This window comes from Lipophrys pholis (assembly GCF_963383615.2).
Source record: "Lipophrys pholis genome assembly, chromosome: 1".
Classification (NCBI taxonomy): Eukaryota; Metazoa; Chordata; class Actinopteri; order Blenniiformes; family Blenniidae; genus Lipophrys; species Lipophrys pholis.
Window position 1 is genome coordinate 40,177,617 of NC_137635.1, and position 72,089 is coordinate 40,249,705.

At 40.0% G+C, this 72,089-nt stretch overlaps 3 protein-coding genes across 5 annotated transcripts; all 3 read right to left on the reverse strand.

Annotated features, from left to right (window-relative positions):
* Window positions 1-1,578: 1,578 nt before the first annotated feature.
* rgs13a (regulator of G protein signaling 13a) lies at window positions 1,579-4,038 on the reverse strand. The gene is made up of 5 exons (XM_080483203.1): window positions 3,705-4,038; window positions 3,562-3,615; window positions 3,413-3,474; window positions 3,152-3,318; window positions 1,579-3,032 (listed from the first exon to the last, which is right to left on the reverse strand). The coding sequence occupies exons 1-5, from the start codon at window positions 3,785-3,787 to the stop codon at window positions 2,847-2,849; spliced, it is 552 nt and encodes a 183-aa protein (XP_080339329.1). The 5' UTR covers window positions 3,788-4,038; the 3' UTR covers window positions 1,579-2,846.
* A 3,083-nt stretch (window positions 4,039-7,121) lies between these two features.
* Window positions 7,122-9,350, reverse strand: rgs1 (regulator of G protein signaling 1). Of its 3 annotated transcripts, none has more exons than XM_080483220.1 (4): window positions 9,241-9,350; window positions 8,863-8,942; window positions 8,617-8,783; window positions 7,122-8,393 (listed from the first exon to the last, which is right to left on the reverse strand). In XM_080483220.1, the coding sequence occupies exons 1-4, from the start codon at window positions 9,249-9,251 to the stop codon at window positions 8,217-8,219; spliced, it is 435 nt and encodes a 144-aa protein (XP_080339346.1). In that variant the 5' UTR covers window positions 9,252-9,350; the 3' UTR covers window positions 7,122-8,216. The 3 variants fall into 3 exon arrangements, with proteins under 3 accessions (XP_080339346.1, XP_080339345.1, XP_080339344.1); XM_080483219.1 differs by having other exon boundaries at window positions 7,795-8,393; window positions 8,863-8,923; window positions 9,142-9,329; XM_080483218.1 differs by having other exon boundaries at window positions 7,796-8,393; window positions 8,863-8,947; window positions 9,142-9,320.
* A 5,571-nt stretch (window positions 9,351-14,921) lies between these two features.
* On the reverse strand, window positions 14,922-20,724 carry rgs18 (regulator of G protein signaling 18). The gene is made up of 5 exons (XM_080483179.1): window positions 20,490-20,724; window positions 19,931-20,035; window positions 19,645-19,706; window positions 18,893-19,059; window positions 14,922-17,719 (listed from the first exon to the last, which is right to left on the reverse strand). The coding sequence occupies exons 1-5, from the start codon at window positions 20,609-20,611 to the stop codon at window positions 17,465-17,467; spliced, it is 711 nt and encodes a 236-aa protein (XP_080339305.1). The 5' UTR covers window positions 20,612-20,724; the 3' UTR covers window positions 14,922-17,464.
* Between the last annotated feature and the right edge of the window lie 51,365 nt (window positions 20,725-72,089).

Sequence of the window (72,089 nt, forward strand, 5' to 3'; positions counted from 1 at the left end):
GGCACTTTGTAAATATTTGTGTGTAATATCTACTGCATTCAGTGTAAACTAATGAAAATGTGGGAAAAAATGCATTTCTGTTCACGTTAGCGCCATGGCTCCAAGGATGTATCGTGGGTCAGTTTTACCTGGTTGGTCCAAACAGACCTTTCTCAGAGAGGAATCACCAGCGATATCGGCAGGCAGTTGAGATCAGTCGATAATAGCTTTTCAACATTTCTACTTATGTCACAAGCACATAAAAACACTCATGCAAACCTAATGCTCAGTGCTTGATCACATGAAATCAGAAAAAAAAACAACATGATCCTCATCATGAGCTGTGACAGTACACTCATGGTATGTATTCTCTGTTATCCCTTTGTGAACTTTGTATGATTGCGTAACTGAAGACTACACCGGTTAAATCAAATCTTCTGAGCTATTTCTATGTTTCACTGCGATCTGTTCCAGAATATTTTTGACGTCATGCTAGACTGAGGCAGATTCTTTTTATTAATTTTAAATCTGGTAGAAAATTCCACATTTGACAAATTCACCCAATTCTAAAATAGACCTGAAACAAAGCCCTTCTGTGTTGAACTGCTCCAGCAAAATCACAGTGAACTTCTGAACAGAAATCATGTGGTTACCAGGGGATGACTTCTGCCTCATGACACACATTGCAGACAAACTCTGAAGTTACACGGCTGGATTTTACTTTCAGTTGCAGCGTAACATCTATCTGGATGGTGGGTATAGTTAACGTTCTGCATCAGTAATTTAGAGCGGTGCGTCATTCACTGCATGATCACTCGAGTCTCCTTCTGATAATATGGATCCTCATATGACTAACGTAACGCAGGAGCGTTTTGTTGCTAATAAACAGAGAGGTACAAAATGAGGAAATGATGGGTGGTGGTTGGGTCATTTGACAAACTCCGTTTGAAAAAAAAAAGAAAAGAAAAAAAGGTAACAATCAATGTGAGAAAGGAACAGGATGTTCTGATGATCAAAATAACTTTTTTTTCTACCTCAAATTTTTGGTGTGTGTGCACGCGCTCTTAAGTGAGATGAAAAGAGGATGTGGTGGAAACCGTTGGGCTCTTCCCTAAATTATGTAACCTTTAAAAAAGTGGTAGCCGACGTGTTCTCACAGATAAACTTCACCCTTTGGTTCAAACAAAGCTTTCTTTTCTCCTTTCTTTTTCCTGACAAGAAAAATAATGCTGTTTTAGGTTGAAAACCTTTCAAAGAGATTTAGGAACAATTTATGAAGGTCTGTTCGCTATGCTTAGAAATGCTGAATGAATTAAAAAAGGGTGCGTGAATACATTCAAAGGAAAACCCATTCACAAGCATGAAAAGCCAGTGACACAGGAAAAGCTGATGGAAAAACTGATTCTGTGTAGGTGGAAGTATAATGGAACAACCTGTCTCACTTGCTGTCTGATAGGCTTTGTTGTACCATTGCACTCCCACATGCTGAAAACCTCAGCAACACAGAGCAAGTTTTTATCTTCCACATTTAACCTCAACATTCCCAAAGACACCGCATGTGCAAGGCTGCATTCAATTAAAAAAAAGAAAACAAGACATCTAGAATATCTATTTAGTGGTATAATACAATTGTTCTTGTGTCCTGGAGTATCAAAGAGAAGCAGATACAAGGTGAAGCAAAAGATAAAATGCATCTTGCAGTCATGAGAACGTTACCGAACAGGTTTACTGGGGGTAGTTGCCCGTGCCAGAAGGGTGAAGAAAGCACAAAGTGATACCAATCACAAAAAGAATGCAACAGGAACACAAACAGGCATGATGCGTCAAAAAAACGAGATATTATCTGAAATGATGAGTTTGCGACTTGTTGAGATGGATCCACTCATCTGTTGGGGAGGCACATCTTTCTCAACATGATGGGATGAAAGTGAAGTATCTTTTATAATTCATAAAGCTTCATAGCTGTAATGTATTGTTGCCCAGGCTGAGCTCTGCAGCTCTGTTCTACATGTGCTCTTCAGTATTGTTGTACAGGTCGCTCACGTGCCAGAAGAAGTTATCCTGGTTTGCTGCACTGCTGTCGATATTTTTGAAGAGATAAAAGCCACCAAGCATCAAATGCTGCAACTGTGACCAAGTACGTGAGTGAATGAATGAGAATACATGAACGAACTAGTGGCTTTGTTGCTTCCGGGAGCTGAAGTAGAGTCATGAGAGCCCGTCGTTATTTGTGGCTGTGGCCTTTTTTTTTTACGTCAGAAGTTTCATATTTGAATACATGCAATGTTTTTTATTTGAAAAAACAAAACATTTTATTATTTGCAGTCACAATCATTTCACAATCTACAACACAACATGTATAGCTTATTACAGATAGTCATAGTTGCATTGCATTAGTTAAATGTAGCAGAAAAAAATCCACATCTCCAATGCTGTTGCTTTAGTGACTTAGACTTAACCTGATGTGCAAATACAGACACCTTATCCTCTCCAGGAGGTGCTGTTTGCACCACATACACAGACATTCTCCAGCATTTTCATTGCGTTAATTGCTGAAGCAGCATAAAGTCTTTGACTTTCCAGTTGATGTCACAGTGGACGCTATTGGTTAAGATTCATTTCTGACCGGGACGCAATGTTTTCCATCACACACTCTGAGAAAACTCCTTTCAACTCCATGACTTACAGCAGATCACTGGCCAACCGCTCAGCAAACTGCACAGAGAGGTTTTTGTGTTCAGTGTGGTGTTCAACGCCCTCACTTCCAGAATAAATAAACCCCACACCTTCTCTCAGGTAGTCCAGCTTGGGGCACAGCAGCACGATCCGTTCTGCTCCATATGCAATGTCTCTTGTCTTTCTTCTCTTTACATCTTCTCTGACTCTGATGTGGAGTCCAAGAACGTCATGTATATGTCAGACTTCAGGAAACGCCGGTAGGAGTCCCTCTCCATTAAGCCGTAGACAATCTTCTGAGCATCATCGAAACACATCGGGGATGGAGCTTTAATGTTCCACCTGATCAGCTCTCTGGTCTTGTGATCAATGTTGATCTGAAAGCAGAGGAAACATAATGAGGGACAAGATAATCCAAAGCAGTAGCACCTCTCCCCTCTCACTCCTTTGAAAAGAAGTGTAGGTCCCCCTGCATTATTAAAGGCTCCGTGCCTACCTCTCTGGGAGCCTCCGGCTGGATGTAGCGTTTGAAGATCTTTTTGGCCCTGGAGGACATCCTGAAGGAAGACCTGATCTTCTTATAGTCCTCACACACAACCCAAAACTCGAGGTTTTCGTCACTGAACTCTGACTTCAAGAAGGCCTGGAATATCTTCATCCCATCTGTTTACGTTGAAGAGGTGAGCAGTAATCAGCACACCATCTATATACGTAGCTTGACACTCTTGACTTTTTGAATGCATCGTGATCCACTTACATTTAGACGATAAAAGTCTCTCGAGTGAATCGGACCACTGGGATATCTCTTCAAAACAAAGCCTGCAAAAGAAGGGTGCACGTTACTCACACATGAGACACGAGCAGTGTGAACATCTTGTTTTCATTGAGGAGTGAGACTTCATTTACCCTTCAGTGGACTGAGATGATCGACACTGCAGTCGAGATTTCAGGTTTCCTGTCCTAGTGAAACAAACATAAACCAATAGACCTTATTTTCTTGATTAATAAAAAATATACCGAAAACAAAACATACAAGACAAAATGTTTACCTGTATTTTCCGTTTTTTTTGTCGTCACTACTCATGTTTAAGTGCCACAGCTCCCCCGGTGGGCTTGTGACTAGACTCGGCATGGCAGCCGTACCGTATGAGAGACTTGAGCTGGAGATGCTATGAAAAAACGAGCGGGATCTCAAACTGTGCGCTCGACGAATGAGCGTGCTCTGTGCAGGCTTTTATACCCGAAGCAGAAGTTTGAAATGAAGACCGCGTGTAACGTCACAGCCCCATCCTGAGCTAACCGCAGACGAAGAGGAAGTTGGGGTTGACGCAAGTGTGCAAGCAAACATGTCACAGGCGCTTACAGTCGTCGCTTCATACTGTCCTCCAACCTGTACTGTTGTTTGTTTTGCTCAAACATCCAGAGATGCAAATAGGCAGTGGAAACTTGTGCAGCAGATAAACAAATGCTTTACCCTTTATCCGTTTATGAGGACTGATACACACATTTTTAAGTTTTGTATATATTTCATTAACTTGCCACCAAAAGCTGTTCCAACATATTGAAACTTTTTATTTATCTATTAAAAAAAAAAAAAAAAAAATTTTACCTTTTAGTTTTTAGATGGCAAGAAAAGAAATTAGGCTATCTTGTTTTTGCAAATGAACAACTGGATAAATTCCTCCTTTTCGTTATTCAACACAGTCTACAGTTTTGCTGCCTGGCCCCATATAACTTAAGGTTTTTCTTTAAAAGATATCACTCTAATTGATCGAGACTTGTTTTTTGCTTTTTTAAAGTGTAAATCTTTCCCTCCAACTTTGATCTTGACTCTGGTCTTCTTTTTTTCAAGCTCACACTGGAGAATATGTTTTCACATCATGATGCAATAAAATTTAATTCAATATTTTTGGGATATTCGCGTTTGTCAGTCATATTATTTTAGCTGGTGAGTTTCTTTCCTTTCATCTGTGCTCTGAAGTCTTGCGATTGTCATACAAGGACAACTGACATGTCTTTATTTGTTTTTCTGACAGATCTTGTATCGTCTTTGATATCTTGTAGAAACACAACTTCAAACCTTTGACCCCAGAGTGTCAAATGGTTCTGACAATTTATATATATATATATATATATATATATATATATTCTATCACTGGTATCAAACCAGGGGCATTGTGGCGATGTGTTATGATTATCAGTGTGTCGAGTTTCAGACACCACCAGAGTCCATTTCTTCATCAGATACATGAATGACATTACTACATATGTGGAAAAGCTTTGTTGAGGTGATGAATTTTATGACACAGTAGAAGGCTTTAGGAGTGATTGAAAATGCCATTTTCCTATTTGTCTGGACATCAAAAAGCTTTCATTTTCAGAGGAACTTCCTCAATGTTTTGTTTTTCAGAAAGCCGTAGTTCCTCTGGATTTTAAATCACATTGGCTGGTTTCACTGATGTAAGCAATACAGTACAGAGCATGACTTTCCAATGTTTAATGCAGACACTGTTGTACAGTAGGTCAAGTTCTGCTTTTTTTCCCTCGCTAACAATTAACTTTACATGACATTGTTGTTGAGGTTGGTTTTATGGCTATGGGAACCACCCGGACTTATGGAGAGTGGAATACTGTCTTTTTAAAAAAAAAATTATGAATAACAGATTTCGTGATTTTCGGATGAAGATATAAGCATCCTTGAGACAACTTTACACTGGGTGGCTCAAGTGGATCCCAGCTGACTGGGTGCGAGTACATTCATCACCGTCCATCACATGAGTACATCCAAGACAGGCCGCAGAGAGAAACGACCTTTCGTATTCACACATACTTTGTTTTAGTTGAAAAAGGAGTATGTGATGAAAACCCCTGCACACATGAGGAGAAACCACAAACACTGCGCTGAAAGGCCCCTGACCAGAATGAGATGTTCTCGCTGTGATGAGAGATCTTTAACTACCACACCACCACCACGGGGGACATGGTGTGACCTCCTCACACATTTTCACTACTTCACAGTATTGTGAAGTTGTGCTTTCCTTCTGCTTTGCTCCTTATCCTCATACAAAATGCAGAAGAGTCAAACCTCTTAACATTGTCAATTTTTAAACAGCCCAGTAGAAAGACTAAGGAAGATCGAACAGATTACAAATTAGCTTCTTCCAAGAGGAGGGTGTTTTTCACACACAGTGCTTAAATGGATGCTGTGCGATTATACTGTATCTACTCAGAAATACTAAGATTTCATTCTAGTAATTGTCACAAGTTTACCTGCCCACATTGTTTTGATCCTTGTTTTCTTAAAATGCAAATACTGTTTTTCTTCACTGCACTACAGCCTGAGGCCTTTTTAGTTGTGGCAAATGATTGGTCTGTGGCATCCTGAGACAATGATTTCCCTTTCTTTAAAAGCCACACAGCGGAGGTGGTTAAAACCCCAGTAGTTTGGACCAAGGCTGCTTATGTGAGGCTCTAATTAGTCACAAAGTTGAACTGCTTATGTCCACAGTAGTTAGCTCGGATCGGCTCCAGCGCCTTGCAACACTGAATGGGATAAGGGTGGTACAGAAGATTGATGCAGGTATTATTTTTACCTGCCTTCAATCTTAGTTCCCCATGTTGATGAATTTTGTAATAATAAGTCCTACAGATGATTTCATTAAAAACTACAAAAAGTATATCAAGGTGGCACTTGAACATAAAGGGATTTCATTGGTTGAAAAAACCAAAAACTACAGAAAGATGAGGAAATGTAACTGGCATGTTTTTACTGTATGGGCTCAAAGATGAAAACAGAAAATCAATTTATAAATATACTTTTCATTAATGGTCTTCTGAGCCAATGAAGGCTTTTCTTCATGAAGCAGCAAAACAGTAAACATGTAAGCATTTACGCAAACCTGAGCTGCTCCTGAGGTAAGCGGTGCTTTGTTACATTAGCTGTACTTTCCTGTGTCAGCCTGACAGGAAATATTTGGTTTGAGAGAAGTTGATGACATGGCATGATGAGTTTAACTCTTATCTCATTTTCTTTATTGGTTACAACATCAATTTGCGATTTTCCTCCGTCGAGAGATGTCACGCAGAAATACGTATCTTTACTGGCTGCCAGTCATTTCTCTGTCTTCCCTGCTGTGAACTCATGCAGTGTTCTGCAAGCTTTGGTGGACCCAACATAGATAAAGTATATCAACTGGTTGCCTAACAGTTTTATTTTTATCACCTTACCCTCTGAATTTAATTTTCCTCCCACAAAGAGTCATCTCAACTGCAGGAAGTCTGCACAACACAGAGAAGCGTCTGCCAAACATGTGAAATAACTCTTAAAATAAATCCCCCGTGCAGCGCCACCAACGCAGACTCAAGAAAAATGTTTGTCTAACACTGGGTGATCACATGGAGAAACCATGCTGTGTTTACTTCCCCTTTCCAGACACAAAGGACAAAAGACACATCAGACAAGGAATGATTTGAAGACCATTTTATCAAATATTTTCATATCTACTGTTTTAATTCATACTATTACGCTTGTATGGATATCATCAATAGGACTATTTTTGAGAATTGAAACATGCTGTACATGCTTGTAAAACATATAATGTTCCAAGAGACTCTTATAGCAGCACTCATAAATTGAAACACTACCTTGAACTCTACTATTTACCTTTATTCTATCTCCATTTTTGTTGTTGCTTCATTTTCATGAGTGAATGCACTTGGCTGCATGAAACTCCATCTTAAATGATGGATGCATATCCATCATCCTGTTTCCACCAATAGGAGGAAACTTGACTTGGTTCAGAAGTGAATTTGTGTGGTTCGTCCTCATGCTATGCACAAACGTCATCTGAGTATAGCTGAGATGGTGCAGAAATTCAACAGGAGAACGTTTTCCTTCTTGTTGGGTGTAACTCACTGAATGTTATTGCCAAGGGGACTCTGTTGCCATCTGGTGTTTGCATGACCAATGACCGTTTTTCAGATCACGGACCTCTGTGACAGCAACAGACAATTTGCATTACATTCAAAGGAGCCAAACCCAGATGTCATTCGACTGAATACATCTCTTGTTGTTCAGAGATTGTAAATTGCAGATCAAACCATACGAACAGTTTTTTGAAGTTAAAAAAAACCAAACCAGAACTTTAAGAACATTTATTTGCACATGGGTGTTCAATTTCTCAGAAGCATTTATATGTGTATATTCAATTAAACGAAGGAAAGATAATACTTTACAATAGAGAGTTTTTTTTAAGAATTATGCATTGAGAAAGAAAATCTGGATGATCCTGGACAAACTATAGGTGGACGATCTCTTGGAGGTTTTTGCAACTTAACTTAAATAATCATAAACTGTATAATACAAGCAATAGATTTACTTGAGCTGTAAATGTCTACTGAATCACACAGACTAAGAATAACTACTTCTGCTCTTCTCAGGATCAGGATCGTATGGCATAAACCTGTTATCCACACAGAAATTAAAGAGTGCTATAGCGGATCAGAAGCTGAGCAGAAGATTTCATGAGCCTTTGTCTGAGAGGCTGTCGGTTTTAATACAGTCACCTTGAATCGTTTCTCCTCAGGAGTCCCTGATAGATGTCGGATTTTAGGAACCGTGGGTAACTATCCCTGGCCATCAGACTATAGATGAGCTTCTGTGCCGTATCAAACGATGTCAGGTTCGGCTGGGAGATGTTCTTTGTAATGTTTTCTCTGGTAGTGCAATCTATGTTGATCTGGAATCAAACAGAATCACCCAGAGGCTCATTACAGAAGGTCTATTCATTAGCATTCACATAAATATTCTGCGGGGAAACGATTTGTGTGAACAAGTACACCTTTGCAGTTTTACAACCATAAAATATACACCATTATAACCATCACTATATGACCCTTTAGATTCACATTTAAATTTCCTCACTAAAAATGCCTGCAGTTTTACGAGCAGCAGTGATTTACCTGTTTGGGTGCTTCTGTTTGGACGAACTCTGAGTAGATCCTGTTGGCAGAGGAGATCATCTCTGGGACTGTCTTGATTTTTTTGTACTCTTCACAGGCGAGCCAAAACAATATGTTCTCCTCACTGTATTCGGTCTTCAGGAACTCCCGGAAAGCTAGCTGTCCGGCTGGAAATCCCAGACGACCGTAAGTATTCAGTAAACACACATGCCATTGAAGTGACAATAATGAAAAAAAGAGACCCACCTTTACAAGCAAGGACTTTGTCCACAGACTCACTCCAAGTCTCAATATCCCCAAGAGGATCCTTGGGAAAGCAACACAATCTACCCTTGAAAAGAGCATTGAGATCTATCACTAGCTCAGTTATCAGTGACGTCATCAGCCATTGGCACATTGAATGATATCTTTGCATTTTAAAGCATGACCTGTAAACATCCAATTTACTGCACAGAGCACCTGAGAGGAATCTTACATCAGTTCAAGCCTCATTCAGATATAGACACAATGCAAAGTGAGACTTACAGTGAATGAAAACCTCCTTGATATTTTCCCCATGGCTGCTGTAAGTTGTTGCCTGCTGAAAATGGTAAAGGCCCAATAATCAAATATGCAGTAACTCACTTTATTGCCATCTCCTCGTCCTCTACAAAGGGAGACAGAGATAAGATCCCGCCAGACTGAAGATGGGGTTGTGATTGTTTGAAAATGAGGGAGTCAAGTGACTGAACAAATCTAAATGACCCCCACCTAACATCTATGGAATATATGGAAATCTGTATGCAAAGTGCTGTTGCAGGGAGAAACAGGGCGTCCTTTTCCATGTCTGTTGCACCTCAAGGAGGCGAGAGCTCAACTGACCTCATCTGTTGACAAAGCACTGACCATCTTCAATGTGAATCTGACTGACAGCATAAATCACAAAACAGTCAATTGATGATTTAATCCAAATTATTCCAACTAGCTTCTGATTATCATTAATTTCCTTACAACATTTTAAACACCACGTTTGTGGCCGTCACAGAGACCACGGTAGTAATTGGGGTCTGTTGTAGTGAAGCGAAACATGCCCATGTTAAAAAAAAAAAATTTACTTGAGCAATGGTCAGGAAGCATTGGGGAAAGATCCTGGCCATAGGCAAATACTCATAAACAAATTCACTATTAAGGAAAGGACTTGTCAACTTTTCATTTGCATGTCGGCAGGGATGCTCAAATAAAAAAAAAACAAAAAAAAAACCTAGACAAAACAAGACCCGGCTTTGATTTATAAGCTTCACAACAATTCAAAACAATTGCAATGTTACCACACTATGAGTTGTTTGTTTACTTGTTTAGTCTTTTTGACAGATTTCACAGCAAACCATTCAGCAGGTGATTAAACAGTTCAATAAAGAGAACTAGAAATAAACATGCTATGCTCACAGGGTTAGTCAGATAATCGGGACATGTATTTCACCCATTGTTCTGTGAATTCTTACTGTTTAAGTAATTTGATTGTTGTACACTCGAAAAAAAATATTGATTGAGTTAATGTAATTTAATCATGTCACATATTTCCATCTATTCCACCCCAAAGCGCTATACATCATTAACAACATTCACCCATTCAGACACACATTCATGCACCAATGGAGGCTGCAGCCATACAAGGTGCTGTCCATCCATTGGGAGCAATCTGGGGTTCAGTGTCTTGCTCAAGGACACTTCGGCATGTGGAAAGCTGGAGATGGGAACTTAACCTTTCTGAACCGGCATGTCCTGTTGTAGGAAACACCAAAGCTCAAAATCATTCCTCCTCCACACAGGTGAATCTTTGAATGTGAACTTATTTGTATGGATCGTTTATATCCAATACGGCAAAAAAAGAGACAATTGCGCTTGAGTTAGAGTTATATGCTGGGCTGTTTGTGAGGAATTGGACTTATTGGGATACCCAGCGTTTTTTTTAATCACAGTAATCTGGGACTGAATCCAGCCCCCTGCGATACAGAGTTAGATATAGCTGGGATAAGTTGAATCGATTGATTCATTTGTTGTGCTCGGCTATTTCTGTTGGCAATGAAGCTACATCTTAAAGCTATGATATGAACTGTTGTGTTTTTCAAGGGTCTATCTTAGGTCCCACCCTTTTCAACCTTCACATGCTGCAACTTTGAGGTATCATCAGAAGACATGGCATCAACTCCCACAGTTATGCTGACAACACACTGTTGTACATTGAACATTGCCACTTGTGTGTGAGAATGTCAAAAACCCAAGGGTCCTTTTTGAGTAGGAAATCACTTTCGGGCCGCACACTAAAACAATAACCCAAGACTGCCTTTCGTCTAACATTGCAGGAGTGTGATCATTTCCCTTGAAATCCAATACATTCCAACACTTATACATGCCTGTATAATATGTGGGATTGGTTACTGTAAAGCTCTGCTTTCTGATCTTAGAAAGAAGAACAATTCAGCTGCAACTAATCCAACATGCAAATGCTGACCAGGACCAGAAAGAGCATGCAACGGACACACGTTTTAAAGTCTCTGCATTGAGTGCATGTCAGCTTCAGAACTGAATTTAGGATTATTATTGTTCTAGATCAAAATATTAGTTAATATATCTCCTAATTCGTCTTAATCCCATGTATGTATGTATGTATGTATGTATGTATGTATGTATGTATGTATTCAATTTAATTCAATTCAATTCAACTTTATTTATACAGCACCAAATACAACACAGTCATTTCTAGGTGCTTTTAACAAAGAAAAGAGAAAAACCCAACAAATCCACATGAGCAAGCAGATTTATTTGCGACTGTGGAAAGGAAAAACTCCCTCTAACAGGAAGAAACCTTTGCAGAAACCAGACTCAGAGGTGGCGGCTTTCTGCTGACCGGTTGGGGTGAGGGGATAGAGTAGAGGAAAGGATAGAATAGAGAGAGAGATAGATTGAGGGGGAGATACAAACCTTGGCACACATGGCACAACACATGGCTAAATATAATATTTGTAAAATATATTTTGTTTTTAATCTTCATGAGGTATTTCTTTTATTTATTCATTTAAATCTGATTTACGTTAATGTCTCATTTGAGTAATTACCATTGTGTTTAATCATTCCATCTTTTGTTTCAATAATTGTATTGTATTTTGATTTCTTTCAAGGCCTCAGTGTTTAATTATTTCATCTTTGTTTTAAAGGTTTATTGTTTGATCTTTTAAATGCCTTATTCTGGCTCTAGTGTTTCCTCACTGCCGATGTGAGACAGGCTCTCCTCACTCTTTGCTGCCTTGATTTTAAATTCAGGCCTTGTGTTTATACTTGGGGCGCGGGGGTGTTTGTGTGAAGCACTTTGCGCTTCAATATTTTAGGGTGAAAAGTTACAGACCCATGAAAAGAATACACATTTCTTTGATAAAAAAACTTTTGCATAGTGATGCTCTTTTGTTTGATTTGCCAATACATAATTATTTGTTTCAATGCATTTGTCTTCTCCTGAGTTGTTTTCAGCCACTGTCATTGGGCCAATTGAGCCCACTCCCTGGAGCTCTCTAATGTCCAACGCAGTCGTGCATATGATACATTGCTTTTGCAGCCCTTTTGCTGTGAACACTTGCATCCCGAGATGTATCTCACATTTGCTGTTCTATTATTTTGACTTTAGTGAAAACTTGTCATTTTTGGCTAAAGTTCATCGAAGAAGTTCGAGTTATAAAAATCAAAACACTGGTTTAGACAAAAGTAAAGTTCAGGGATCATTAAGTGTTGCTTGTAATCCTAATAAGGACCGAATGAGCTAGAATCATGGTGGAAGAAACTCTGAAGACCACAGAAGACAAATGACAGAGTGGTTTGATGCATTCAGCCAGAAATGTTCCATATGTGTAAATTCATAAACCCAGGTATGTTTTTTACATTCGTCCACCTCATGCACAGAGTGAACATGCAAACTCCACTCTGGAGACTCCCCTGAAGCACAACCCAGACAGAGTGCTGACCACGCCACCACTCTGCAGCCCTGGTTTCAATAAGGACTTTTCTATTATGGACAGTATAAGTTTTAGGGAAAGAAAATGACGAATACAAATCTGGTAATTGTTTTTTTTTTTTTTTTCCAGCTTGTGCTTTCACATTGTGATTAGGTCTTGCTGATGACTCAGCAGCAGAAATCTCACCATGCCGCACACTCCATTTGTCAAATGTTTTTTTCTGTCATTTGGTGTTCGCATCTTATTCAGCCACTGAATGGACTTAAATCTATACGCTCCCGGATAAAATATCTCAGCAGCAGAGAGACCGTTCTGACCGGCAAATGCACAACCTGCGTTGATCACGAGCATGATGAGTCATGTGATTATGAACCGTATTTTGAGACTCATCCTCTTCTCCCTTTGGCTTTGCTGGTTGTGTACAGGTCCCACATTTATCACCATGAGCACGTTCACTCCATTTTCCTTTGGCCTGACCTTCTTGACCAACAGCTGAATGGTGATGAGCCCAAACAAACCAAGAATGTAAATCAAAACAGGTGATGGAAAACACCCAGGCAGCCCCTATTTGCATGTGTGTAGACACGCCAGGTTGAGGAATTTGTTTTTCAAAAAAGGTACAGTCATAAAAGATATGAGAACTACACCGAGGAGTGCGGTCTCTGCTGCAGTCTTTCCTGCATGTATTTCCTTTTTTTTTTTTTTTCCTGGTGAAATTTTGCCTTTCGTGGTTCTATATCACAATTTATTTGTGCACGCTTGAATGGTCACAGTTAACAACATCCAAGGACAAATGAACTCTGTATAGCCACAAAAATCTCGTTTGGTAAAAGAGCTCTAATTTGTTTTCATACACACTGCATGTCTTCTCCGAAATATGTGGCTCCTCTCTCAGTAATACAAAGAGGATTTGCAGTTTCTTCATCCTGCACAGGGTGGCACTCTAGTCCTCTTCAAGCGCTCTCTTTCCACCTTTATGTCCTCAATTCTCTGTAATTACTGACAGAACTGGATTTCTCCATTGTTGGTCTTGCTTGCTTTATTTGTTTGAACTCAAATAAGGTTTGGACTCTTGTGCTGAAGCCTCTTAAGCCTCACACTGCGGGGTGGAGATTGGCCGGGGTGAAGATGTAACAGAAAACCCATTTAAATTAGATTTCAAACCCCCATGAAAGTAATTCGGTGAACATGCATTTCGTTTACTTAGTGTCTCATCTCTTTCTCTTGACTGATATCATGAAAAGAGAGCATAGGGATGCAGAGAGACAACAAGTAACCTTCTATACTCTTTTTTTCCCCTCAGCAATACATTTAAATTTCAATACTCACTGGCAATTAAAGTGGAAATAGAAATAAACAACCAGAAAGCTATCGGCTGAATTTATGCTTGACATTGGTGGAAAGTACAATGCAAAAATGAAACTCCTAAAAAAGTATAGATAAGTTGTTTTTTATCCTCCACCTTGCCTCGACAGGTTCAACAAAGCTGATGATTCCTCTAACAATTGATTTTTATAACATTTAACCTTTACTCAAGAAAAAACGATGCTAGGATTTACTTCCAGAAGCCTGCCACTTACTTACTGATAAACATGCATCTGTTCTAAGACTCAGGGGAAGTTGTCGTTCATTTGGCATTCAGCTGTATCCTTTCTCCCCCTGCATAAACAGATGCCGCTAAATATGCTTCTAACACTTCAGTGGAGGTTCAGTGTTTATAGGGGAAGATACAAACTCTCACCTTGAGACTTTCAAACTGAACCCACTCTTTTGTTTTCAGCTGCAGCGAAATTTATTTAGGTCTGTCAATATCGTTGCAGGCCAACCGCATCAGGTGCAAATGGATTTATAAGAGGGGAAAATTTCACAACTCAATATCTGAGCCTGGGAGTCAGCACATCTCTCGCTAAATTTGGCTCATGCAGGGTCAGAATATAGAGCTTCGGAGATGGGACAAACCAGTTCTTCAGATGAAACCGGTGATGGGAAAGATCACAGCCTCGGGTTTACATAAAAAAAAAAAGGTGCATTTCTCCATCGACAAGGCTGCATGGAACAAAGCCTGAACTTCCAGAGACCCACTTTAGATGTGCAATTGACTTCGCTTTGTGTAACAGTGAGCCTCTTCTGGCTTCATCACTGCGATGCTATCCTTTTGAGACTGAGGTCCCATTAGATTCTAAACGTTATTTATTTGTAAATTCTGTATTATGAAATCACATTCTAACTCAAAGTACTGCATTTACCTTATGTGCAGCAAGCAAAGGCAAAGCAGTGACATGGGAGTCTGACTCTCCTCCTTTCATTGATAGATGATCTGCTGAGATGAAGGTGTTTATTTTCTCAGAGATAATTACCTGGCATTATATATACCTTCTTCACATCAGGGAAAATTGCATTACATATTTGTACTTACACACTGTAACGACATACATCATGTCTTATTAGATTAATTGGTTTCTGCATTTTGTGTTCCAAGTCCCAACTTGAAAAATGAAGTGGGAATCTGTGTAAAAAAAAAACCTCCACTATTAGACATGGTATAATAAATCCTTTCATTTTATACTCCGCTTAGACTGGTACTCATCGTGCTTTACAAGCTTCATATCTCCAGGCAAAATGCTCTCTTGTTCTTTTGTTCCCTGTCAGAGGTTGCACAATACATCTTTAACTTCTGGATGATTTCAGAGGCTTTTAGCTCAGCCTGAGATACAAATTTAAATACCAATGGGAAAGAAACATGCAAACTGCCAACAAAGTCTTAGCGGGCAACTAATCTTGCGCTGTGATGTATTTGGTAGGCTAGCTGAGTCTCTACTTTTGTTAACAGTCCATTAGAACAAAGGCTCCTCTTCACTGACTTCTTGTGGGAGAAGCCTGCTGGTACTACAGCGTAGGCATGCTGCTGCCGTCTACATGGATGCATAATTAATTTGACATGTGGGGTGTTCCACACTGGTTTTTTGGGGGGGATGACAGTGACTGGTTCTAAGATGGACTTTATTCCTTCGAAAGCAACTAGAAAGCCTAACATCTGTGTTAATGAGGTAAACCGGAGCTGTGTGTGTATACAGCGTCTTGTGCAGGGATGTGTTTCTTCATCATACATATTCAAGAGGTTGGGGGCGACAGTTTGGAATTAATCCATATTTGTCTTTGTAAGAAGTATAGCTTGTGCATACATATACCGTACAGTAATATGAATAATTCTGTGCTGGAGTGGTGGGATTTGATAAGGTCTATTAATTTTTCAGTGATTTGGAAAAGAGAGCTACATGCGATCACAATTTCCCCCACTGGTATAATATGCACAGATTATGGCTCCATTTGTCACATTTGAAAATGGTCATTCAAACTAATTAATGCCAGTAAAGGCCTCATTAAAACTGCTTTCATAGGAAAGTGTTTATTTGGGTTACTCCATATAATATAGTATGTACATTTTACAACAGAAAGTCAATACACTTCTTCCGAGTCATACATAAATTATTAGATGGTTGCAAAATACAAGACATTTGTTATTAACATGACATAATATTAGTATTCAAATAAGATATATGCACTTTCTTGGTGTAAAATGAGACACTTTGATTAATAGCAGAAGAATGAGGTGTATACCGCTTGTAAAACAACATTCAGTGCTGTGCAGTCATTAAATCTGTAAGCTGTCACTGTAAATTATTCTGGAGGGGGTTGTACAGTACAATGAATACATTCAAGGATTTATCTTAATGAAATAATGTCATATTACCTTGTGTACAACATCAACTGTATTATTATGATTGTATAAGGTGGAACTGCCAGACAAGAAAGACAGAGCGACTGAAGTGTATCGGGTCTAAAGTCAGGAGAGCAGCCTCAGTGTGGCTGTGTACACGGCTGGCTGGGTTCTGTCAGTAGCATCGAGGCACTTCAGCTGAAATTCTGTCTCTAACCATCACAATGTCATTCAAGTTTAGAAAAGGTTTGATGACGTCTTAGTAAATCATCTATGAGAAGATGAAGCCACAAGCTGTACAGCGGCTCAGAGAAAAAGCACGGTTAGGTCATTCCACCATGCTGCAGAGTAACATGGTTTCATTCTGAGAATATTCAATTGTGATTGGCCAGAGGGCGTCCAATACTTTTCAAATATCCTCATGACTGTGACATGGTGGCCTCATAACCTTTCAGAATGTATTCTCAACCCAGAAAGCTAATTGGGTCAGCTCTTATCCAGCTGTCTTCCCTGAACACTGAAATTGTTAAAATTTTGCTTTCTTACTTTTTTCGCAAAGAGCTCGACGACAACGTTGATATCACTCCCATGTCTGCATGACATAAAGCTATTGCCTGGAGACAGTTAACTTAACTTACCTTATCTGCACTTAGCCAGGGAATGTCCCACCTAAAACCCTCCTGCGACTCTATAATGCATCACTTTTTTTTTCCTGACGAATTAAACTGTCAGAATATAACATTTTAATTAGTTAGCATTTGAGGTGGAATTATAGTTGTTTTAAAGTACTTATAGATTCGGGGCGTCTGTTTCGTCCTATTTCTCATCTTAATGCCAAGCGAAACATGCCAACTGCTGTAGCTCCTCCTTACCATACATACGAGACTTGTAGCCATGTTTTCATTTACCTCTTAGCACAAAAACAGGCAAGCGCATTTCCCAAAATGTTCCTTTAAATTATTATAGCTCTCAAGTTATCATGGTGCAGTGTGCGGTTATAAAATAAAAGCACTCTGCAGAAGCAAACCTGCGGATAATAAACTTCCGCACCACACATTATGTTTCAACAATTGTGCTGCAAATCACGGTTTATCTGCTGCATAAAAATGTTTGGAAGAGCGAGCTGCTCCTCCTGTAATTGTGCCCACTACCAGGCTGACGGCTCAGTTGTGGCCTCTCCCCTCTCATTGAACACACAGGAGCGTGACCTTCTGCGAAACATGGTGGCTCCAGGGCCTTTCCTCCTGGTGAGACGCAGATAAATGTCAGAGAGCAGGAACCTGGGGTAGGAGTCCTTTTTCATCAGGCTATAGACTTTCATCTGGGCCGCTTCAAAACAGCCCTTTGTGGGCTGTGCGATGGTCTTCTGGATTTCCATCTTGGTGGTGTAGTCAATGTTGACCTGCGTAGAAAGAGACCACACCGAATCAGTCGCTAAAATTTGCATATGCATATATACAGTAAGACTAAACAGAAAAGATCACAAAATGTGGTAATGGCTGCATTTGTCTTCAGCTGAAAGAGTCTTGGATTTACATGTCCTCTGTGGTAGATTTTACAAAAAAAAAAAAAGTGTTGAAAACACAGTAGAAAGGGGATTTGTTGAAGGCCCTAGTAGATTTGTCTTTGACTGAGAAAACCTCAGACAATGACAAGAGAATAAGGGAAACCCCCAAATCCACATTGAGAGAAATGTAAAGTAGAACAATTTGAAATGTTTCAACAAAAAAAAATCTTTCTGGTTTAAAGGATATGCACACAGCTCTAAATTTAAGGTCATTTTTGACTGTTTTTCTCTATATGGACACAGATTGTCATTCTTGGTCATTATGGGATGTGAACGTCATTGGCGGTTGAAAACACCAGTGACCAGAGAATATGGTGTTAGTTTACTCACTTCTTTCCATTAATGTGTTTTAACTATGACAATATTATCCATGGAGAATAAAAAAAAATCTATAATACTTCTATTTGAAATAAAAAAAGTTCCTTTCAAAAGACAAACAAATATCCATGTGTATGAAACAATGCTTTATTCCTCCATCAGTAAGGAAGGTTGCATTCATTTACTGTTGCGTCTCGGAGCATTTCAGTCTGCTACATATTTACATATACATTCATCTTAAAAATGGAAGTGTGTGGGAGACTCTGACTCAAGTTTTCCAAACCCGCCACTAAACAGAAACTCTATTATGGTCACAACTGCAGCAAGCACCAAAAGCATCACATCAGATGGTGGTTGCAACACACCCGGGCAAGTGGAAACCTTTTTCACAACCACAAGTGTCTCACATAGAAATGCCCCAGCGTGCTTTACAGTGGTGCATGCACAGAGATGCATGACCTCAGTGAGCTGCTGCTCCCAATGATTGTTTACAAAGGTCAACATGCTGCAGGCTCATGACTATGTAGCGCTTTATAACCCGCCTACGGTTCTTTTTTTCTTTTCTTTTTTGCGATGAAAGAAATATTTCAAACCTCCAAAAGCTATCAGTGAAAAATATAGAGAGAAAACACTTAACCACAGGCTTTTTCAGTTGCACAGTTTATGATCTATAAAGATACTGTGTCATACCTCTTTAGGGGCTTCCGATTCAATAAAAACTGCATGAATATATTTGGCTTTGGACAGCAGTTTTGTTTCTGAATCAATGCTCTTGTATTCTTCACAGGCCAACCAGAACTCAATGTTTTCCTCACTGAACTCTGTCCTGAGGAACTGAGCGAAGGTTTGTACCCCATCTGATGTAGAGAAGCAGAAGCACAGACTCAGTGTTACTAATAGTCACGGTAGTAAAGCGGTGTAGAAAAGAAGAAGAAGAAAAAAAGAGTTAACTCTGAACAAGTTATGCACAGTAAATGTGTGAAGTGCAGCTTGAGGTTGAGATACCTTGAAAGTTGTTTAGGCTAAACAATTTAATTATTTAGAAGTGCTATGTAATCTTAACCATAATATGCCCAGTAATACTTATATTTATTATTATACAGACATCTTCAATACAAGGCACTGACTATTATAACCATTCCCAGATGAGCATATTTGGTGGTTTAGTGTTTCAGTGTGGCTCTAAAGTGCAACTTCTCGGACTAGGAGGAAGTTGCACAGTTTCTGTATTACAATTTGAACTAACAAACATTAAAAGATGTAGTGAAACTTGCACTGCTCTCCCCATTAACTATTTATTGCTCGCAGTGCTCTGTCACAGTCTACAATTCAAATAGAGCAAATTGTTTGACGGCATAAGAGACTGCATTTTTTGGCAGAAAGTTGACACTAGATTTTTTTTTCTTTTCTTTTTGAAAAGTTTCTTTGGGCATTAATCTGACCTGAGTGCTTTAGCAGTTCTTCAAAGGAGTCACTCCATTGCAAAGCTGCCTCTGGTGAGATGCTGCAAAGAAAAAAAACAACAACATATCAGCGATCCGGTCAGCTCTTCTCTAATGATGCAGCAAATGTAAAAAAAAAAAAAAAAGTCTGGGTTGCTCTCGGAGATGGCATGTTTGTGTGAGTGTGTAATGAGTCATTGAAGCCACAGGAAGCGGAGGTTAAAAATGAACAAGAGTTGTCCAAGATATTGCTTGTATGTGAAATTAATGATTTTTTTCCCCTCACTTGCTTGATGTCGTATCTGTCTTTTTATGGGGACTGACGTTTTCATGGGAGCCTGACTTGGTGAGAAAAAGGCTTAGTCGACTCTTCCTCTCTTTGTCTTTCTGCCTGCAAACAGGGAAGAAAAATACATCAAGTTCCACAAACTGTCTGTATTTGCAATTCTGGCGCCATTCACGAAATCAGCAACTTATCACAGACTTCTCTCCTAAGAGACACATTTCGAGAGTGGTTTACATGTCACACTATAGGTTACACAACCTCTTCGTGACACATCACAAGTCATGTGGGCTCACGTTTTATATACATACATTAAATAAAGACAAACTAATCGACAAATATAATGCTGATTTTATTTGGCTTTGAGTCACTATGCATGGACACGTCACACATTTACTGAGGAAATTAGGACATGCAACAAAAACTGATGCTGAATCTTTTTCTGATGATTTAAGTATCACCACTTCAATTTATGAGAGAATCTGATGCATTCCTTTTAAAGAAACATGAAAGTACTCATTCATAAATCAAGTCAGCAATTAACTGGGATTCAGATACGAACCTGCTGTTGTCGTCCTTCATCTTTGGTGCCTGCAAGTCCTCTGGACCAAGCGTTTTGAAATACGCTTCCTCCTTTGGGGCCATGTAGTTGAATTGAGGAAATAGAAAAAGCAGCGTCTCCATGCTGTTGTGTCTGTGTCTGACGTGCAAAGCAGCAGGCCACAAATTATTTAACCCGTCGCACGACGAGCCACCACGTCTTTTACAAACCCCGCTCGCATTTGGTTTCCCATACCTGCTCTGCTTCCTGTAATGATGTGCTTACTGTTAACAGCCACATCAGTGATAGAGAAAAACCCCCCTGGCTTCAACACCCGGACAATTGTTTACTTACAAATATAAAGAAAGCATCTGGCTTTGCTTATTCATAAAAGGTTTTTTTTTTTTTTTGTTACCCTGTTTGTTTTGCTTGAGGTGATATCGTGGTTTGTTTCCGAGAACACATTTTTAGCATTATCTGACACATTGTACCTCAGCAATTTTCAAGTAATAATTCAGGAAATATGAAAAACAAAAAAAAAAATGACAGAGATATTTGTATTTTTATAGACTCTGTAGCATTTTGATTCCTCTGTGTTTATCTTTTCCCATTACCAGTGTGATCATCGGGTGTGATGTTATATGAATAATGCGAAGCTTGTTGGTAAATGTCTTCCTTAAGTGTGAGATCCTGAGCATTATAAGAGGGGTCACTGATTCCGTGCTTCCACTTGTACCACCAGCAAGGCCACACGCTGCAGAGATGGAAAGAATAAAATGTAATGAATAATAAAATGTGTCTGCACTGAGTCTGGGCTTCGCTCCTTCCAGAACATCAGAGCCTTAATGGAGAAAGACAAACTGGTTGTGACACAGTGGAAAGCAACAGGGAATAGGTGCATTCTGGGCCAGATGGAGACAAATGTGATGTCTGTGTTGGAGCGAGGGAATGTGTGCCGTTGGTAAAGAAACCAGCGGAGACCTTGGCACCGTCAGATACACAAATGAAGCTCACATTAAATTTAATTTGCTCTTTATTTGTTTTAAAGTCAAGATTGGTCTTAAGACATTGTCATTTGGTGGAAGGTTCAGCTCTAATATACTCTCCGACGCCTCAGAACTTGACCCGGATATCATTCGTTCCTCTCAACAGCGGTCCCAGCCGAGTTAATTGATGCCTATAAAGGTATTGAAGGTTATTAAAGAAATTAGAGTGCTTTGACAGGGCTTGCCATTTTTCCTGTCTGAAATGTCATTAAGGAGTAGCAGCGCAGGTGAACTCGGGAGATCAAGGTGAGATCTGGAAAATTCACGGATAAATCCGTACGTGTGCTGTGCCGAGAGGCAAAGATGAGCTCGGCTCATTTATTAGCAGCATGTGATTCCACCCAAAAAAATCCATCTTAGCTCAGAGTTCAAAGCGCTTGTGATGCTGCTCGCAGTGGCAACAACCAACAAGCTGAAAATAGTGACAGATCTTGTGTTTTACCTGAGAACATATGCTTTCTCTATTTTGATGTATTTTGCATAGCAAGTTCGTCATAGAAACGAAAAAAACACATTTACCCATTTCAAAAGGTTAAAGTTTATTTTTGGGGTATTTGTGAACTACAAACAAACATGATCGGAGATCACTAAACGTCAATCAGAAGAATATGGAAAGAAAAAAGTGTGTATATATATAGAAGTATATGTATAAGTGTATGTATGTTCCTCACACATGTGGCATTATAGGTATGCACCTCAGCTCACGTTATTGTAACACCTGTATTTTCTGATGCTTGATGTTCTGCTGTCTCTATCAACTTCTGATCACTTGTAAGAATCTGTTGGTTTATTATAGGTATTCAACTTAATCCTACTCTCTATACTGCCACTGTGACCCCATATGGACTAAGCTGTAAAGAATGGATGGATCGATGTTAATCTGGTTTATACATCTTTTCTATATATATATGATCTATCTACAATCTCATGGAGAAATAATCAGGTTCCCCCAGTATCTTATTTCCTTGTTGCAACACAGAAATAGTCTACCAAACAGGCAGTTCCTTACTTTTTCTGTTATGTTTGTTTTGGGGAAATTTGGTACTTTTTCCAAGTATGATGAAGCAAATATGAGACATTGACATTATCACATCTTCCTAATAATGGTTGAATTGATTTTCTTTCTTCGTATAAGGTGTGTTCACAAACCGCCTATGAATTAAATAGCAAATAAATGATCTTACTGTTAGACCCTCAATCCACGGAGCTCTTGTGTGCCTTTAAGAATTAAATAGAAATGTTTTAATAGGTCAGTAAATTTTGTGCATAACTCCAGAGTGCGATTTGCAGGGAGGGATGAGGATCTATATCCCCACCTCTGATCTACTTAATCATTTTTGCCTCGAGGAAAAATGAAATTCATCTCCCCTGGATGATGAATAAAGCTATTTCACCAACAGACCGGACTGAAAAACATCAAATACAATTCTTTTAATAACAAAGTAAAGCAGAGCTGTCGCCTCTCACACATCGATAATAAAACTTGTTGAGTTGATTAACTCTAAACTCAAACGACAGACATTTTGTCAAGGAAGCGACTGGAAACGCAAGCGCACGACTGCAACACGGGTATGTGCTTCGCAGTATAATTCAGATACAGGCAGAGTTTAGTCGCAGGTGATAAGTCCAAAACTGGCAAAAAGTACATGCAAGGGATACCCAAAAGACAAGAGCAGCCAAGGTCAGGGAGCTAAACCGAATTGACAGACGAGACAAGGAAAACTACCAGGCAGAGCTGGAACAAACCCTGAGGAGCAGACATGAGAGACGAACTGGCACAGACAAATATTTACACTCCAGGGAGAGGGCAGAGGAACGACTCACACCTGACAACAATTAAGGGAGCAGCGTGCGGCACAGAGGAGGACATGAGGGTGGGCTCAGATAATCACCTGCAACAAGAGCAACCACAGAAAGGAAACAGGCAGTTCCTTACTTTTACTTAAACATCCACACACAGACACACACCCCGAGATCACCGATTCCTCGCACACTCACCTCACACCAAGCAGATGATGTTGACTGAATTACTGAGTTTCAGTATTTTCCAAACAAAGAATGTTGCTGTCATCTGATGTGAAAAATGTTTGAGATTTCTTGTTATAGCCTAATCAGAGGCTCTAGTATATCTCAGCATTACATTATTATGTGTGGCACTTTTTTGTTTTTTGTTTCACAAAAACATACATTTGTACAGCTTTTTGCATCAATATTGATATGAGTTCCACTCTCCTTTCCTTTTTGTCCACCCACCCGCCAACATTGTTGTCAAAAACTACATCCCTCTCTGCCGAAAGCATAACTCCAACTGCTCAACACGGAGATTACGATGAACTATGTTGATGAAATATGTGGCCCATGTAAAAGGATAGAGAAGTCAGGTGGACAATTAATGATTATAAAAAGAGTTCCTGGTAGTCTGACCTATATTCTCTGTCACGGATCGGTTTGGCACAAGCTACCTAAGTACTATGTATGTTACCGACATCAATAACACAACACATGCATTCCACACTTGTTTCTTTACTTTTCACTTTACTTTTTTGTATTAATTATTCATTTGTCGGTTTTCTCTCATATTCGATCGAAATGAGGTGCTCATAATTTCATAGTGAAACAGTCTCAGTGGCAGGAAGACAGAGAAAGATAGGGAACATTTCCCTTGGCCATTTAACAAAATTAAAGATTATATTATATAAGTGGGTTTTCTTGAAATCGGGGTCTGGTTTCGGTACAGGGACAGACTGTGTGATAAAAAGCTTCCTTTCCCCGTGGTTAGGAAAAAGACCCAGTTCTCCGGTGCTTAAATATGGAATTCATGCATAACATTGATGGTGAGTTGAGTTTCATTTCTAAGCCCATTGAAACAAAGACACTTGCTGCCAGACATACAAATATGAATTGAAAACTCCTCACGTATCATGATAACTTACCTTGTGTTTGGTAACTATCGAAATAAAAGCCCTAAACTTTGTGCAGTCACATCCCGTTGATTTTATAAACTGGACCTATCTTTTCCCTTCGGGTAAGAAGCAGATCCCTGAATCACTGAGATCAAGTTAAATAGCAGTACTTTACCTTCACTTTATGTATTTGTCAACTTGTCAAATGCCCAGTTGAGAAAACCACCAAAATCAATACATGCACACAGGAGAGAAGGTGCTCCAAATAAGAATGGGAATGGAAACAAATCATTAGTTCTATTTCACTTGATCATTTTTAAATAATATTTATGTTTTCAGTTTCAATTATACAACTCTTTGACCAGAACCAGCCTGGCTGGTTAGCTTTCCACACAATGTCATCATATTGTTAGCAGAACCTGAAGGAGAAAATAGAGAGAGGATTTCACCTCCGCATTTTTCCCCGAAGAGGCTGGTGTAAAAGCAAATTAACTCCACAATAATCGGTTTGTCAGAAGTGCCACTGAACTAAACAGTTATTTTTATCAGCACACAGCAGTTACACTAATTTGAAATCCCATGATGTCTAGCTGAGGTATAAAACTTAATTTTGGGGACCCGGCATTGCATGAATTGCCCCATTTTGCTCCTGTATTGCAGCATCAATAAACACAACTGTACATCTGTAGATGGTGATAATATGCAAATAGTCATTTATGAGTGTGCTTTGGATGTTGCCCAGTGAAAGGGGAAGTGATGGGGTTGAAACTGCAAAGTGCTGACATCGGTGACGGGGGTAGGAGGGGTGTTGTTACTTCCCGTCTTAAAACATCTGTTCATGTAAGTTTAGTAAGCCTGCTGTGTGTGTGCATGTGTGTGTGTGTGTGTGTGTGTGTGCGTGTGTGTGTGTGTGTGTGTGTGTGTGTGTGTGTGTGTGTGTGTGTGTGTGTGTGTGTGTGTGTGTGTGTGTGTGTGTGTGTGTGTGTGTGTGTGTGTGTGTGTGTGTGCGTGTGTGTGTGTGTGGGCACAAAGGCATTGGAGCCTGACAAGGAAATAAATCAATTGACATGACAGAGTATTACGGACTCCACCGCACCAGCAGGAAGTCGCACAGACGAACACAAAGAAACACAAACAGAAATGGAGATAAGGTTGGAAATTTCCTGAAAATGCACATAATTTGCAATATTCCCTTTGTACACTTGTATTCATAACAATATGCCTTGGTGGAATGGCTTTCATCTAAAAATAAGATACGGCCTGTGTGATGGAGAAAAAGACGCGGGGGTCCTCAGATGAGCGGCTGGGCATTGATAGGGCATTGATCTTCCCCACAAGGGCACAGTATGTCAAAATAGGACTGAAGACTGAGGAAATTCTTCATCATCTACCATATTAGACATTCCATTTAATGACAACAGCTTTGAATTATGTTGTGCTTCTACCTCCATTTTTAATATCAGAACTGTACTACCTGCTCGTTCATTTATTAAAAGATAAAAGGAGAGGAAAAAAGTGTTCACTGAGGAAAATGTATGTCAAAATTCATCGCTCACTCATGCATGTTATTAGTCAGGAGTGGCTGCAGATGACAGAGTGCACTTAGGAATGAGGCTTGAAATGATCGTGTTGAGCTATGTTGATGAAGATGGTCACAAGGAGACTGATGCAGATGCAGAGAGGAGTAAGCCATTTCTAGTAGATGGGCATGCATCAAATCTGACTTTGAAGTCAGAAATCAGAGTTGTCACCCATTATCACAGAAAAGAGATCAATGCTCCCCCTTCTCATTACCATATAGTCCGAAACAGTTGTTTTGCCAAAGCAGTGTGTACCGCAGAGCTCTGCGGATGCTGTCTTTGAGTCAGCTCTCAATGGGACCTATTGAAGCATCCTTAAGCATCTGAGTCTAATAATGTCCATTTGGACTTTAGTTTTTAATCACAGGATAAAAACAATACTTGCCTATCTTTGATCCATCTAACTAACTCTCTCACTTTATCATCACTGCCCAGTCCTGTCAAGAGAAAAACATGTTGGCAATATATATTCTATGTTATTTGGCACACCATCCATCGATTGAATATTGATCATCAGAGCTGTTTTGATTCATATGTCATTGATTCCATGAGGAGGGCAAAAACATATCTTTAGTGGCTGGAATGATTATTTGTTGTTATTATTTACTTGGTATATATGCCCCATACACACTCCTGTCATTCTACTATCAGCGGCTGTACAGTTCACACGTTCCAGATCCAGAGAAATACCATAGAGCTGCACAGAGAGGGGGATGCAGCAGGGGAGCAAATACTGTCACGCTGTATCAAGACACATCACAAATAATCCACACGCTCAATTGCAAACTTAACATATCGAAGCAAGTCTTGTTATTCTTGGAAGATACGCCCATTTCAGAACCTCATTCCGATGCATTACGTCACATAAAGAATGTCAGAAATGTGCTATATGTGCTCATACTGCTATATAAAACACACATAACCTGATTTACATAAGTAAGAAAATAAATTTCTCTTTAAAGTTACACTCTAAAACAAAAACACCTTCTCTACTTAAACTGAGTAGTTTTGATTTCTAAACATAACTAAACTGTAGCTGTGTCACATGACATGTTTCTATGACAATAACAATAAAGGGATGATACTTCCCTTTTTTTTGTCATTAATTATGAAGGTTTTATGTATCTAAAGTTTGTAAACTTTACCAAGACTTTTATTAATTTATTATTATTAATCTGCTGCAGCCACATACATTCCATTCCATATCATAGGTAAAATACGGAGAAAACATCGAAATCGGGAGTTCAACATTTTTTTCAATGTTCCCATTTTGGCTGGATTCCAATGTGGAAGTTTTGGTCCGACAATAAAGTTGGGAGCTGAGAAGGATTTTAGCTCTTACATACTAATGAAGCAAATCCTTTGTGCCACTGTTACACACTTTGGCAGCTTCCACCTGTAGGCACTATGTCTACATTTCCCCTGATAGGAAAGCTGTTATCATCACTTCCACACATCTCTATGTGCTGCGCTCAGTTTGTCAGTTCCTTACAGAGAGCGATAAAGTCAGAGCTTAGACTCCAAAATCAACACTCTTCTCTGCATTCAAATAATAATCTACTTCATGTGACATAAAGGGAGAGATATATTGGATTACATGAAGGTCTTTTAAGTTGACGTCTTTTTCTTTCACATACTGTATACTCCTCTGAGTGAAGGTGTATGAGTATGAGTGGAAAATTAGAAACACATCAGTTCTAAATGTATATATCAACATTGAGACCTCAAACCTGCAACCTATGATGAAAATAAGTCCATTTAGTCTCTTATCTGAACATTACAGGAATGATAAAAATAGACCGTTTGAGAGAATTATTGTATTAGAGTGCATAAGGCTGGACAGAAAACGGTATTTTTTGCTCATGGGTTCTACTAATGAGGATAATAAAGTGGGACTCCTATGACATAAGTGAGATTTCTCTTGGCTGCCATGTGTGTGGGACATCAAGTATAAATCCAATTTATTTGTAATTCTCTAGCACTTCCATCCAAGACGTTATTTAATATTAATTACTTGCGCGGGTGTTCAGCTCACTTATAGCTTGTGCCTGTTGGATGCGGCAGAACAGTCTCCCTACCTCTGCATTGAGTGGAGTTCAATCCCCAGCTGTGGAGCGCTCCACCGTTGAGCTTGCAGTTGTGCAGATGGCTTCACTGCACTAATGACTCCTACTGGGTGGTTGGGTTGCTTGTGCAGAGAATGCAAAACAAAAAGCCACATATCATATATAACCTGGTGGGTGAAATGAGGCCCATCTTGTCTCATGAGCCTAATTAAATCTACACAGAAACAGACCACGGGGCCTGGAATCCGTTCATATGAGCTCCACTCGAAAATCTCTTTGCTACCAGGTTGTTGGAGACATTATGGAGCTGCTGTGAAATGGGACCATGTAGAGAAATTTGCTTTAGATGCCAGATAAAACAAGGCACCATCCGAGGCTTGAACTTATGTAACAGTCCTCAAGGACAATGTTAACACTGCAGTAAATGTGATATTTATTTAAAAACAAAAATCTAAATATGACTAGAACACAAAGACAGAGACAGTGTGTTCATGTGTAAACACACACACACACACACACACACACACACAAACACACACACACACACACACACGGAGGTAGGCAGGTAGATGATGCATGTATAGATTGCCATAGTAAACTAAAATAAAATGCTGCTTTTCATGAGATCCAAGTATCTTGTCACAAAACTAAGGATGAAAAATGAGATCATAAATTGTGACCACATAGTGTGCGAGTGTTTTTGAAATGTGGTAAAATACAATGAACATGAAGAGCACCGACTCAAACGGTTAAATCTCCTCATTCAAGATGGTTCACAGCTCTGCAATCAAGCGTGGGATCTCCCTCGTTTGACTTTACAAGAAGTTCGAGAGCTTCCAGGAAACGAGCTCCACTTTGGGCTGATGTGTCTGAGAAGCAGACAGCAGAGAGAGACACAAAGCGACGGCACGGCAATGTGGCCTCAGACAGGCTGACATCATTTCCTTGTCTGAGTCACACAGGTGCTCCCTCCACAGATGAAAAGCTGTAGCACTTCTGCGTAATTCTCCCGCTAGCGGCCTGAAGTGAAAGGAAAAGCAATGTAGAAAGGGGATTTACAAAAGAAAAACAAAAAAAAAAAAACCCTGTTTCATCTGAAGTGCCTGTAATACAACATGGTTTCCAGGTAACACATAATGAGAATCTGTTCACTTCTTTGAACTTAAGTAACAACATCTCATTAATAGCCTAACACTGAAACATTTGATCCAAAATATGAATGCAGAAAGTATCCCTCCATCATATTAAAAATGTCTCAAATAATATTAGGTAGGTTAGATAGATAGATAGATAGATAGATAGATAGATAGATAGATAGATAGATAGATAGATAGATAGATAGATAGATAGATAGATAGATAGATAGATAGATAGATAGATAGATAGATAGATAGATAGATAGATAGATAGATAGATAGATAGATAGATAGATAGACAGATAGACAGACAGACAGACAGACAGACAGACAGACAGTATACTGATCCCATGTTGGAAATTGTCAGGTTGCAGCAGCTTAGACAACTGAAATTAACATACAAAAAAGTATATATAGTAAATATCTAGTACTAATAAAAATATAATATAGTAAAATATAACATTATAAATGAATACTCATGGTAATACAAGGAGTTAATTTTCACAATACTCTGCATGTTTACTGTCCATCCTCTGATACTTATCTGTTCCAAATAAATAATCCTGCCAGCTGACAAACACACCAACAACTTTGGCTTATTTTACATCTGCACAGGAGCACAGGATGCTTTTGCACGCAGAATCGCTGCCACCACCTAACGATGACCCGGGGAACTGTAACACAACCAGATCATCGTCGCAGAGCCCGGACTAACTTTCTTTGAGTAATCTGGTTACGTTTTTCAATGGCAGCTGCGGGACATGAAGAATTGATGTTCCTGTTTTGAGAGGTTGGAAACTCGGAGCAGGATGATGCATTTTCATGTACGTTAACAGTTATCATAAGACACATGAAAGATGTACTGTCTTCACTTGCTTTGTGAGCAGGGAGCTTAGTCAGACGGGGCTTTTTTGCCTGCTGTTGCAAAATGCTAACTCGATCCTGATTATCATACCCACTGCCAGAAAGATCGTTTTTCACATTTTATGATTTCTTTTTTTTCTTTCCCTTTTGCTGGTGCGGTGTTTCAAATCAAAATGGACCACCCTGCCTCGCCCTGCGAACAAATTGGCCCTGCGACTGAATCTTACTACCAATTCAAATGAGACTCAAATGCAACACTGACTTCCCATGAATATTGCATCTGTTTTTGCTTACAGTCCCACATTTTTAAGACATTAATGTTTAAAAGAGAGAGTTTTAAATTTAGGCTTTATCCAACGCAGGTTTGTTTCCCATCTTAAAATATTCTGTAGCCATGTTCTTGGAGGATGTTAAATGTCTTCCTGCGGTCCAGACACAAGAACCTCCGCTGGGATGGCGCTAAGGAGATTGTGCCAAGACCAGGCACGCAATGTGAGGAATTTTTTTTATTTTTTTGCAATGAACTATTCCTTTGTGCAGACACTCTGAGTGATGTGGTTGTAAAGAGCCCTGGACAGAGTTCTTTATCATAGGTCTATGAGACTTTCAGAGTCTCTCCAGTAATCAGGTCCACATGCCAATAGTGATGGATTCTACTCTGCAGCCACACTGCAAACACCGCACACATACAAATCAGAATTTACATGCCTAAGTCTTTCTTGATCAATAAACATTTACTCCTGAGGAGAGACTGCATCTGCCAGCCTGTCTGTGTAATCAGATCAAACGTTTGTATTGATGAATGAAAAAATGCACAAATGGGACAACCTCTCAGACGCAGATTGGCTTTTGTCAAGTATTTTCTGTCAATGCATATAAAAAAAAAAAATAAAAAAAAAATCCTGCTTTAACACACCAGCATTTCACTCAGTTTCAGTATTAGTCCAAACTCAATCGGGAACGGTCTGCTGATTCAATCAGACACCGAGCAAATGCAGGTGGACATGCAGCTGATACAGCGTCCAAAAATGAGAAGGATGCTAATGCCATTGCTGTAAAAGACAGATCATTTTAATCAATTAGCTGAAAGCATTTTGTGTAGCTGATTAAGCCAAAGAAGAAAACTATGAATTGCTGCGCGACTCAGGTTGGACGACAAGGAGGAGGTCGCCGTGCCTCAGCCGTGACGAATGTTGGGAGCACGCTCGGACGCTGCTGGACTACTAAAACTTTGCAGAGAGATGCTGGATATTGTGATTCAATGTGTCTCCTCAGTGAGAAATGTAATACATGTTTGACTGGTGACTATGAGAGAACAGACTCACGCTGTGACACAGATTGGAGTTTGAATGTGAAGAGATTTCCTGGCGGACTGTCACTTTGTGAAATTGTCGTCCATTCTATATGTGCTCCCTTGATTTTTATGTAAAAAAAAAAAACAACAACAAAACTAATCATTCCCTGAGCTTCCTCACTTGAAAATGGTGTAATACCACAAAGGTAAATGGGTTACATCCAGAAATGTATATCATTATTCTTGCCTTTATTATATCTTATATGAATACAAATGTGTGCCTACTTTGCTGCCCCAGATAAAAAAAACAACTTTATCCTTTTCTAAATGAATACTTATCTCTCACGTACCCTAATTCTGATTGAATGCTTCTGCCTCTTATTTAATCAGTTTTTACCAGAGCTGGTACCTCACCCATGCAGGGACAAAATGAGCCCGTGTATCATGCCTTAAAGCAAAGAGCCCTCTTTCTTGGATGCACTTACTCCTCTCCGCAGGAAGGTCAAAGGTCAAAGTCAGTTAAAGGTCAGCAGTCCTGGAGCTGGTGGGGATTCAGTCCGAAGCTCAAGGGCGTTGCGGTAAGAAGGTTTCTCGCCGAGTCTTCTGGCATAAAGGTCAGTGACCCTGCTCAGTTTGCTCGCCTGCTGCCCAAAAGTCACCTCTGCAAGATTTTCGTCTAAACAAAAAAAAGCACTGATGAAAGAAACGGAGCAATCATTTGCATGAATTATTGTTGTTTCATTGAGTTTAACATTTCTCCAACTGCCTTTTAAAAGAGTATTGTACTAATATAAAAAACAGATGACTGAAAATCAATGTCATAATCAATATAGAATCACAAGATTAGGTTGTGCTCGTCCTCACAGTTGTGTCACGTCAGCAGTAAATCAATACAAGTTGTAATTAACAAAATTGTTATGCCAAATCTCTCCTGTGACTCCAGATCGCATCCTGCAGGATAAAGTGAGTCACAGTCACCCCCGCTGTGTCTTATTGCATCTGCGATTACGGCGTCTTCATCATATTTTCATTTCGTCTATCTATAGTGGAGGCTACAATCGTGCCACCTGCTTTCTCCTCATTTCTCTTCTGTCAAGGTTTGAAGGTCTCTTGACTCATCATTCAGCATCCTCTCGCCTCCTCCTCTCCGACTCTAATCCGCTCTCCGTCAGACCTCGGTCTGTCCACGTTCACCCATCCTGCTCTCGCTTTGTATGAGGCAAGTCCAATTACAGAGAATTATTTGGCTGATGGTGTGTGAAACACATTGCACCAATTATCAGTGTACTATAAACAGACTGTTATCCGTGAAATCCCTCTGCCTGGGAGCATTCAAGGGTAGTGGCATAATTAATATGCAAGGAAACCAGGTCACAGATAAAGCTGGCCATTGGTCCAACTGGAAGCTCCTGCAGAGGAGTGTCTGTTTACTCTGCATTTCATTTTGATAGGAAGCTTTGTCCAAACGAGAGGAATGCCTCATTTCGAAACGACGAGCATTTATTCTCCGTGTAGCAGTTAATTCACATTTCAGTTTTTTGGCAAGACGAGTATCACTATTACTAAATACATGCAGCGGTGTAATTAAATCAAGAAAGTCTAAACATTTTATAAAGGCTCTTTAAATGAAATGAATGGAAAAAAAAGACAAGGTAACTAGTCTATAAACGAAAGAATTATGTTGGATGTGGTCTTTTAAAAGCTTCTATTTATTTATTAAAATGACCGTATAATTGATTTTTTAGTAATGTTCAGTTGTAAAATCAATCATCAGACACTTAAAGGACGAAATCACTAAGAATGATTCAGGAGGAGGGCGAATGAGGGGGGGTGCCCTGACCACTGGCCTCCGGCTGGGCTCGCACTGGGCCCTGCGGGTCTCAGACTCTGCTGTCTGGCCGTTGGGTGGGGTGGGGGCTCCCTGCCCGGGTCCACTTACGGCGCCTTGTTGGGGGGGGTGTGGCTCCCCGGGTCCTAGGCCGGCCGCTCGGGGGTGGGGTGGGGCAGCGCGGGGGGTCCAGCTGGGCCAAGGTCCTAGCGACGGGGGGACCCCCTCCCTCAGAACCCTCCCTGCCTTACCTCACCTTATATTACTCCACAATAGGGAACAGTGGGGCGGTGCCTAGGTGGGGGGTCCGGGCTACTTAACTGCGGTCTGGGTCCTCCCCCGACTTTGCACCACCCACAATTTTAACCACACTTAGTCACGCAGGGTCTTGAGGGGGTAAGCCGCTTTCGGGGTTCTGCCGCTTGTCAGCGGTAGAACGCCCGGGCCCCGCTACCCCCCAATTTTAAACCGCACCATAGACACACACATTGCATCCACCTCTTCAAAACACAAAGACACACCCTTACATACATCCAACACACATATAGGGCAGGGGAAGGGCGGGAGACGTGGCTCCCCCCAGCACCTCCCGCTGGGGTCCCACCCCGGCCCGGGGTGAGTGCGGCTGGGATGCGGGGGGCGCGCTCCCTCGGGCATGGCGCTCGTGGGGGGGCTGGGGCGCGGTGCTCCTTCTCCATTTGCTGTTGGATTAGTGGAGGTTGGGACACCGCGGTGGCCGGGTGGGGGCCCGGCCGGCGGCCTGGGGGGGCGAGAGTCATCACTCCCCCACCGTCCCGTGTGTGTGTGTGTGTGTGTGTGTGTGTGTGTGTGTGTGTGTGTGTGTGTGTGTGTGTGTGTGTGTGTGTGTGCCCGTCTGCGTCTGCGTCTGCGTCTGCGTCTGCGTCTGCGTCAGGGGTGGGTGTCTGTGGGGGGTGGGTCAGGGGTTGGGTATTTCAATTAAAACCGGGGGGGAGGATCATGGGGCGGGTGGGATATGAGGCTCCTGGGGGTGTAGAGTTGACTGTCCTCCGACCGGGGCCTGCGCCGGCCTTCGCTTTCCTGGGTCTGGGGGCGGGGCTGGTCCGGGGCGCGGCGGCTGGGGCCGTCTCTGCCTTGCCGGGTTGAGGGGGGGCGGTGGGTGGGCCTGTTCCCGGGGGTGCGGCGGGACTCGCCGCCGGGGTTGTGGGGGCTCTCGACCCGCTCGGCCCGGGGGCACTGCTCCGGCCTTTTCTCGGCTTGGCGGCTTGGGTCGGGGCCTGGGGCCCTGTGCCCTGTGCCCTTTATCCTTCTCTTGTGGGCCCCTCTTGCCTGGGGGGGATTCCTCTCTGCATTCTCCGTCGGGTGCTTTTTGGGCGGGGACGTGGCTCTCTGGGGTGGTTCGCTGGGGTCTCCCCGGGCCTGGGGGGCTTCCGTCTGCCGGGGTGGCGGTGTCCGGGCCCGATGGCCTCGGACCCCGGGGTCTCGCCACGGGTCCCCCCACAGCAGTTCTGGTCCCACCCAGTGGACAAACCACACACACACACACACACACACACACACACACACACACACACACACACACACACACACACACACACACACACACACACACACACACACACACACACACACACACACACTTCCACTCCTCACGAAAGGTGCTTCTGAAGTTGCTTGTTCTCTATCATCATTTGCTCAAACTTTAAAAATCATGTTCCTCTTTTGTTGTCACCTCTTTGTTAATTCATGTTCCTGCTTCACGTTACTGTCTAGATAGAGCTGCTCAGGCTGGTTAATCTAAGAAATCAAATTACTGTCTAGATAGAGCAGCTCAGGCTGGTTTAATCCAAAAACAGTTGGAAAATATTTGGATCAGTGTGATAACTGCAAATAATATATGTAGCACAACAAGGATATTGTATGTTATCCCCCTACCCCCTCCCCCCTCCTCCCTCCTCCCTCAACCTTTTTCTCTCTTTTCTCTTCTCTCTCTCTTTGAGCGTTCCCCCCCGCTCGTGTACGGCAGCCATGCCATCTTCTGACGGAGAAGGCAACAGGAGGAGACTCCAGGTCTCTTCCTGTTGCAAGACCAAAATCTGTTCTGACTCCGAAGGCTCTCAATCACATCATATTGTTGGCCCAAGCTGCCGAACAGGACAAGGGCAAAAAAAGAAAAAAAAAAAAAAAAAAAAAAAGAATGATTCAGGAGCCAATGCTGAAATTAGCTCTCCACTGCCTGTGCAATATTGGTGAATATACTATAACAGTACATTTCATACAAGAGTTCTAGTATACATGCCATCAGTTGAAGTTTACTGATTAATCAACTCTTGCCTGTATCCCATTAAAAACATCAAAAAGAAGTCAGTGTCTTGTCGGAGTTTTCCAGCTGACCTTTTTTTCTAAACTCCCACTCGAGAGAGCCAAAATGATCTCATCATAACTTAGTAACCATAACAAGGCATGGCAGGTCAGTCAACCTTCAAGTTTCTCCTCGTGTTAAAGCAATGTGCAAAGTGATCCTTGGCATTTAGGGAGCTTTTAAGTTGGGGCTTTTTCTACAACAAAAACAACAAAGCAGAAGAGTGAGTAATTGACTAACCCGTTCTACCCCGGAGGTCTCAGTACGGAGACCTCAGAGGCCGGATCTATTATAAAAACACAAGCACAAGCATCATTGTTTTTCAAAGGTTGCAGAGTGTGGCATATTTACTGAAGAGGCTGCCCAGTGTCACTACGACTGAAACAGATGTAGCATCTGTTGCCCTTCATTTCTTTTTCACAATCGGTCGCGCTGCAGTATATTTTCCATTTTTTTTCTCTAAAAGCAGACTCTATAAGATCGGTGTCAGTGACTCACTGTTGTAAGACTGCCTGTTATTTACTCTCTAATAGGTCAAAGTAAAAGTGCCTTTTTCTTTTTCCTGGAGTTTTTCAGATCTCACTCCGAGCTGGAGATGAGGACAAGGACACTTTTTGTATTTCTGCCTTCTCCCAAGTATCTTTTATCCATAAAGCCCAAGGTTCTTCATTCTGGCCCTGATATTTTGCAGCTATTACTCAATAAGTTTTGGTGCTTTCCTTTTGTCTTGGACATTTCAAAGTTAGTCCAAATTTAAGTGTTTAAACAGGAGCTTATTAGTGGCTTGACTTGCAACCAATAGTACGAGCCAATCAATGACTAACTACATTATCTATTAAGGCTATAGATTATGTTAAGACAGATTCTTGCACCGTGTAGTATTTCGGTTTGAATGACAGTGGAGAAACAATAGCTAACATTGAATGTATTGGATAGTAAGATAATAAGTTGTTTTTAAAATGGACATATTTTGCATTAAGATTTAAAAGTCTGAATATGTAATTTTCATTAAGATTGGCTTTTTTTTAATGTCTTAACGACTCTTTTGGATCTTCAGGTGTGGAAGAAGCTAACCATGAATATATGCATAAATCTGCAAATACAAAACCTCAGCCATGAACAGTTCGATTCATAATCAGTGTTGAGAATAACTTGTTATTGAGTAATAAATTACTATGAAGACTCAGATGCAGAGCTCCTATATCACTGGTAGCATTATTTTAAGCTGCCGTCTTCAGGGAAGAGCAGTAATGTCCTTATTTCACTAAACTTGTGTTCACTAAAGAAGAAGCACCTCATTAAGCCTGAAATAACTCAGTCCTACTGACGGCAACATGGAAAACGACCCACATGAAGTATCAGTAACGTTAGATCTTCTTAGCAGCTCCTTTTTTGTTGCCTGCATGTTTGTCTCTTTGGTTTGGTTGCAAGTTATTTCTTTCAAGGGGTGTCAACTTCCTGATATCACAATAATTTCCTTCAATATCTGATGCAACAATAAAACTGTGACCAACCCAGAATGTATAACAAAAATACAATAACAATGCTACATGCTTGACACAGCCGTCAGAAGCTTCTTTTAGCTACGCCTTTTCCTCAAAGTCAATCTTTATCTTAGTCGTACCAACCTTGATAAAGCTATTCATGCTTTTATCAGTTAAAGATTGGACGACTGCAATGCACTTTATATTGGCACCCGCCAGTCTTCCATCAGCTGCCTGCACATCGTGCTAAATGCTGCAGCACGTCTTTTAACAAACACCCCCAGATGTGAGCTCATCACCCCGCTGGCTCCCAGTCCAGTCCAGAATTCATTTTAAACTTTTAATGTTTGTTTTTAAAGCCATTAACGGACTTGCCTCACCTTATCTATCTGCACTTTCAACATTACGAGACCATAAAGAGCTCTGAGGTCATCTGATCAGTGGCTGCTTGAAATAAAGAGGTCAAAACACAACCATTGGAGTGACCAGGCGTTCCCTATATGCGATATATGCTATATACGATATATGCATCATCACTGACGTTGGTCCCTTTAAATCAAAGCTCAAACCTTTCTGCTCAAAACTGCTTTTAATGTCTAGCGGTATTGTGACATTTTATAGTATTGGATCTCCTTTTTAATACTTTTAGATGTTTTAATCTTGCTTTGTACTGCAGACTCCTTTTTAAGTTGCTGGGTTGGTTTTAAGCTGTGAAGCCATTTGGTCGCCCTCCAGGCTGTTGAAAGAGATAAATAAATAAATACATTTTGATTGATTCATTGACAGATCGATTATTAAGACAGCCCGTTGGGCGTGACACGAGAGCAAATTTCCACGGTAACAACTTTCTCTTTTCTTGTTGCGTTAGGTTTCTGATGAAGTAACAAGTACAGTACTTGTATTTGGGTACTAGTCTTTAATAACTTCCTCAACGTTGCCTATTAGGCTTTCTAAGAGTCAATGTGAAGTTGGTGGCTGCAACCAAAAGAGAACTGCCTTAACACGTACAGCTGTATTAAAATAAAAACAACTATAGAAGCTGCAATGAGCTGGAGGCGGACTGACTTTGTATGTGAGGACTGAAAACTCCTCGTCGGGCAACAAAACACTTTGTTTTTGTTACACTTGATTAGCCATTAATAATATTTCATGCTGTCACATTATATTTCAAAAAATGCAACTCAGCAGGTAAAAATGAGAGGCTGCATTTGTCTATTTCTGCCCGAAAAGAAAAGAACTCATCAATTCAGGAACAATGTATGAGAATGTCAAGAAAATTCCTGTCAAGTGTGTAAAGCAAGCAGAGACACCAGTATGGTGTACTTTACCTGCTGTGATTCAGGCAAAACACAACAGACAAAACAACCACTCACCTGCTCTTTAAAGTCAATTTCAAAGATGGCTTTTTTTCTTTTAATGTTTCCTAAAGAGGACTAAATACTTGTATCTCCTCTGCGGTTTAAAATATTGAGTTTATAACCCTTGAGCTGTTTTTTGTATAGACACCTTAGAAGCTTGTCTCATAATGCTTTTACTGTAGTTTTTATGCTTTGCCAGCCCACGATACAGTCCTCAATCTTATTAGTTATTCTGAATAGCTTGTGTTCTAGTTAGTGCAATTCATTTGGGCCTCATTAAAGTGATTTTAATGAATAAAGAAGTGACTTAATGTGCTCCGGTAGTGACCTGAGACAATTCAGAACATCATTAGAATCACCAGCCATCAAAGTGTAGGACGCCTGAATAACATGAAAGCGGACAAAGCAGTCATGAAAATGTAAAAGAAATAAAAAAAATATATAGAATAAAAACAAAGCTAAATGCAACCTTGTTTACATTTTCTGTTAATTATAGCCCACATAAAGCAAATGTTTTCATGCAGCGAGCTGTTTACTGCACAGGAACAAAGTTAAATCAAAGGAAGAAAATACTTTCAATGGAAGTGAAATTGTACACAAATTCAGTGAGTTTTTTCAATGAGCCGTGTGTGTGCATGCATGTGCATGCATGCGTGTTAGAAAATGGCACTGCATTTAATGACTTGTGATACTTCATTAAAAAGCTGTTAGATTACCATTCCTAACATGTGCACATGTCCCCAGCCCTGTCAAATATTAATACATTATAAGCCTATTTTTCACTACAGGAATTAAATAGTCACTGACCTGACACTAATGCCCTTACTTATGATTCCACTTAATTTATTTAAATTAGTTACTTTCAACGATTGGACAAGAATCAGGATATTTGTCTTTGTCATTTACTGTAAGTCATGTAGGATAAGAAATAGACTTACTTGGTTTTGAGCTATTAAATCCATTCATCTACACCATTCTATCCATTTCAGGGGTGAAATATGATTGAACTGAAGATACACTCTGTCAGTCCTTCACCGGGAACACATGCAATTACACTTAAGAGCAATTTAGAGTCAACACTTAACATGAAATTAATGTTTATGGACAGTCGGAGAAAACTCTTGCAAAAGGAAAACATGCAAACTCCACAAAGAAACACCGGTCTCGAACCAGGATATTCTCCCTTTGAGGCAAGCCGCTGCCGGTAATTACTTAGATTAATGAGTATTCTTAAAATCTAACAATACATTAGTTATTAAATAGTATTTAATAGTGATTTCCAATTATTTGGACCATATTCAACCATTATTTTATCCTTATGTGAAGAAGCTTTTAGTATCGTAAATGTTCATACTGTGTGTTTTATGTTGTTTTGTATAGGACAGTGAATAAGGCTTTGAAATGGAGGCACAGCGATTTGGATCGTCTCAGTTCTTTGAGTGTACGACAGGCGCTGACACTGATGTGGAAAGCATATTGTCCTTCAGCATGTCCTTCAGTTCCAGGCCATGCAATTGGTAAAGTGTTGAACACTGGAAAAGCAGAGATCTAAATCATGGCTATAGTCACATAAAAGACAAACAATATGGTTGAATAGGATGAAAGTTGCTGAATGATTATCAAATCAAAATGACTTCGCTGGACTATTCATTTCTGCATCAGTGACGCATGCCGTCATCTAACTGTGAAAAGCTTTAAACGGTTCTGAGGTGGAGAGTCTCTGCTTGAAGTTAAAATATTTGCCATGTGGGTCTTTCGTGAGGACCATTTTCTTTCGGGTGAACTTGAGAAATGGTCAGTGGGAGTGAACTTCAGCGCGTCTTGTCTTCATAAAAGACTGCCAGCATGCAGCAGGCTTGTGAATGCACGCTGCGACAGGCTCCAGCAATCTCCTGCAAACTTACATAGGATAAGAGAGTACGGGGTATGAATAGATGCTAATTTCCAGCGCGCAACATGCTCAACTCAAGCTCCCCTGGCTCAGTAAAAGAGTTACCACATTAGAGTGAAACTGTGTAACTTTTGAAAGAACAGAAGAGACTCTTTTTTTTTTTTTTCAAGCAAGAAAAGTTGACTCTGTGAGCAATGAAACATGACCTTGCTCAGTTCACTCAATATTCAAAGGTGCTGCTGCAGCAGTCTGTTTCCAGATCTACACAAAACAACATTTCCAGCATTTTCATTGTTTCAAATGCACCTTCAGTGTCACAGCAAAAATATTTATCAACTGCAGTCATCTTGATCATTGAAGCCATCATTCAAAGAGTCTCTTAATGCTTTATTAACATTCAGAGGAATTCAGTAAACACTAACACCAGTTGCTCTTGGCTCAAGCAGTGATGGGAAAATGTGGATCAATACGTGACCTTGATACACCATCAAACGAGAAGCTGCAAAGCAGAAACCAAATATACAAAATCTGAGATGTTAAAACCTGCCCCACTGTGCCTCAATGAAGATACTTTTCAGCTCCTCCGACAGTTGTGTTTGTGAGATTTTGGCAAGACAAGAGTCGATCTGTTAGGATCTGTGTAAGAAAATCAGAGAAGCCAGTGAAGGGTCGATTGGATGTATTTTCCAAGAACAGGAAGCAATGTATTTTCTATTTGACATAGTTTTTTGGAACAAACTACAGTACCACGAGCCAAAAGCTACTTTGTTCCCTTATAGATCACCCATCTCTCGTTTCTACCAGCAACTGGATGGAAAGAAATGTCAAAACGAATCCAGTTGCAGCCTTTCAAAAAGTGACTCTGCAAAAGCCTCAATCTTGGCAAACAAATAGCGAAACCTCTGATGACACAACATCTTTAGATGTGATTGAGTGAGAGAGTCTTTTAACGGCCTCTCAAAGTCTTCTTTTGGCTGGGCAGCAAAAAAACTAATTAACTATTGACGAAGCAAGTGACCAAATTCAGTAACTTTCTCATTTCTTTGCATTCTTTCCAAACCAAGAGCAGTAAGTAAAAGACAATCACACAAAGTAAATGTAAATTAAAATGTATAATTTGTTGTGCTCAGGGGGGCGGCACACAGTAGTGCAGCAGTGAGAACAATTGCCTTTGGTTGAGCTGAGTCGGCTTCTCTGTGAAATGTTATACAAATTCATGAGAGGCTAAATTGCTCATGATCACATAAATCACATGTTTTGTCCTTTTGACGAAGCATTTTGCATTTACTTTAGACTATATGACAAAAACATGTTTGATCACATACAGTGAACAAACCAAACAAAATTTCCCCCTGTTTTAGGCTTTAAATTGTAGAATAAATGTCGGCTTTCACATTTTCCCTCACACATTACACCATCACCTTAAAATTGTCTATATTTGACTTACTTTGAAATGTCAATATATGTCAATGAGAAAGTAGAGCCAAAACCTTGCAATGATACATCGCATCAAATTGTAGTTACTCGGTTGTAAGTCATGATCAATTACAGCATAATCACTAACAAATCCTTAACATGCATATAACTGTCAATAATTACAACTCTTGATATTCGTTAGTCCTCTGTGATGTAAATTTGCAATTGTAAACAGTCCGAATAGATTTCAAAGTTATTAAAACGTATTCAAAATATATTTACGCCAAGCTGGAGCTGATAGTAGCCATGGATATGGGATATTGTAAAATGCAGTCATCAGTTTGTCTCAATTAAACTTTATGGCCACATGGCGATCGGTGGACTGAAAACTCAGTGCCAGAATTTAGAGAGTTCCTCTATAATCCATGGTAATCTACCTTTTCACCAGTTTCTTTGCAGGGTGATGATAACAGACACATATGAATGAAACAAACTCTGGCGAAAACAACGTCTCTTGGTGCGGCTTGTGATGAGCGTCAAGGGGTCGTAATCAGATTTTGCTAAATTAGAAACATCCATGCAGTGGATTAAAGAACATGCTATCTTTTTCTGAGCTAAATAGTATAAACATAGACAGCATTATTTATTATGTTATAGAATAAATTCCATGATTTGTGAGCCCCCAAGTGAAATAATACATTAGAGCTGCATGGTACAGACTGTTCCTTAGCTCACCATTTCTTCAAGTTTTTATTCCTGATGAAGCGAAGTGGTCCATCATACTTAACCATTATTCATTCTCTACTGCGAGATTATGACAAGTGCTCCTGAATAACAAACTACACACAGTTAATTGCCATATTGAAGACACTTATATACTGGGGGCCATTAATAATCACATCGCAGTCATATCCTGTGGCTTTAATGATGCTGACTGGGGCGGCGTTGGTCTTGATGTAATGAGGCACAGCTAAAACTTGTCAGTGTTAAGTATTACTTTAGTTACGAGGGAAAAAAGAGCCATTAACAATTGAGTACAAGAGGTAATGAATCGCTAGTCTGTTGCTGGTACTGAGTTATTGAGAAACTTTTCGTGATCTTTACTCATTACCTAGAACGCTTCACATACACTAACTAAGGACTCATTAATGTATTATCTTACTGCCGGGCCCAATTTAAATTAGGAGTACTTGACTCTGAATTATTCAAGAGATTTCCGGTCTCTCTGGTTCATGTCTTACCTCTTTGTGAAAGACTCCATTATCCTAATTGTCCAAATCTCAACATCAGTCAATGGAGTTCTCTTAATATACATCACCTTAGTGCAAAAAAAGCAGTTTCAGTGTTTCTCTTACTTTTGCTTTGCAGAAAACTCCCTGATCTTCCCATGATTTCCAGCAGGAGAGCTGTTCATTTCTTCGGTTTTGGTCTCCACACAGATGAAAGCTCCAGGTCACCTCAGTCAGCCCCTTCATACAAACACACATGAAATACCCAGTTTAGACAAACCGAGACACTCCCAAACTCTGTCCAGATCTTTAATGTCACAACTGATGACCTGCTAAAATTTGAGAATCATGATCATGTCACTTTGCCCTGCACATCGCCAGGAGGAAGAAACCGTGTCCGTCTAAGTACGTAACTCCTAGTTCAGGCATTCATGATAGTGTGAACCAGCGACTGCAGCTGTTCATGGAAGATCTTCTTGCATACACAGTCGAAAACAGATGATTAAGAACACAGTAGCACGTCTGGTTTTCAACTAGCCTGAAAGAGCATGCATCTCCCCACAGCTCACATTCTGTCGCTGGCACCAAACGGATCCACGCTCCATCAGTTTCAGAGTCTTGACACTCGCATAGGAGAAACTACAACAGCTCTTGCCCTTCTGATCTCACTGAATCACATCCTCACTTTACTGTGTCGATAAACTATGTCTGGCACTTCCACCAGTACAAGTGCCCCAAGTCACAATCTGAACCTCCCTCCTGTGGAGGTCCTCAGTTCTACACACCAACCTCTATTCAGTCTGCTGAGTATCTGTTGGTCTCATTCTTCAATACATTCAGACTTTAGGACAATGTCAAAAAAAATGATAAATCATGTTTTGCCCGTCAGACAAAAACTCTGCCTCGTGGCATTTATTCAGATTATAAACTTCTGACTTGACCCCATCGTGTAAACTCTTAGATGTCAGTTTCTTTGGATAAAACCATATACAGTAGCAGAACAATCATGAAAAAAAAACAAAAAAACATCTTTATTTATTTTCAGTAATGGCTGCAACACATTGGCTTCTTTCTTCTGATCTCTGATTAAATTAACAATTGTCATGCAGTGTTTTTCCTTGATCGGTCCAGAATGAGGTGGCTCTTTATTTAAAGACATCTCATAACCCTTTAACACCCAAGAAAATGCTGCTCTTGAATAGACCAGCGGCAACCATTGAATGTAAACTTAAATGTCTTTATGTCAATCTAAAAGAAATATTAAAAAACATGACGCTCTTTTATCACTTTTGACATTTTTTTGTAGCATTGTTAAAGACAAATAGTTGTTAAAATAAAAAGTACAGAGAGACGTTTACAGCTTAATTGCAACATGAATAAATTAAGTTGTCGTGTCTGATAACAGAAGGTAGTGATTCAAAGGTTAAATGTTCTGCTTAGTTCCAGAAAAGTAGCTATAGATTAATATTTATACACATGAGGGGCTAAAGGACATAAGCTAATTTCACCATCTACACCCACAGTGTTCATGTAATACTCTTATGATAATTTACAATACGTGGAACAAGAGTGAACAGAATTACAAACACCACTGCAACATGAACATTAAAATAAATCACCTTTTTTTTAAAAATAAATGTATTTATGTGAGTTTCATCTCTGGAAATGCTGTAATTTCCCACACAAACCAAAGTCATGCAAATCATTAACTGATGGCTGAAGATTGAGAGTGAAATAAATGTAAAGACTGGTCTCTCCATTTAAGTCTTTAATGATGACAGAATGAACACGTTTTGCTTCGCTTGATTTAAAGTACATGATCTGTAGGAAAACTGTTGGAAGATTGCCAAAATGTGGTAAAAACAAGAGGAACAGAAGAGAGTCAGAAAATACAGAAAAACCTGAGAAGGTTCGACACAGAAAATACTTTACAATAAAGTATGCAGATAAAACATGTGGAGAGCCACCTGTGGAAACAACTCTCTTCAAAATAAAAGAGAATCTCTGCTGAAGGTTGAGACAGTTCCCTTTTCAAATCTATCAAAAATGTAAATGTATTTAGACTTTATGAATCAAACGGTGCATTTTACACTATTACATTAACATACACGCCACAAGCTAAAACACACACAGCTGATATTCCATATTCATGAAAGTAAATATGTTGAATGGGTAGAGTGCGTTATTTTCAATGTCTGTTGGACACAATCCTGGAAATCTTTATTCAGGCTCGCACCGTCCATGTGGCAACCATCACTTTCTGCGTGATAGGGAGCGTGAATGAATAAGTGCGACTGATCACAGCTGAGAAAGATAAAACAAAAACAAAAGAAACTATTGCTCTTTTCACAAACAAAGCTTGGTCATTTAGATGATTTTTGAAGAATTGATGAAGTTGTTAATTGTTGTTAAAATATGACCTTTTCCTTTAAAATTGTTGGGACATGTTTGTCTCATACAGTAAATTATGGGAATATGTGGATGCCCAAAATCTCAAAGTTGAGCCAGATTATAAAATTTTTCTACAGTAAATCCAGAAAAATCTAGACAGGTTACATGCTGTACTTACCAGGCCACATGTTTGCAGATGTGCTGCATGCATATACATGCACAGGGACGTTTGGCCCTGCTGCTTACTATTCAGAATAAAAGTTCGGTCCTGAAAGGAATCCATGCAAATTATTCCAATAACCATGCACCTCAGATCATGCCCTTGTTGCGTTGTATCAACACAATATCTTCCCCGTGGTGGAGGGAGTGGTGTTTTGCCCTAATTAACCCACTTAGATTGTATCCGAGGCCAAGATTAAACGATACCTTTCATTCTGTGCCAGCAGTCAGCCTCATTTGTCTTCAGGACACAGTCTTCTCTGTTTTAAGTCAAGGGTAAAAGAACAACACACTGGGTGGTTTACCAATTGTATAGCTCAGAGTCCGACCAGCCGAGTCGATGCAGGACAGAAAGATGGAGAACTTGCTTATGAATTGATGACTCGTGGCATCACTTGGCTGGTTCCCTTCATTGCTTTGTATCTTTTTGTTAGGCAGTGCCGGGGTAGCTCTGAATCCCCCATGAATTACCTTCAATGGGGAAAACTGCTATCACAATGAACAGGAAATTAGATAGGTGAGGCATTCTTCTTCACTTCAAAAAACGTCCATCTTTGGTATTCATGTGAGCCCATGAGGGACGTGTCGAGGAACCTCCTAATATTCAGAAGGATTAACTCCGGGTGTGATAGAGGACACACTTCCTTTCCCACATTTCGGTTATAAGAACTAATTAACAGGCAGGAAAAACATTCAGCCTCAAACATTCATTTTGTTCAATTCAAAAGACTTGCACAGACCACTCATCTCGAAAATGTCAGTTTGTGCCCAATAGATTTTTTGGCAAAGTGAATTAGTCAGTACTTCAAACTGTGCGTCAGTCAAACACTTGAGTAATGAATAAGTAATTCAGGTGTTTGTTATCTGAAGGAGGAACAGATCAATTGCAGAGATCTTCATAACGCAGACATATCACTCACTGACAGAAGAGGGGAGAAGGATCGATAGATCAGCTTTAAACCTAAATCAGTTGACGATTTTTTTTTTCCCTGTTAGTACTTTCTGACAACTGATAAACAAGACACGTTTCGCATGCAGTCAATAATGTTTGCAGGGCTGTTTGACCTGGAGGGGTGGGCTGATTTTGAAATTAACTTGTCATCCCAAACCCAAGGCTATACTTAGAGCTTGTCAGCCTTTGACCACAAACAAACACAAATTAAAGCAATCTAAACATCTAGTTACAGGGAACTGTAATAAATCTTTCCTGCTGTTTCCCATCTTCCATCACCGACCATCCTTTTGGATTCCGCTCACAGAAAACTCAGGGTCGATAACAAGTCCAGACTGATCCTCTGGAGGTTTACTCATTCAGAATCAGCATCTCAGGATGAGCAGCAGCTCATTGGGTGGTTGCCACAGGTTTTAGTTCCAAAGTTGTTTAAAGCATATTTTAAAGGAAGTGCATTAAAAAGTGCACTGATTACCAGACCAGAGCTTCCTCTGGCCTGGTAATCCGGAGCTTGTGCTTGTGCATGAGTGTCAGATCTGGTAACTTGTCTGACACTGGTTAATTCACGTGAAGGCAAGAGAGACGACCTTGTATCTGCAGTGCAGTGAATGAAGCTTCACAATAATTCACTCATTTTCTTTCCAAATTTTGCACATCACCAGTCCATTAAAGGCACAGCCTCAAATCCAGCTAATGTTAGATTACTGTCAGATTCTTCATTTGAAAAGATTTTCCATGTTGTTGAAGTTCAATTAATGTCACATCTGCAGTTATGTATTTTTCTTTCATTTAATGATGCATTGAACTGAATATACTCTTCCATCAATCAGAAGGTTATTGAGTTTTTCTAGTACAAGGTAACAACTAAAGGTAATTTATTAAATTATTGTAAGGAACTATTATCCACCATGTCACAGTATGTGTCACAAGTGTTATACATGGCAATTCAAACTTACAAAAAAAAAACAACCAAGTTTTTATTATTAGGTTAAGTTAGTTTAACTTCCCATGGCAGGAGACAAAAGCTTTCATTAAAATTGATTTTAATGTGAATTAGCTTCTCTCAAAGAAACTGTGGGGGAACAATATTGTAAACAAATGTGTGTCATTATCACCTTTTAATTTAAATCATTGACCTCGTTATGAAATGGTTGGTTTTAACAGGAGATGAAATTAATTTGAAGTTCTTATCTGTCTAACAAAAAGGTATATACCGTAATATCTCCTTCGTTTTTACAGATGTTTTCAGTCACCACTTTCTCCTCAAGGCAGATAACTTAGTTTATGTGCTGTTTGGTGTTGCAGTTCCGTGCAAATCGAGTATAAACGTTTTTACAGACGTTCGCGGGATTGGAACAGCCGCGTTATACTGTAGATTTATAGAATACACCTGAGGGCTGAAAACAGAAAAGCCTTTGAACAAAAACATTGAGCTAAAAGAAGCTTATAATAAACACATAGTTGAAGGAAACTGCAGAGATAACCCTCCATCTATTTATGTCGTATACTTGGGTTTGGGAGAACGTGGCGACGTCTCAGAGCCACCAATTAAAAGTAAACCATGCAAACTCATACAATCAACTAGGGTATTTTGGGGGTATTTGTCAACTACTACACTGTCCCACTGAATATATGTATATATATGCTTAGATACTTTCTAAAAACATGACACAATTAGAAAGAGAGATTAAAATTGGCTCAATGAACAGGATTTTGTTTCACACTTTACCAGCCGACCAGTCACAGATTTAGCTCTTTATTATTCCATTACATGCATTTACAGGATGAAGCACTTCCAAAAAGTAGGAAACTGCAACTTTGGACTGGGGCATTGTTGGAAAATCTTGAACCCCCAAAAATTCTGATTCATTAAATTACACATACAAAAATATATTCGATTTGTCATGTTCCAGGATCTAATTTGGGGATTTTGCTTCATAGTTCTTTTTTTTTTTTTTTTTCCCAGAGTCCTTTGTTCATCATAAGGGAAAAGCTGCAGCAGAAGTATTTTTCCATGCTTGCTGTGGGCCCAAATGCTTGCTGTAATCTTTTTGATCTAAGGACTGCGCGTCCTAGAAAGGGTGCCTACTGGGAGCATCCTGATCGCACTGCGTTTGAATGGGATACTGTGGATGGAAAACATGCAGCAGATGACTGACGGCTGCTTCAAGTGAGAGAAGCTGCGCAGACATGCAAACGATGGCTCATCAAACCCTCAGATTTAATGGGGAAATGTGGGAGGGGGAAACTAAAGGAGTAAGTCATTCTCTCACCCTCGACATGAGATCATCAAGGCGAACCGTCACTGCTAAAAATCCCAATTCACGTTTACAGGCTTGTGTCGCCAGGTACTCTGCGGCGGCGTCAGCTTGCCACTCAAACGAAGCCTTTGAGCTGTTTTAAAGAAGTTAAGTGATGCAACCGTCTATCACACACGCTGAAATGTGGCAAGCCATGTAGATGAAGTACACATATTCTCTCAGATGTTCGGGCACAGCGATGAGTGTTTCTGCTGACATTATTGTTTCAACAGGACGGGATCAAAGGCCGGGGAAGTGCCTCAAATATTCACTGACCAGCTCCCACGCCGGCACTCCTCATTCCAGGCTGGTGTGTCGAAAACAGATGAGAGAGGGACACATTTGCACATCTGTCACTCCGTCAGTCACAAAAAAAGAAAAAAGAAAAGATGCAGCTTGCTGTTGTGCATCAGAGAAGAGCTCGGCATCCAAAGGCTCTGGGATCAAGTTCATGCGAAAAAGGCGGTGATATTTGAGAGTGGGTGTGATTTGAAGGAACTGAAACGCACAAAAATATATGATTTCAGTCACGTTCTGCCTGACACGCACGCATGCATACTAATTTCAATTTCAAATATAAAAAATGATCTTTTTTTAAATCAAACTAACATTGTTTTTTTTGTTGTTTTTTTTTAAAGCGAATGAATAAGTGTCAAATAAGTCAAAAGCATGAAGTTGCGACACAAATTAATTTGTCACATCTGCCATTGTTTGTGTCTCCTGCGTCACTGATTGAGTAAACATTCAAATTGAATTATCAAACCACAAAGGTAGGAATTTATTCATAAATAAACACAGCAGCTCATTGAGTACTTTCCATCAGCAAAGAATGGATAACTATTCAAGCGTGCTCTCGGATGGCCATTCAAGTCCCAGACTTTCACTAACAATTAGAAATCTAATTAAGCCCTAATTTGAATTTCTGTGTTGGGTGAATGCTTTTAGTGATCTCTGAAAAATACGTGTTTATAAGTTCACTATGGTTTCATGATGGTTTATCTATCAAAATGAATTCGGAAGTACACAAAAGAGCTCTTATTCCTGTTTTTCACATTTATATCAGGGAAACTTCAGTTTCCAGCTTGGTAATTTCACTGGAATCAAGGATTTCCCAGTGGGGAGGGTAAATGAATCTGTCTTGCCTTTGTGTGGAGAATAAATGTAGTGAGATTCAGGCTGTGGATTTTACAGGGACCAACATCGCAAACTTGTAAGCAGCAGCAGTCAGGTTTGAATAGAATTTTGTATTTTCTGTTGGGTTCAGACCACATTGGTGTGAATATAAGCCCCTTCTTTTATAAGGCTAATAATTGGAAACATTTGGTTTTAAGAAGACATGAATTTAAAAAAAAAAAGATAATAAAAACATATCAACTAAACTTGAATAAGGACTCGCAGGCACACATGTAGTGACTTTGTTTAACTTCTAAGATGTTTCCTCATTATGTTCAGTTTTATATATGGTCTATATCAGGGGTGTCAGACACATTTCAGTTCAGGGGCCACATACAGCCCAATATCACTGTGAGTGCGCCAGACTGGTAAAATAGTGCCATAATAACCTCTAAATTTAAACTTCAAAGTTTCTTTTTGTTGCAGGGTATACGTGATGAAAATGTCTGTTTTCACAAAATTAAACAATTAGTCCAGAAAATGACTACAATCTCTACATAAGGCCAACTTTGACGTTTTCTGGTGCAATGTACAGTGAAACATCCAAAACAACCTTCTCTTGTAGCTCTTGCATTATGCATGTTTTTACAAACTCGCCCTGACAGCATGGCTATATTCATGCTGATATCTCAGCTTGGGTCTCAGTGTTGTGTTGTGTCTGCTACACTTAATACATTTGATAAAAGAGCCGTTTTCTTTGAAATCACAATTTGCTCGGTACTTTGTCTGACTTAGTTAGAGCCTCTTGCGGGCCTGTTTTGGCCCACCTGACACCCCTGGTCTTTACGTTCGATCCTCAGCCTGGTCTTTGCCTTGCAGGTTTTGCTCCAGCTCTTGCTTCGCTCAGCTCAATGTCCAGCACTCCACTCAGCTTGAACAATTGACAGTCAGGTTCAGTCAGGTAACTGTGGATGGTATCCAACATGGAGGCCATGGTGCTGTTATGTTGAATTCAACAGCAGAAAATAAATATGAGACACTTATAATAAGATGGACTAGTATGGTAATTGCTTCACATTGGAAAAAACAATGACACTATCTATTCACTTCCCATTAAAGTGGAATGTGTCTGTTAACACTGCTGCCTACATCGCCTGTTGTGTGTGAGATTGTGCAAGCTGCATCACTTTGCTAAGAGGAGGTGGCTAATTCCTGGTGGCATCAACACCAGCAATTGCTAAAAATAAAAAATAAAAAAGCATTCAAGACATTTTTGTCATCATTATTAAATTAGCAGAATTTGGCTATTTTCCTAAATTGTGCCAGATGACAGTGTGCACACTTTAAAGTGGATCAGAATTCAGCCTCAGCTTGACATTTTCATTTCTCTTTTGTGAAGCCCTGGCGGAGGTACGTGCTCTCTCGTTAACCTTGATTTAAATATGCTCAACAGTGGTTGGGAGAGAGTGTTAGTCATATCAAAGAAAAAGCCGGCCTCTCAAATTCTTCTTTGTACAGTGTGCTGTACCGCAGGACACCAGATGGTCACCAAAAAAACACTCTCTTTGCCTGTGCCTTTTATCCCCACTCATTAAAAAGACTCATTTGAGAGCAGGATCCCAGAATACAACCTTAAACTTCAATGCTAAAGCTCTCTTATCACACTCTGTTTGTAACCAGCCTCACTATGGAGCCTTATTGAATAAAATTGTTCGCGGAGCCCTACAGCCCAATTATGTGGCTGTGTTGCCCAGGTATGAATCACTGACCTCAAAAACTGGAGCATTAATGACTGTCAGTCCTTAAAGTGATAAGTATTGAGCAGCCTGAGGAGCCATTGGCCTTTAATGCCCTGACTGAGAGGGGTAAGAGATGGAGGGGAAATAGAAGAGGGACAAAAAGCTCTCTGGGCTTCAACTGCCAGGCCAGCACTTCTCGTGGAATAAAAATGCACCTCTTATCTCTGATTGTGTGGCCTCGGCTTGATCCACACTGATCTAAAATGACTTTGTAGTTCCAGAACATTATCCTGCCTCTCCGCAGCCATCAGTTGCATCAGCCAACACACAAGCATTAATTATAAATCCATTAAAAGGGCTAGTTCGTCAGCAATGCAGCCATTATCAGATGACATGTCATTATTTTCCCTCCTCACTGCAGCAGTGAACTGTGATGGCTGCTGGCCAGTTCACTGGAACAAACATCTCATCTGCTTGAGGGCGCTGGTCTGGGAGCATACAAAGCATGCTGAGTGGATGTTGGGTCTCTGGGGTAATGTGGCATCCAGCCTAACGGTGCGCTGACAGTTGTTAGGATATCAATTAAATACATTTATTTATCAGCACCAAACTACAACAAGAGTACTTTACACTGCAACTCCAGAAAAGACAAGGCGAAGGAACACAATTTTGAAAACTCATCCGTCACTTTAAAATGAATGTTCACACAGGGCGGTTCTGAAAAGGGTCAGAGGAAGGACTTTGAATTGAAATTTTCTTTCTGTCAACACTTTCCAAGGGCGAAGACAACGCGCAGACACAGCAAGTCCTGAAATGTCCTGCATGAAATCACTGGCTACTTAGCTAGTCAGTCTAGAATAACCGACTGAAATGTTATCATGCCGCTTGAATTGTCATTGTTGGTTTGATCAGTCCTACAATATATTTGGAGTATCTGGATTGATCACTGCTGCTGCTGGAGACAAGCAAGAGGGAGCAAGAAGAAGCTCAAGCAATGAGGACATCTAGTGGCCAGAATAAAAACACCGACAGCAATGTAGACAAACTCATCGAAAACCACAAAGGAAAACAACAACATGTACCAACAGAAAGATGCGTGCAGTATTTTATAATTTAACTAAAATCTACAGTTTTTTCAAACATAAATTCTCCCTAAAATGCATCTCAAGAGCCAAGTTTTCCTTTTAATGTGAAGGGACTTTTTGTCGTCTTCTCTCTTTCTTTGATTGAATGATTCGGCTTGTCGTTTCAGCACACTGCCACATTCAACAAGAGCAATCAGAGATTTTTGACGCCGTATCAGTGGTGAAAATTCTGTGAAAATCTTTTCATGTAGTTTTGACGTAATCCTTAAAACCCCATAAAAAGAAATCCGGATTCTCGATCAAGAACACCTCCAAAATGTAATGGACTCTTCCATGGCTTAATATCTATCTGTGAGGTAGTTTTGATGTAATCTTGCTCACAGACATACAGACAGACAAGCATAAAATAATAAACAACAGTAACTAGGAAGTTAAGGTATTCATTGACAATGGTCAGTAGTTTTCACTCTTCCAGAAGTGAACTGCACTATCGTAGACTCATTTAAAAAGTGCATTTAAATGTTGGAGTTCATCTATTCATTTGATAGTCAAATTTGCTGAAAGAGCCAATAAATGTACTTTGAATTAAATTTCTCAAATGACTGTTTCTGAAGACGTGGATGAATTTTCAATCTGAGAGACAAATGCATACAAGAGACCTTAAATGTCTGGTGCATAAAATGATTTCAGTTGCTGAGTCAAGAATGGATAAGAGTAAAACTGTGATACATTGGAAATCTCCGAAAAGCCTTCATAGATTGACTTATTGGCAGGATTCATTCCAAAAATTAAAAAAAAATACATTTTATATATGTATTTGTTTTGTAGAGTTTCAACTATACAGCATTAAAGTGCTGAATATGTTTCTTTAATTGTTGTATTCAGTCTCCCAGCCTTTGCAAATGTTACTATAATACAAAGCCCAATACTGAAATACTGCTTGGAAATAAGCTTGACTGTTTTATTTCTTTCTTTTCACTGTTATAGGGAAGAATACATAAGCGATAAAGCCGCTCTTCCCAGAACACCCAGCCTTGTCATGTTTAAAGTCTCTTCTTTTTGGAACAGCTCAAACACAAGAGCTCAGATGTTCACTCAATCAAATGGGAATGGGATCATATGCCTGCGCCAAATTATACTGTAGTATATTTGTGTAGCAGGTGGACTGTGTGTAAACAATGAAATCCAACCCTATCCAATTTGATTTTTGCTATGTTGTGCACCAAAGATAAGCTATAATCAAATACCGGGTGCAGCTCAGGAACAGGGGAATCATGCTTTGGGAAATCACACACACACACACACACACACACACACACACACACACACACACACACACACACACACACACACACACACACACACACACACACACACACACACACACACACACACACACACACACACACACACACACACACACACCCACCCATAAGGCTTTTCTGTATATAGACTGCGGCGTAAGAAAGCTTTCTGGTGTTTTCTCCTCAAAGGCCCCATATGACGTATTCACAGACTTAAAAATGCATAGAAATGGTTTTAAGTCGGTTGGTGTCTTCTAAGTGCCATGAAAAATAAAAAATAAATCATACTTTAAAGACATAATGGCAGAAAAATCTGAATGTACAAAGTTTGCCTCAGGCTCATCGTAATTTGCCCTGATTCAGACAAACAGCAGAGCCTGGAGGCTGAACACAGGTCTAAAGACGCACGGGGAGAAAGATGATGCTTAGTGCTCCTTCGCCTTCACCTTTTTATTTATAGACTTTTGTTCTGCCAATTGCTTTCGCTGATGACTCGATGCCACTCTCTTCTTTTATATGTTGTCATTTCCCTGGTGGTGCATTCTAATGGGGGGGGGGGGGGGGGGGGGGGGGGGGCTCGGGGTGATGTAACCTACAACATTTGTTCATTTTCTACTCTGTTATCCACACTGACTCCATACACGACATTCTCATTATCTCCAACCATGCTTTCGTAAGCAGAACACCTGAGCTGTAATTCTTATCCTTGTTAACTCCTGCAGACTGCTGCAGGTATTCATTATGCGTTGATCATGTTTACTTCAGCAGCATGCTGCTTCCAAATGATGCTTACACAGCTGGAATGAAATGATGCCAACAACGTACTTTAGAGGCGGCCACCTCTTTTCTTCACTATACTGTAGTTTTTGTAATTATTATGTTGTTGGTGTTCAAAATATAATTTTCAGAAGGAACAAGAACAGTTCTTCATATTTTAAAAGTGAAAGTTGTCGTTTAATACAGAAGCTAATATTTTGTGATGGCAATAATGGGCTTCAAGCATACTTAAAACAGGGTGAATCTTTCAAAACTGTTTGGGAGTAGGGCCGCGCTATTAATCAAAGGGACTTTAGCATCATTCTGTCATTACTTGTTGTACAAGTTGTTGTAGTGGTTCGTACTCTTGCCTTGGAGTAAGAAAGTAACAGCCTGGTTATCGATTTGTGAGTATGACCGTCTGCTTCTGTGTGTTCCTGTGAAGGACTGGTGACCTGTCACAAGCGCACTCTGCAAAGATATTAACCTCAAGGTCAGTAAAGTAGGTGGCAGTTGCAACGCTGGACAATTTCATGGCGACAGCAAGGCTTGGAACTGTGACCTCGTGGCTCGCACCATTTTTAATGAGGAATATTGTATTTATGCGGCATTCATAGTGGATATGTAGTGTATGTGTGTCACTGCTGCCTACAGTCTGATTTCAAACATTATCAGCACAAGATAAAAAACCTTTTGTTGTTGAAAGAAATTACGCTCCAAGAAATTTCTGGCTTTCCTATAAAACAGCAAATGAGATGCAACATAAGGGTAGATGGCCTTTGTTACCTTTAGAAACTGACTTCTGCTGCATATTAACTGTACAAACATGAAGGTGGTATTGACCTTTCCATCTTGCCATCGACTCCAAAGCTGATATTTATTGCGCCTAATGCTGATAATAATAGAAGAAAATGGCCTGAAGCTCTATCATTCCGAGCAGATACCTCCATTAAAAAGCCGGCCCCAATGTATAGTTACAATTTGCACGTAAGAACACCCACTTATTCTTTTTATTTATTTTTTACCCCCGGAGGGGACTCATAGGAGGATGCTATCCAGATGTCATTTCACACCCTTTTATTTTTACCCATGCTGTTCAGTTTGCCAGATCTGGAATCCAATCACTCGGTCTTGGTTTCCCTCTCTTAAATGGTGGAGATAATGAATCTGAAGCAGTGCCAAAAAAGCCAGAAGGAAAACAAAAACAACAAAAAAAAAAAACATGTGAACTTTAGCAGTTTACCTACGGACAATGGTACATAAGCTAACGCCTGGCTCCGGTGATAGTGGATTTCTGTTCAAATTCAGCTGCCATTCACATGGAAGGTAGGCCCCGCTAGTGGCTATTTCCAGATAGTGCTCATTGCTGTAGGTGCATTTTGGAAGGAGCAGCCTCTGTGTGTGAAAGGATGAATGCTTTTACACCTTTCAGCATCTGGTCAGAGTGACAGAAACCACTTTGCAAGACAGTTTCAACCATTAGATCTCAATCCATACCTCTTGGATAAGTATAACATTAAAGTTTTTTTTGGGTTTTTTTTTTGCTCAAAATACATGAAATGACTGAGAATAAATGCACCAAGACTTTCCAGACTGCTTCCTGCTGCTGCACCTTCCATCCACACGAAATAGCACATCCTCTTCCCTCCCTCCCTGCTCTGTATTTCCCTCACATATTTTATTACGTTTCTTCTCTCCGGTGACTCCTGTAAGTAAGTGATGATTGCGGTCTATGTCAGTATATTTTGGCGTAAAAATAATAATAATTTTTTTCTTTAAAGAACCAAAAACTAAAAAAACAGTAGACCAACTAACACATTTAATGTACTCTTAAATACTTGTGCCCTGGTGTGTACTTGCGTGGCACGACGGGGGGAAAAGGGTTGTTATATTAAGACTGTTCCTCTGAATGAACATCCGGACAAACATTATGGCTAACCCATGTATTAAGAACACGGCTGTTTGGCTGTAGATCTAACTCTAATCACTAATATTCAGTCTGTATTTGACAGTGTCTCCAGATGGCAGCAGGCATGGGGACATGGCCACATGGCTGCAACATTCTGTGCTTTCCTCGCTGCGAGGATGATGGCAGTATGCTTTGTGTCTGCAGTGACAGATTGCTGGAAGAGAAGCCTGTCTAAATAAAGTACAAATATCTGTAATGAGCCCAGTCACATATTTGGGATACAGAGAGTGCTCTGCTTATGTTCATCACTTTAGAATGACATCTTATATGGTGAAGGATTTCTGTAGTCAATGCCTCCGTTTGCTGTTGCAAGTGTATAAATCAAATGCTCAAGGGGATATTTCACTTTCTATATGGTATATAATCACAGTACATCAATGAGACTTCAAGCTGTGTAAAATATGCTTGTGGGTGCTGGGAGGAAATTGCTGTCTGCATTTCCTGATATATAATTTCTCTTATTTTCAGCTCTTGAAATGATGAACTTGATGCTTTGCTGAGCATCTGTTAACCATTTTAATGATGTGCTCCAAAGCTGACATTATAACAGTGAACTAGGCCATAAAGATAAAAAAACAAAAAAACAAACAAAAAAACACACAAGGTTCATGAAAAAAATGAGCTTTTTGGAGAAATTACAGACTAAAATGTGAACTCAAAAGCACAGAAATCACTCATCCAGACAAGTAACTTTAAGGTCTCTTTACCTTCACGGAACAAGTCACAGATATTTTCTCTAATAAAATAATTTCACACTACAGCAATGTATTTCTCGCTGTCTTTCTCAATTACAAATTCAGTATGGAAATCACATTTGGAAATATAAGGAGCAGAATGCGGTTAATAAATCTGTGTAAATATATGAGTTTCATCTATTGCATGTGACATGTGTGGACTGTTAAAATTAAAGCAAGTGTTCCGGCTGCCTCTTAAGGCTGCATGTGGAATTTCTTTGAAATACCTGACACAGAGTTTTATATGTAGGATCAGCAAACCTGAAGCATTGGCAACAGATTAGTGACAGAATAGAATAAGACCAAAATCTGCTGTCTGATTTTTTTTCCCCCACTAATATTTGTTTTTGGTTGAGATGTTGCATCGGTTTTGACATTTATTGAACCGAAACCATGTGAAAAGTTCACGAGATTGAAGTGGCGGTGGCACTGTTAACAACTCACTGACATTTGAATTGTGACCCCAACTCTAACCCACACTTTACTAGATGTCAGGGGCCAGAAAGTCAGCGGGGAAAAAAATACCTTGTTAAATCAAATTTTTTTTTTTTCATTTTGCTCTGTTTCTTATCAATTGTGTCCAATGAACAATGTTATATTCCAAAACATTTAAAAAAAAAACCCTGAAGTACACAGTTACTGATACTTTCAGTACAATTTTAAAATGATAATTAATGTATTTATATTTATGTTAACACCTGAACTATCCTTTTTAATGGACTTTAGGCCATGTCTTTTCACCTATTGTCAGAAAGCTGCCTCCTCAGCAATCCTCATTTGAGTAAAGCTTGTGTATTAGAGTGAGGATGGATCGATAGGAAATATATATTTTCCATTATTTTCCATCATTTTCCGTGAAAAAAAAATCATAGTGCCTTTACGATTCAAAACACAGGCTACAAACTGATATTTACCAGCATCAGTACATCCGACTGTTAACTGCATAACATGAAATGCCTCCTTTATATCGAGGTAACAGTTTGATTGATCTGATTTTGTTTAATGCTGTGCAATTTTTCTTAAAAGCACCTTGAATTGTGCACAGTCAGATGTCTGGACAATACGTCCACAGCACATTCTTGACTTTCAGTTTATGTGTCGCATATTGTCTTTAGATTAAAAGTAAAAAATAAATAAATAAATAAATAATCTAAAGCAGCCTTTTACTGACACCATTCGGAAGACCTTTTGTGTCATGGTCATGTGTTCTTTAAAGAGGTTCTCTGCTCCAAATTTATCTTCATTATTCGGTCTGATACCGGTTTCCCATTTTATGTTTTTAATGTTTTATTGTTTGCTTCTTCATGTTTCTGTGTTCACCCGTCGACCTGCCTCATGTGCAAGTACGATGTTCACCCCTAGGGGGCGCTTGGGTAAGGTGAGGAGCCGATAAATCTTCCAGGTAATTCAGGCCAGGTTTGCAGGACACCATTTCTGTCCCGTGTCCGGTTGGCTGATATGCAACGTTTATTTGGTGTTTGTGGGACAATAGGAATATAAAAACTCAAACAAAGACGATAGGCATCAACTGCTCGACCGCTTGAAACTGAACGCCAATAAAGGGACTGACATATCCAAGGACAAATGACACATTGGTCATTGTTGCTCTGTAAACGCATTTTAAACCAAGTTACCCGTCCGCACCAGAGCAGCACTTTAGATAGGTTAAAGTGAGCTACAGGCACGATTATTTGGAAATGATAACTATATAAAGCCAACACATAGGTACGTTTATTTCTCACCACTATTTCTAATGGATGCTCCTCATAAAGGTGGTTTTATTTATAATATATTACACGGCTCACATCATTGCATTTCTGGGGAGTAATGGTACATTGTATTGCGAGCGCATTGTCATCTTAGAGTATAAAGAGTAGAATTCTGGCCAGATGTACAAGAGGAGTAAAACATAAAAGGTTGCTGAAAATAGTGCAGCATCTGATCCAAGTGGCTACAACAAACATAAAACCCTTTTTTTTCCCCAATTTTTTTTATGAGCACAATGACAAGGCTCCTGTTACAATAAAGGGGGAGCCATCTGGTGAGACACGGTCTGGAAAAAGCACAAGCAATCAAGAGCTGGTTCTCAGCTGTTTTGGCAGACTGGACACCGAGTGTTTGCATGGACACAGATCAGTCTGCCAGCCCGAAGGTGAGCATTACACAAGACATGAAGCAACGAGACGGAAGCTGACACAGAAAACAGATGCCGACAGGAACGCCAAGACACACAGCAGGGGAAGATCAATTGTGTCTTCTTGGCTTTCATCAAAGTTTGTCAGGGAAAAAAAAAAAATGTGTCTCTGCTTTCTCACAGCCCCCAGAGATTTATTTGTAAATGTCACACTTGTCAAATCATCAGCAACTGTGTCTCCTGTGGTGCCACACACACACTCACATGCAAACACACTCACATGCAAACACACACACATACACGCACGCACTCACACGCACACACACACACCAGCAGATGCAAATTTCACAGTAACCTGCTGCTGTGTTTTAGTTTGGGTGATTTTCTTGGTCATCTGCCGGAAAATATTCTTAACAATGAAATTTCCAATTTTGTATAATGGAATATCAGCACACACACACACACACACACACACACACACACACACACACACACACACACACACACACACACACACACACACACACACACACACACACACACACACACACACACACACACACACACACACACACACACACACACACACACACACACACACACACACACACACGGATGTTACCTTGATGCTACACATCAGCAGACAGGCAGCAGTCACTCACTTCTCAACCACATCTTGGTGTGTCTCATTAAAAATGTTTGCCTGGATGACACCGTTCTGTTTTCAACCAACTGTGACCATGTCATCTGTCCAAAGAGGTTTTTTTTTTTTTTTTTTCTTACACCCGCTGCTTCACATATCAAGCAAAAATATTTTCAAATAACGTGCCAGAACATCCGCAAAATTACTTTTCATTTTCATCTCTTTCATCAGCCAAATTTGCAAATTGAAGCCACGACTAAAATGAGGGACATGCTTTGAGGCATAAACATCCCAATGATTCAAGATATGCCAACACGGATGGTGTCAGGTTTCGTATCAGAGAGTTGAATCTGTTCATCTGGATGCAGACTTTGAAGGGAGAAATGTTTCATCAGTCATCCAAGTGACTTCATCGTCTCAGCTGACTGCAACTTTCTGCATCCTCACAAACAGCCCAGTTGCATAATGACAGAAACCAGCGCAGTTGCATAACGGTCAATCTCCGGAAATTGCTGTAAAACATTAAATTCAGTAGCCAATTGTTCTCACAAGGGTGGAGAATAGCTGCAGTCACCACGTTGTAGGATCGTGATGAATGTATCCGAGTGAGAAAGTCTTGAGAACTTACCGCAAATCATTAGAAGAGACACAGAGAGATAAAATTACATTAAGCAAAGAAAGCTGAAATTAAAAAACTTTCACAATATTTTGATTAGTAAAGTTCAACAAAAGTTAGGTGGTCCACTTACTGGAACGCAATCCAGGAAAAAACAAGAGATGAATTGTTGAAGACTTTTCCTTGGCTTTATAAAGAGCTCTGGTCGTTATTCCCACTAGTTTTGAGCCTTCAGGTACATTTTTAGTGGTATACTAAGTGGCTAACTTCCTCATGTTGGCCAGAGAGCAAAAGTTTGTATAACCATGGTGCTGAACAGCAGTGTAGTGGTTAAAACTCTCACCTCATAGTGAAAATATCCCGGTTCCAGTCCACGTCTGACTTTGGGCCCCTTGGGAGTTTCTGTGTTTTCTTCAGGTAATCTGGTTTCATACCCAAGTCCAAAAACATGGATTTGAAGTCATTTGGAAACTCTGTTTCCTGTAGGTATGAATGTGGTTGTTTGTCTGTGTGTGTGTGTGTGTGTGTGTGTGTGTGTGTGTGTGTGTGTGTGTGTGTGTGTGTGTGTGTGTGTGTGTGTGTGTGTGTGTGTGTGTGTGTGTGTGTGTGTGTGTGCGTGTGTGTGTGTGCGTGTGTATGACGGACGGCTGGATAATGATTTCCGGTCAATTATTTCTAGTAAAAATGTTTTTATTCCCTTCTGTTTGTACTATCAACTCTAAGTATCTGGATTTAGAAGTGTCCCGAACTAAACGCTCCAATGTTTCCCAAAAATAGGGAAATAAAATATCAAAACAACCAGAATGAACCAAGAAAAGAAAAGAAAAGATACTGCTTTCATTCTTCTTTTTTTTTTTTATTGCTTATGTGTTCACCTCACATCTCCCTGACAGTCTGGAGCACTAATCTCACCATCAAATCACCCAATTTGAAGCCCAGTGTGAACAGCGGTCTGCGAACCAGCAAGGAGTCAGGCATCCAGACTGACTCACTGTGCGAAGGCGATGAGAGTTCAGCCTTCATCCCCGCTCTGACTGACGACACTTTTAACAGGCCCATAACTCGTCCGCGCCGCCACGGCCAGAACAACGATATAAATCATAAATCAAAGAGTTCATTGTGGCTGTGACATAACTGTTTTTAACACACGACGATTCACGCAGAATTAAAAAGGAGGGAGACGAGGAGATTTTACTGCGGCAATCCATCCATCATATAATGTTTGCACTGTATAATTACTCGCGAGGTTCAGGCAGGTGTAAATGGGCTCTGGTTTTAACAGAAGGTCACCCACTGGAGCTTCTTTGCCCACTCCGACCACCTGTCCATCACATTAAACATCTGGGACGGAGCCAGTTTCATTTTATTTCTCAGAAACGATGCATTTCACAGCTGCTTTGTTGTCGAAGAAGAGTGTAGTTGAGTAAAGCCATTTTTGAGGTGACATACACAATTTAGAAAGTTATGAACAATATTCTGAAGAAACTTAATAATGGAGCATATTTCAACGCTGTCAATATCCTTTAAAACTTATCAGGGAGGATGTGAGGTGAGGTCATGTCGGAATCATCTTAAATATGATCTTCCTATAAATATTGGAGCTCTGTATGAAAAAATAGACATTTACACTAGTTTGATGCATTCAAGCATTTGTTTCTTGAACTTCTTTGTTTTTGTAATTACTGTGTTTTCTGGACTATGAGTATAAGTCACATCTTTTAAAAAAAAACATGCCATAAAGAGGGAAAAAATAAAGTTTTGTTTCTTCATGCAAAGACGTAATGTCGATAACTGACTTTTTATCCCACAATAGGTTTTCTTTGTTTTCCTTATCACAGCCACAGTTTCTTAAACACCACAATCTCTCTCTCTCTCTCTGCTGCTCTGCTAAAGTTTACTGCTGTACTATTTTTTTCATTTTATTGTTTATCACATCAAATTGTGCCGTGTAGCTTTTTCTTTTTGGAAAAGAACTGTCCATTTAAGCACCGTAATAATGTAGGTTTTTCTGTGGTACTGCAGCAGCATCTTGTTGTCGTGGAGCGGTCTCAGATGGTACACATCATTACTGCAAGTTGCATGAAAAGCCAAACAACAAACAACAAAAAGTGAAACCCATAAATGGGAAATATGGTAGGACCGGAACAAAGTAATATTCAACAAGATGAATAACAAGAGCAGCATTTTGCCTCAATGTTTAGCAAAACTATGTCATCATGTTTCCTCTTTATCAGGCCAATTATCACACCTGTTGACATTTGTTTCCCAAACTAACCATGTGAAATTGAAGGAAATACTAAAACTGGAAAAAAAAATGTAAGTTAATAATTGGTATTTTTGCAGCATCTCTTGTAAAAACCTTAAACGCCACAATGTTTGGCCTCGTTATTTCAGATTGTGAACCAAGACGGCACAGAACATAGGAAACAACTGCAAGTGACAGTACATCTATTTTCAGGTATAAGTTTAAAGTGTCATCTTTAGTGCACGTTTTCTAAATAACACTAATATTTCAAACACGTGATTTGATGATATAACTGGCATGTAATGTTGTATCTCTAGAATGACTATAAACACTTGTGGGTTAAAAAAAATCCACATATATTTTAGTTCATGAACTATAAAGAGGTTACTGGTTCATATAACGGATTTAGAAGACATGGCTGCATTCTCAAATTTGATATATTTTCAATCTTCTTTCCAGGGTTCAAGTCCTGATGTCCGTGGATAACGAAGTAGTCTTCCGTTTTCCACTTCTAGGGTTTTCAAACGGATCATATTTTTCCTTATATTGAAGCCGTTTTCAGTATTAAAATATAATATAAAATACAAATCATTATTATATATCCGGTTTTATTCTTCAATTAAAATCACAAGTTAATCTATGTCACTAGTTAATCTATAATCTAAGACCTGACTGCATGAATACCTTAAATAGCTGCTTTTGAAGAACACTTCAATAACAATAAGTAAATTGAATTGTTCCTTTACTTCTGTATTAGTGTGACTGACAAGGGACATTTACAGAGTTTATCATTTTGGGTCCTTAATTCCTGAAATGTCTTTTGTTCCCTGCTGTTGATTACTGAAAGCAGGACTTTTACCTTTGAACTGGTGAAGTTGCTTTTCTTCATTTCTGATGCCATTTCAGGAGCTGCTGTGGACCTATGGGAAATTATTATAGTATTTTAAAGCAAATTCTCATGTGGAATGATTCAGGTTTACAAGGACCATTTACACAAGTTAAATAAAAATTGAGATTTCGTAACCGAAGAGATGATTCAAACCTTTTTCAATCTGATCTGAATGTAGTACCCATGCTGATTATGAATATAGATGTTGATCTCGGTGTTTTTGTATTCATGTGCTGTGGCTCCTGTGTGTTCTTCTGGAAAATAAATAAATAAAAACGAAGTAAAAAATTTTTTTATTTTGTTAAATCTGATCTTATACATGGACAAGCTGCTTCAAGAAGTTCAGTATTTCCATCAAGGAGCATCACTGAGTTAAAAACACCATTTGGTCTTGTGAAGTGAGTTTATAAATTTATGAGCTAAACCGAGTCAGCAATTGACCTCCTACATATGTGGTCAAGTAGACAACAAAGCCAAATAACAAATTTATTTATTTTTCATTTTGCTTTAATAGCTACGTTGATATGTCCTGAACTCAGTCAAATCTCCGATCAGAGTCCGCTCACAGACGTGGACCTCTCGCTCTTGACACTTCGTTTTCTCCCTGTCCACATCGCTTTGGTCAAACATTACAGCCAATAAAAAGGCACCAGTTCGACACTCCTGCCTCAAATGTGTTTATGTTCCACTGATCCTGATGTGCTCACAGTTTCTTAGTTCTCATTCACAGAGAAGTCGTCAAACGCAATATTGTAATCTATGTTGCAGATTTCCATGCCTGACCATCTGATGGATGTCAGTGTCAAGCTTATAAATGAACACGATGAGTAATGGCAGGTTTGCCCTTCAACTTCGCAGTGTCATTTGTCATCTGTGAATGGCTTTACCTGCCACTGTGCCAACACGTGCACACGCTGTAACGCCGTGGAGTGTCGCTGAGAAAACATGGCACGAGACCTTGTATTTTTCATCCACGCCCATCCATCACGGCACTGATCGAGTCAGCGGTGCACCTCCTATTCACATGAGGAGAGAGAGAGAGAGAGAGAGAGAGAAACACTGCCCTTCCCCTCACTTGACCACCAACAAGTGTTCTGCCATGAAAATAATGATCCCCAAAGACAGACAGACAGACAGACAGACAGACAGACAGACAGACAGACAGACAGACAGACAGACAGACAGACAGACAGACAGACAGACAGACAGACAGACAGACAGACAGACAGACAGACAGACAGACAGACAGACAGACAGACAGACAGACACACACACACACACACACAGCTCTATCATTGTGAGACCTTCCCATTGCATTATTTCCGAGCCTCTGACTCCAACCCATAACTGTCACTGCGAGGACGATTCTAATCTTGACTCATAACGCCGACATTAACTGTGAAACTGCATGTTCATCCTCAAAAACCCATAAACCGCTGTGCGGCCCTGGAATTGCACTGTGCTCCCAGTTTGGAGACGCCATCAAGAGAGAAATACAAGACCAGATACGTACAGAAGCACACACACATTTCGTGAGTGTCGTCAAGCCTTTATGTGAGCGGGATTTCAATTTCCAGTTACTGTTGGCATAAAATGGCAACATGAGGCAGTTGATGAATGAAGGGCTTATGTGGGCAGTGGCCTACTTGAATGTTAGCGTGTGACTGATGGCTGCATCTATCACTTCAATGTCATTATTCAAAAGACACCAAGTAACTATCAAGAAAAGTGGGCCAAAAGAAGGAGAACTTGGTGAGTGGACTGGTTTGACATCAGGGAGGGTTTCATCAGAGTATTTGAAGTTTAGTTTTGGCCCTCCGCCCCGTGACAAATCTCAGCAGCACTGCAGTTAATGTCAACTCAGTAACTAAATTACCATTATATGGGCGAACCCACGAGCCAGAGACGGCAAAGGTGGATTTTACCCCAGGGTCTAGAAAGTTAACACATAATCTTGCAATGGAGGAATACCTGATGAGGTCATGTTTATATGTATGAGGGTCGCTTCCACTTTTTATATCACCGTGAAATGGTGTAGCAGATGGCAATAAAATTCACACGCCTACATGTTAATGTTTCATGCCAGGCATATGCGTGCATGTTCATTCACGTGAGAGAAAACAACATTGTTCTGAGGATGAGGAAATGTCTTGTCTCGTTGTTGGTTTTCTTCAACAACAATGGCAGAAATTTAATGAATAAATACAGTAATGAGCCAAACATTTTTTATTTTATTTATTCCTAGTCCTTTTGTAGTTGAGTTTTTATGTATACCACAGTTGGATAGAGTACCAAAAATAGCAAAACAAACATCATAGATATGCAAATTAACCTTGTTGTTAACGACTACATTACCATGCATACAATGAACCATGTTACTAAGAGGAATCAGGTTAAGGAAAGCAGTCAGAAAATGCATAAAGTGCTGCAGTAACCTGGTTATCACCATCAGCCCTGTCCTCCAGGGATTGCAATATTTTTATTTTTATTTTTTTCAAATTAATGGAACAAGACCTGCAGATGTAAGATGTTTGGTTTGTTCATTTTCCATGGAAACACAGAGAGTGATATCTCACTGTATTCCAAGCACACCTGTATGAAAAACAGCACTCCAAAAAAAAAAATACAAATACAAATAAAAAAAAATCCTGGTAATTTCAGTTTCCGTTGCACTTTCAATTGAATTCTGAAGATACAAGGACACACAGCTCCAATCACAAGCATCATCCTCTGTCCCACTGCTGTGAAAGCAACACTTTCCACTTCGAAGTCAAAACCATTCGCATGCTGTTAAATACAAACGCTATTTACAGGAAGAAGAAAATTGAAGAAACTTGAAAAATATCCTGACCATCTGCTTTTTTTGCCCACTAAACAGGCAATATAGCCTTTAGGAAGAATTGAGGGTGGCACAACGATATAAAATATGACTGTAATAAAAACCTTCGAGTGTGAGGACGTTGTCCGTTATTGACGTTAACAGAGAAGAAGGTAAAATATTTGGGGGGAGATGGGAGGTACTGAGACTAATTTGTCAGGCTGCCTGACACTCTGACTTCTGTCTAGACTGCTAAGTGGAAATAATCTTTTAAAATGTTAGGTAATGTATTTATTTCTTCATCTTTCTTTTGTTTGCTTCTTTCTCTTTGTAAAGGTTCACATGACTTCCTAATTATCCACTGTCAACATTAATAGAAGTTTCAACACTTTCCCTTGATTCCATTCAATATCTGCTTTCTCAGTGTCAAGTTTGGAGATTATTTAACATCATTTAAGCAGCTTAAGCGCTGCAAAAAAAGAACAGCACTATTTTAGCATTGTCATTCATCACATGTGTAGTGTGGCATTTATTCCAGTCGTTACTGTGTTCAAACACAATTGATTATCCTTAAAATGAAACGGAAAACAGGATTAGTGTAGCCCCACAGCTTGCATTCAAATCAATTTTAGGTTTGAGTTTTATTTTCTTCTTTTCTTACTCAGTGACAGACCTCACTCGCCACAACACTAACCTCCGTTTCTCACTGCTTCTAAGTGCTCATGATCGTCGAATGAGAAGCCAGCAGCAATTGGATTCACATACATGTATTCTTTTATCGTAGATGAACACAGCGCGCCACACGGGCGCCGTGATTACGTTCAGAAAGACATATCGGTTTACACTTGAATACGTACGTCAGTGACTGCCATGACAACAGAAACATGCCTTTAACGTTCATCTCCATCTACTTTTACAGAGAACTTCAGCACTGGAGTCCCTAGCAAACATCCTAAGTCCCATCTTTCACAACCCGTGCCCTCGAAATTACTTCCCCCATCCTAATCTCTGGCCTTCCTTCATCACTTCCATCCTATTTGCTACAGCCACTCCAGAGACAACGATTATAGCCTCATTCAACATGTATAGCATTCCTCAGCAGTGTCACTAGATTTTGACACTCTGAAGTATTTCCAATGAGAGCAGTCTGACGAAACGCTGAAAAGCAAAGTTTATCTCCAGTGGATGTCTGTGGCCTGAGAAGAAAAACCTTGCAAACACAGGAAAAGTATGCTGAAACAACACAGTAAGAAGGCTGCAGCAAAGACATCTGGGCAGCTAAAGCTGGGCAAATTTAAAAGTTACTGCTTCAAAAGTTTGACAAAACAAACCCGGAGAAAGAAAAGAAAATCATTTCATGAGAAAAGAGCAAAGACGATACGGGTAAAGTGTGAGAGATTTCTATATCCATTATTTTATTTAGAATAATAATGAACGGGGAGAAAATTGCAGGGAGCAGAATGAGGAGAGGTGGTTGTGTAAGGTCAAAACTTTCAAGAAGTGATGGCGAATGTACAGCACAGTATTATTTATGTTGCAGGGAAATAAATCTGTGCACACAGTTGCATTGGGGAGTCTCACTTTTCCTTTTGGTAATATAAAGCAAGTTCCCTTCATGTAAATCATTCAATTTCAGGGCAATGACTCGGTTTAAGGTTAGCGTGAGGCTTCTAAAAATAACCATAAGTCAATGTGGCGTCCTCTGATGTGATGGAAACATTGCACAACTATAATTGTGGGGGCCAGTCAGAGATTTATGCCACTGAGGACATTTCGACAAAGAAAGGATGTTTTTGCTCTTCTCCACTTCCCCTCAAGTTCCTTTAAAGGTCCATTTCAGAACAACTTGGTTGTTGTTACAGCAGTGATCCTCATCACTGTGGTGCATGTTAGACGGCTCCGTGCTATTGTACAGCTGATTGCATGAAGTGGCTTTCTGTGATGACACAGTCATTAGTTCCAAGTGTCTTGAAGCTGGATGCAGGGTGGCAAAGTCCACTTATTTTAAATGATTTTGGTTTTTTTATTTTTTTTATTTTTAATTCTATCCAAGGCACCAGTGGCGCTCACAGATGATGAACAGGAAAATGCTATCATTCTTACATATTGTAATATTTTGTAGCAACAGTCAAACTTACAATCATACCCATGTTCATAAAATCCATGTCGCACAGTGTCGCTGAAAATAGCAGCATTAAAACACACCATGCTTTAGTTCTTCAGGGCCAAGACCGATACCATTGACTTAAGGTATGTTTCAGGGCTTTATTGAAAATATATGCGTTCAAGGTGTGTGTGCGTGTGCGTGCGTGCGTGCGTGCGTGCGTGCGTGCGTGTTCTCGAATCTGTCTTTTTGTAAATTGGCAGCCAGCAACTTTAAGGGTATTTACAAAAAAAAAAAAATGACAATTGCATTTACTGGGTCAGTTTGCTGTGGGGAGGCTTTCAGCAGACTATAGTGAGGGCAATTTTGCTGAAAGTGCCAACCCAGTGATAACAAGTTATCACAGAAGTAGAAGATGAAGAGTGAGAGAAACCTCATTTCTCTTACAGATTGTTTTCTCTGGTTTAGGTGTAGGGTTTTCCAACCTTTATGTCGGACAACTCTGTGTGATGGCTTTTAGCTCTCAAATCTCCACTTATTCACAACAGACGGCTGAGATCTGTTGAGATGCATGCGTGCGTGTGTGCGTGTGTGCGTGCTTTGGCATTATTATTTCTTTTTAAACAAAAGTGCTGACAGGTTGAAAAGTTATTAAGTTGCAGTCCAACAGCGGCAGTGACAGGAATAAAATTTCATTTACTTATATATTGTTGTGAATTTTACAGTATTTTCTTCCACTGATTAACTGGAGTTACTTCCACCCGACAGTGAAAAGGAGAGGACTTAAGTTTTCAGTATTTTTCCCTGCATCCTTCTCAGCAGAGCACAATTAAGCGTTGATGCAGTAACCGAACCATGATGCAGCTCAGATTTTACTTATCAACCACTCTCTTCCTCGTGAACATGATTACTGTTCTCCAGTCTTTAACTGTTCTTTCCACCGGGCACTTTTACCTTCCTAATGAGCTCCATTTCACTTTCACCTCTGCTCTTTTTCCCTTGTTCTATTTCTCAACTGATCATTTGATTTTTTTTCTCCACACCTATCGACTATGAACGGAGTGTGACCAGTTGAGTGAGATGGCGGGCACAGATCAATCCTTGGGTCTTGCAGAGATGTGCGATTTCCAGGAACCGCAGCTGCTATTGTAAATGTTACCGTTAAAAAGGGGGATATTATTGTGAATGCTCTACCACAGGAAATTTACAAGCTCACCTCAGATGTATGATCCAAACAGAATGACTAAAGGAACAGAGCAAAATAGGAAAAGAAAAGGCCGTCTAACAAAACTTGGCATCCAAGTTATTCCATACAATGCTGTAAAAAGAAAATCTAAAACAAAGTTACAAAACGGAGCAAAACAAAGCAAGCTATGACACAATATAATACAATGATAATATTGGGGAACCCCCCCACCAAAAAAACAAAAAAAAACAAAAAAAAAAACGACTCAAGATAAAGTAATTGTATCTAATTGAAGTACATGAAAATGACAAGATGGTAACCAAAGACATGTTATATTGAATTAAAAAAAACAACTAATGATTTTAAGGGCACAGATCAAAACATTCAAAAATAATTTCCAATTATGGCTGGGCTTAGCAACAACTCCGTTTCTATAAAGTGAATAAAATACTAATACATGTTTCCAGTATTGTTTGTATTTGCATAGCATATCATAGCATAGCATGATGCTACATGAAAGGGCATCTTACATCCTAACTGAACTCAAAGAAAATGTAACATGATTTTACTTTCATCTTAAGATGCCTTCACTTTAGTAATCGTAGCCATGGCCAGAACCAGTTGATGTCAACAGGCGGTGTCCACCATAATAATAATAGTAACTTTATTTGTATAGCACTTTTCTAAACAGAGTCACAAAGTGCGATCTTCAGGTGTTTCCACCCTGAGCTGCAACACCCTCCCAGTGGTGTGTCAGCAGGCCAGGAGGTGGCCCATCTCCTCCTGGCCTCCTCCTGAGCTCCTCTCTCCTGTTTCATATCCAACAAGAGGCTGTTATTGCTGCCTCTGCCATTCTGTGAACTGTAATCCTCCTTTCTTTCTCTGTCACTCCAGTGGCTGTAAGCTCCACAATGACTGGGTCGGGAATCCTCTACAGCTGACCTCGATTGGGAGGAGTCATGCCTGACGTCCTTTCTTCCTGGAATGCTGCACAAGATCCTGGTACTTGCCGTTATGTTCTTCTCGAAAGCTTGGTCACACCTCTCTTCCCATGGAACTGAGGTCTGTGAGGACAATTTCCTTTGCCTCTTCAGACCACAACGCTACACCTGGCCTCAGATTTGTCTCAACCACCTGGAGAAACTGCAGCCCTCCATCCACCTTCCACGTCTACCTTCATTTTCCATAAATGGGCTTTTTGCAGCAGGCTGTTTAATTTTTGTTTGTTTTTTGTTGCTGCGGTTGGTGACTTTTCCTCCACCTTTACGAACATGATTGTTGTTGATGTTTTCCTGTTTGTTTGGTGTTTCTTGCACATAAAGAGTTATACACCTGCAGTGTCAGCAAGTGTCCTGAGCACGTTGTCATGTTGCTACTTGTCTGTTGCTACTGGGTGAGTTCTGTTTTACACAAATGTGTGCTATGATGCCCCTCTCGCCACAAATCTTGCTCAGGGGTCCTTTCTCAAGCCCCAATTGTACAGATCTGTTGAAGTCGAGATACGGAAAGGCTCCAACCTCCATAGGTCTTCACATGTGATGTTCCTCTCAGCAAGTCCCATTTCCTCCAGGCTCTCTGGGACACTGGACAACTGCCCTTGTGTTTCATCCTTCTTCCTCCAGGTTCCACATTTCCTCCTGGATCCTTGCTCTTTTGTTTGGGGCTCCTGCCTTCCCTCTTTTGACCTTGGAGGTTCAAAGACCTTGTCTTCCTGTGCATGGCATTCCAATGAAATCACATAGCCTCAACAGGCTTTCAGCTTGCTCCGTGTGCTGCTCACATGCATCCTGATCTTGTAATGATGTCTGCATGTCTGACTTGTTCATCCTGGGAGTCTTTGAATGTCATTACAACTTTGCTACCATATATTCCTCCACCACGGATGACAGAGGAAGTAGGCGCTATACTGGTCTTATGTCGAGGCTTACTGACATGAGGCTCGGACAGATTCCCAAACACCTTTGAAAGAAGCAACAGAGAACACGCTA

Excerpts from the sequence above, each read along its gene's own strand:
- rgs13a (XM_080483203.1), bottom strand. The coding sequence starts at position 3,787 with ATGCCGAGTCTAGTCACAAGCCCACCGGGGGAGCTGTGGCACTTAAAC. Across the intron at positions 3,475-3,561 it reads TCATCTCAGTCCACTGAAGG|GCTTTGTTTTGAAGAGATAT; the intron begins GTAAATGAAGTC and ends CTTCTTTTGCAG. Across the intron at positions 3,033-3,151 it reads AGCCGGAGGCTCCCAGAGAG|ATCAACATTGATCACAAGAC; the intron begins GTAGGCACGGAG and ends CTCTGCTTTCAG.
- rgs1 (XM_080483218.1), bottom strand. The coding sequence starts at position 9,174 with ATGGGGAAAATATCAAGGAGGTTTTCATTCACT. Across the intron at positions 8,948-9,141 it reads CAAGGAGGTTTTCATTCACT|GGTAGATTGTGTTGCTTTCC; the intron begins GTAAGTCTCACT and ends GCTCTTTTCAAG. Across the intron at positions 8,784-8,862 it reads CAAAGTCCTTGCTTGTAAAG|CCGGACAGCTAGCTTTCCGG; the intron begins GTGGGTCTCTTT and ends TGGGATTTCCAG.
- rgs18 (XM_080483179.1), bottom strand. The coding sequence starts at position 20,611 with ATGGAGACGCTGCTTTTTCTATTTCCTCAATTCAACTACATGGCCCCA. Across the intron at positions 19,707-19,930 it reads ACAGATACGACATCAAGCAA|CATCTCACCAGAGGCAGCTT; the intron begins GTGAGGGGAAAA and ends TTTTCTTTGCAG. Across the intron at positions 17,720-18,892 it reads AATCGGAAGCCCCTAAAGAG|GTCAACATTGACTACACCAC; the intron begins GTATGACACAGT and ends CTTTCTACGCAG.